General features: G+C 45.3%; 5 protein-coding genes across 5 annotated transcripts; 3 read left to right on the top strand and 2 right to left on the bottom strand.

Annotated features, from left to right (window-relative positions):
* Positions 1-3,909: 3,909 nt before the first annotated feature.
* On the bottom strand, positions 3,910-5,932 carry LOC133916133 (dormancy-associated protein homolog 3-like). Its single transcript, XM_062359658.1, has 3 exons — positions 5,719-5,932; positions 5,419-5,613; positions 3,910-4,201 (listed from the first exon to the last, which is right to left on the bottom strand). Exons 1-3 carry the CDS (start codon positions 5,828-5,830, stop codon positions 4,110-4,112), a joined length of 399 nt encoding a protein of 132 aa, XP_062215642.1. The 5' UTR covers positions 5,831-5,932; the 3' UTR covers positions 3,910-4,109.
* A 15,008-nt stretch (positions 5,933-20,940) lies between these two features.
* LOC133916131 (uncharacterized protein C57A7.06) lies at positions 20,941-26,094 on the top strand. Its single transcript, XM_062359655.1, has 11 exons — positions 20,941-21,343; positions 21,536-21,662; positions 21,970-22,418; positions 22,553-22,774; positions 22,870-23,178; positions 23,289-23,627; positions 23,715-23,795; positions 23,881-23,976; positions 24,064-24,438; positions 24,631-24,762; positions 25,448-26,094. The coding sequence occupies exons 1-11, from the start codon at positions 21,071-21,073 to the stop codon at positions 25,619-25,621; spliced, it is 2,577 nt and encodes an 858-aa protein (XP_062215639.1). The 5' UTR covers positions 20,941-21,070; the 3' UTR covers positions 25,622-26,094.
* Positions 26,095-26,380: 286 nt separating this feature from the next.
* LOC133916132 (blue-light photoreceptor PHR2-like) lies at positions 26,381-29,559 on the top strand. The gene is made up of 4 exons (XM_062359657.1): positions 26,381-27,434; positions 28,531-28,760; positions 28,841-28,939; positions 29,017-29,559. The coding sequence occupies exons 1-4, from the start codon at positions 26,502-26,504 to the stop codon at positions 29,096-29,098; spliced, it is 1,344 nt and encodes a 447-aa protein (XP_062215641.1). The 5' UTR covers positions 26,381-26,501; the 3' UTR covers positions 29,099-29,559.
* A 13,613-nt stretch (positions 29,560-43,172) lies between these two features.
* Positions 43,173-45,236, bottom strand: LOC133916130 (large ribosomal subunit protein eL22z-like). Its single transcript, XM_062359654.1, has 2 exons — positions 44,912-45,236; positions 43,173-43,479 (listed from the first exon to the last, which is right to left on the bottom strand). Exons 1-2 carry the CDS (start codon positions 45,151-45,153, stop codon positions 43,335-43,337), a joined length of 387 nt encoding a protein of 128 aa, XP_062215638.1. The 5' UTR covers positions 45,154-45,236; the 3' UTR covers positions 43,173-43,334.
* Positions 45,237-57,501: 12,265 nt separating this feature from the next.
* Positions 57,502-58,068, top strand: LOC133916129 (uncharacterized). The gene has a single exon (XM_062359653.1). It carries the CDS (start codon positions 57,583-57,585, stop codon positions 57,937-57,939), a length of 357 nt encoding a protein of 118 aa, XP_062215637.1. The 5' UTR covers positions 57,502-57,582; the 3' UTR covers positions 57,940-58,068.
* Positions 58,069-71,108: the final 13,040 nt, after the last annotated feature.

The following is a 71,108-nucleotide window of genomic DNA, read 5'->3' as shown; positions in this document are numbered from 1 at the left end:
TTGAAGACGATGGCAATCTCCCCGATTTCTGCGAGTGTTGCGCGGGTAGCATTAGACAGTCACCTGAGCAATAAGGCAAGAATCTAAGCATTTTCATCCCATTACTTTGGATCATCTATCATGTAAATTGATAAGTTATGCTTTATGTATGTTGCATGTAAATAAGTCAAGTGTCGGGTTGATATGGGTAGATCCTATTTGTTGCATTGCCCTTCCTTGACACTGTTTATCGCTTGATCCTTGGTAACCTAGGTGGTTCATGTCAGGTAATGATCTAACATAAATGAATGTGTTATGCTTAGGTCGGCGTAGGTCGTCGGTAGAAGTTGAGCGATGGCTCACTATATTTCAAAAAATAATAATGATGGAGGATGATGGGAAGTATGAGATCGTGAGGATGGTACGAGGTCCGGGCAAGCAATAGGGATAGCTCGAGAAGGGAGTCTCAGAAGCTATAGGCCCACTTGAATCGATTAAGCACCGTCTGTTATTGCAGTTGGCTCTAGCACTTATCCGTACTTACCACGTATCTGTATATGGGACGGATGAACCGAATACCTTATATAGCTATGATCTTTGGCGTGCTAGTCTCAAGTGTTGTCAGCATAATATACTTGGAAGGGGTATCTAGTTTGCTCAGGGAGTAGTTCTAGATGATCCTCGCATACCGAGGCACATGTCCAAACGGTTGGGCTTATTTGGGAAAGGTTGACATGAGTACCTTTTGTGTAGACTTGTGTGGTCACGCAAGCCAAATAATCTTCAAGTTGTGTGAGTAAATAGGTACTCCCCTGTATAAAACAATTCAAAATACCACACTCTCGGTCATGAGCATGCTTTTGTCCATTTGTAGTAGTCATAGAGTTACGAGTGTGGATTGATGTGGTTGATGGTTTGAGATGTGCTTTACAGATTTTAGTCATATGGTTCCTTTTACATTATGTTCTGTTGATGTTTACGGTCTAGTATGTTACTTTGGTCAGGTGTAGATGCTGACATATGTGTATGTTAAATTTGCTTTCGCATATGAAATTTACTTAATCATATGGCCACATCCTTATTAACATCCAAATACATAATCCTTAGAGTTGAGCTATTTATAAGTGTCTATTATGAATTAAGTCTTGCGAGTACGTTCATACTCATGCTGCTATTTCAGGTGCTACCGGCAAGGAGGAGTTGGTCTTTGGTTACTTCATGTCTGTCGAGGGTAGTGGCGGGCATGAGTAGATAGCTACTCGGAGGTCGTACTTTTGTGATGGAGTCTAAGGGCATATGACTCTATCCTTTTTTTATATAGTCTTTAGTCTTCTGCTGCGTAGTTTTTTTGTTGGTTAGGAGTTGAGTCGGTTTTTATCTCCTCTTAGCTCTCTTTTGCTGTAAATTATAATAACTTGGTAAATACTTAAGAACTTATAATCTAATGTTAATTACTCGCTCTTTATTAAGCTATGTTGTGACGTTAAACGTTGGAAATACATGTGTTCCGATCATGGGCATAAAACACGTGCTGGGACTATCGGGATGGTATTCCGATTAGTCATGAGAGTCATGATTAAGGAAATGATCGACTTAATGACTAATTGAAATACTGTTTAGACGGTTTCTCACATTCTTCATCCCTGCTACCACCGGTTTCATCATCCATGCATCATGCATCTACCTCAAAGGGTCCACTCTAGCTTCCTTCGTACCGAAACTGTCCTCCCCAACATTCCCTCACTCCTCTTCATGCATCACCTGCTAGCGTGATCCTTCCACACTGGTCACTATATCAGCTTGCACTAGTCGTGGCATTATATTTATCTACACCCCATTTCAAAGTTCTCCTCTAATGCCTTGTGTGAGTACAAAGCCCATCGTTGTCCATTCTCATCTCGAATAACATATGGATAACAATCAAGCTATTTGGAACAAGCGGTGGCCGCACACCCTCTACGACAACAGTACGGGACTGCTGATTCACACACAAAAGGCTCATAACATATTATTTCAGACCATATATGTCAATAGATAGCTCAACCGGACTCTCTATATGCTGGTAGTTATGAATTGTTACGAGTCTCCTGTATAAAACAGCTAGACATTCTCCATAATAAATATAGATAGTCATATTGTATCTGGTAAACGTATATGTAATAAAATAACTACTTAGATGTATGTGCGATATATAATTAATTACGCCTCACGATAAATAATAAGTAAATTAACAATGTAAATTAAATAGTACAACACTTAACAATGTTAAATATTTAAGAAATTAACAATACTAATTAAGTCATCAATATTGAATTCAAATGAAATAATTAATATTTAAAAATGAATTGAAATATTTAATAAGCATTAACTAAGTATTAATATACAACTATTGTGATTAAATATTTAATAAACATTAAAAGTAATAATAAATATTTATTGAATAACTATTACATAAATATTAAACAATAGGAATCCTAGAATAATTAATAAATAATAAATAGTTATTAAAAATCATAATTAATATTTAAAGTTACGTATCATAATTATTTACAACCATTAAATAAATTTGCAGTACCCTATTTAAATAATTCGATTAATCAATATTTAACCTAAGTGATTAAGCTAATTAATCAAATTAGTTGAATTAAACTAATTAATTTGATTGATCCTTAACTCTAATAACTCTGATTAAATTACATAAATGCTCTAATTATACTGATTAATGATATTCATACAATTATACACAGAAAATAATCTACTTATACTGATTAATAAAATTTATATTATTAAACTAAGTAAATAATCTAAATACATTGATTAATCAAATTCATATAATCAAACTAAACGAATAATCTAAATACTCTAATTTATTAACTTAATATGATTAAACAAATATAATTGAACAGATTAAACAATCTATTTACAATTACTACTACGAATCTAAGTATTAATTAAATATGTAATCTAAATACTTACTATAACTAAAGGGAGCGCTCTTGAAGTGTTCAACTCACGCTGCTGCTTCTCGTGTTGCTCCTCTCTTGTTGTTCCCCCTCTCCTCAGATGCTGCTCCACTTTTCCTTAGGCTGATACTCCTTAGCTCAAGATAACTCTTATTTTATAGCGGGAAAAGTAATATCACGTGACACATGATAACAAAAGCAGTCGGAGCACGCACCACCAAAAACTCCACGTGAACAATACACAAAGCAACACTCAGGCTACGATATTTTCAACACCTCATATATCGAATACTGCATTATACATCGTATTTGACATATGAGCAGCCAAAAACACTCGGATGCTTTTTTATGTACCGTGTACCCAAAACTTTCAATAAATAAAATATCAATACACATATTATATTTATAAATACAATAATATATTATCTATTTTTATAATATATGTTAGGTATGTTATCTATTTTATCAATCAATCCTGTCCTTTTTTTTAAAGAAGGCTGCTCCTTCAGCGGTCGCTGGAATCACAACCATCACATTCCAACCGGGGAAACCAGCAGACATTTGTCCATCACTCTGCTGTTAACCAAGCGTTTCCAGCCAATTATCAACGCATCCAGTGAGAGATGGTGGAAACTGCACAAACAAGACCAGTACACGGTAGGATTCGAGCATCCAACACAGCATTGCAGACAAGTTCAAGCAACACCATTCAGCTACTAGATACAATACATCAACCAAAAGTACATGTAGTCAAACCTTGCTAACATTACAAGCATAATCCCATCCTACATACACCATCCATTTGACACAGCAGCAGAGGTAAACGCAAACCCGACGCGACGAGCTGCGGGCTGCAGCAAAGCTCCAGCAGCCCGGAGCTGCCCTACGCACATAGGAGCCTACTGAGACAGCACAACACCAACAGATTCAACACCTTCTACAGAGACCATACATGCCTCCAGCCCTCCACATAGTAGATAGACTCCACATAGTAGATAGAAAACACTACAAATAGCGGCATCTACATTATATCACAGTAGAGGTACGGTAAGATATCCCTTGACTTTGTCCATTTCCCTCTTGATATGTCTTCTCTCCTCCATCTCAACCTTGTGAAGTAGATGCTGTTGGCCAAGGTGCAAAAAGGAGTGTGCGCATGTCGCGGGCTCACACTTCGAAGGGAGGAGGGTGGCTGGTTGTCCCCGGTGGTGTTGCCCTCTCGTATGCATCCGAAGATGATTTCCTTCTGAAGCGACCACCTGGTGAATTCAGTCCTCAAGGTTAGGGAAGATAATGAACAGAATGCAAAAGATGATACTGATAGCATTCCGAAATATTACAAATCTACCAATACAAACTGGACATACATGTCATTCGCGTTAATACATGTGATAAGGTCAGTGCTCGCTGTTCCAAAGAGTGGATAAAAATAGCAACATCAACAAGGGAAAATATAATATTACTGAAGGTCCATGTTACTCACATTAATAGATGTGATCTACTCACTGCTTGCTATTCCATAGTGTGGATAAAAATAGCAACATCAACAAAGGAAAATATAATTCCAAATAAGAATTTGCCAAACCAAAATGCGGTTGTGCATTTTAAAACTGGAATAAATACACTGAAACGATTACAAGCATCCTTCTTTGTGTGATGGATCTAGACACCCATCCACTGTTTAATTTATAGTACTAATTTACAGAAGAAGGCACCTCAATAAATTATTATGTTTAAGGTAGAATAACTGCAAAAGAAGACATAAATCCATATCAAAATATCAGCTTCAGTAGTCATTTGGATACCAGGGTTTGATGACAGGTTTGTGAAGAAAATGTTCTTTTGTGACTCGCTAACTAATTCGCGACCCCTTTTGAAATGGTGGCTACCTTCTAGACATGACATTAAGTCTTCAGCTCTAAAATCATTAACAAAACATCTACTGGCGGCTTAAATTATGCCAAGACCAGAAAGACAACTTCTCATGTATAGAATGAATTAATATCAATCCTGTATATACTAGATAAAGCAGGTCCATACGTAATAGTACAGACCAAACCTATCATTGGTTAAATAACAGAAGGAAACCCCGTATTCCCTTTGAAGTCTACCCCACGGCAACAGCTATGACAGTTGTTATGTTTACCCGAAAGTTGCTGCGTTTCAGGACACAAATGATAACTTATCAAATAATCAATACGATAATATCCAGCCACGAATCCAGGATAGCGACCCGAGAGATAAGAGCACCCACTGGGATGCAATGTCCAAAACGCCCCCGCCCAGTACGCCCCATCTAGACGCTTCCGAACTGGGCGACAAAACCACGCAAGCGAAAGCTGGTCACGACGTTTCCAATAAGTCACGGGTACGCGCCCTCAAAATGACCAAACTGCCCCTACCAGGAAAAAACCTGCTCCTACCGGGAAAAAACCTAGTTAATGCATAGGGGAGTGCGGACTCTCGGGGCACTCACCGGCGCCGGCGAACGGCGAGATGGGCGGCGTGGACCCTAACGGCGAGGCCGGCGGCGTGCTGGCCGCGCTCCTCGGCGACGCCGGGCACCCTGGGGGCCGCTTGATCATGATGCTGCGCGTCACCTTGACCGGCGTCTCCTCGCTGCCGGACGCCGGCAACGGTGGAACGAACGCCGCCCCGTCCCCGGCCGGATCTACACGATCAACGCAATCCAAAACCGAGTCAGATCGTAGGGAAACACGGTGAACTGCTGCGAGGGGTATAGGTGTAATTTTCCAGCGGCAATCATCCAACTCACCATTGATCTTGACGGCGGCGGGGCGCGCGGCCTGCTTGCGTAGGCGGCCGAGGCCGGTGTCCGGGCGGGGCCCCGCGACGGTGTCATCCCACAGCTTGTCGAGGAGGCCCATCGCTCTCCGCGCCGTAATCACCAAACTGCCACTGAGAGACCGATCTGATGAGCAACCTTCCCACTACCCAAGTCTTCCGGATCTGAGCGAGGAGGAGAGAATTGTAGCGGGCAGGGCTTATTTATAGAGCAGTGGGGTGTTGCGATGGTTATCACACATCCTAGACCTGGTCCATGGTCAATAGTACGGCTGTAGGTGGGCTCCACAGAGGTATTGCGGGGGTGCACGTCAGTCGTGCCGGGTTGCGGGGCGGAAGGGAGGACGTGGCGCGAGCGGCACGGGTGTGGATAAGATCGATGGGGGCGGGCACGTGGGGTGGCCCACTTGCCGGCCTGTGGAATGGAGGGGTATTTTCGGGGCGGGCACGCCGCCGGCCCATCCCCGGAAGAAGAGCGGTATTCTTCTGTTCTTTTCTCTTATCTTTAATAATTTATTTTAAAAAAAATAAAAACAAAAAAAGAATTTTATTATAGAGAGAATAACTTTAAAAATCTATTTATAACAGAAACAGTAAAAAAATATTAAAGTACAGAAGAGAACCAGAATCCCTCTCATCTACTAAGGAAACTCATCTACTAAGGAAATCTTGGATGATCGGACGCACAATAAACGCTTTGAGAGGGCTCGACGTAGCTTCTGCCATGTGGGCCGTGCCTGTGCATGCCTGCTCAACCACGGTTCAGTCAAAACCGTTCAAAGCACAGGTATACGGCGCGTGAATAGTGATGTTATTAGTGGCACGTAGTTATATTCTGCGTGAGCAGTAAAACGTACGAACGGTTTGGCTCAAAACAAAGCCCTAATGCACGGGACATATATTGCATGGTGCAACACCGATTAAAAAACGGCCATAATGCATGGGGCATAGGTTCGTGCGTTGGTGGCACTATGATCGGCAGACTTGCCGTGGAACCAACACGCGAGAACGCGAACGCGATACTAGTGCGATGGTGCTCGCTAGTGAGAAGCAACCGGTAGGAAGCACGGTTCACAAATACAACGGTGACCGTCTAAAAATCACGGTTACCGAACTTCTCGATCCGATCCGGTCCGGTTTTAAATGGTAACCGAATTTGAATTTAAAAAATTTGGAAAAAAAATTTAAAAAAAAATAGACACAATTCTAAGACCTTCTGTGAAATTTTATTTCAAAAATAATGTCGTTTGCATCATATTCTATAGGGAGGAAGTTTAAAAAAATAAAAAAATTTGAAGCGTGCGGCTCAGTTATTAACTCATGTTAAGGAAAAGTGTAACATGCAAACACATATTTTTCTTGTGTAAAACTTATTTTAAGATAATCTTTAAAATTGATTTGACTTTATTTAGAGTTTTATTAATTTCTCTATGATTTTTACAAAGTTCACAAGCATAAAGTGAATATGTTAAGAAACAACACTGTAATTAACTTTTTCATATCTACTATTATTTTTTCTACGTAAATCATAGTATAAATAAGCTAATAAAAGTGGTTTTACTAATTTTTAAGGTGTGATGGGTCAGTTATGAATTAATCTAGTCGTAACACATTTACACAATTATGCATGTTACAATAACTAATTCATGAGTTCATGTATTTTTAAAAGACATAGGATCATGTAAGAAGATTAAAAAAATTAGTTTCATGATTTTTGGATTAGCAAAGAGTAAACTATGCATTTAACTTGATTTAAAAAATACAATTTCTCACAGAAAATTTTGAACTTTTTTATGAGTATAAATACTTTTATCATGTAGATCATGTCACAAGGAAACCAACAAAATTTGTTTCACTTGATTTGAAGCTCAGATGAATTAGTTATTGATTTTAGAAGATTGAGATAATTTTTGGGTTTTTTTAACTTCACTGAAAATCGAGAAACCCTCTCGATAAATCGAGAAAACCGAGCGGTTACTGATAATGCGGAAAATTCGACGCTCGATAAATCGCAAAACCGCTCGGTAACCGGTCCAAACCAACGGGTTACCGAACGGCTAAAATCGCGATTTTTTTTCCAATTTTCAAATTTTGCCAAATAAATTTTCTCTGAATTTTTTTAAAATTTTGACCGGTAACCGCGGTTATCGCGAATTTTCGGTTACCGCCAGAGCTTGGTAACCGAGCTCTGGTCGGTAACTTTAATCCTAGTAGGAAGTTGGATTCTCGGTATAGTAACTTTTATTCCTCTAGATAGTCTCGTGTATTTATGAATTATAATAGAAGAATAATATGCTCGTTGTTTATAGGGTTTGAGGTTTCGTGAATTTCTTTACTACGTGTGTATATATCATAAGTCTAACGTGTGCTTTAGAATATGTGAGTATGTATATGTAAAATATGGTGTGTGTTTGAGCATGTATGCATTTAAATACTCCAACTTATACTTAGTGTTGAGGGTTTAAAAAAACTTTGACGCGAGAACGAGGGTTCACCTATTTTACTACCAGCACTTGTACTCCGCAGATGGTCATAACTGATGCTTAGAAATACGGACAATGTACCTGTAGTCTGTAGATGAGGTACGTACTACCAATGGCACTGGGTGACCGGCACCCCTACGGGGTGGATGGATGGAATCATGAACGACTTGCATACAGGACGCACGAGGCAGAGAGATCGGGGCTGTGAGGGAGTCGTGCTCAGGGGTATACCTTGAATCTGATGCGATCCGAGTGTTTGACGGTGGAATTTTTATATTTCGACTCTTTTTAAAAACATATTTTATAAATAGATTCTTATAAAAATTATTTTAGAAAGTAGATTCTTTTGCAGGACTCTATAATATTTAACTACAGTGCTATAACAATTAACGTCATGATCACTGTCACGTATAATCTTCTATGTTATGCTTACAAGATCATCGTGCTATTAAACAACAACGGTGCTAATAAGTATGATATTGTAAAAAAGTCTATTTTTAATATTGTTTCCCGTATATTCATGTGTAAAAAAGTTTTGAAAAGACCTAGAATCTAAAAATTCCATGACGGATCCTGCTCTCTATAACCACACCGCGCGCACGGCTCACAAGAAGCAGACTGTACAAAGAGCTTGGTTGGACGATTGAGGTGGGGATTGATGCCATCGGCCGAAGCGGTCAGCTCCACCGTTCCCAGTCCAGCTTGCTGGTTCGGTCGAGCGAGTCCGTTTGTCGTGCCACAGACGGAAGATATCGCGGCGATACACCCTTACGCCTGCGGTCGCTTCGTTGCAACTTGCAAACAAGGAAAGCGTTTGCTTCAAAAGAAAAAAACAAGGAAAAGCCTTTCCACCCACTTGCGGCAATGGGCAACACAAATGTACGCCCTTTTTCTTATTGCGCAATGGAGCAATAGAAAATCCACCACCATTTTTTTTTTTTTTTTTGTCGTTCCTCCATGGGCAGAAAATCCATCACCACTACTTTGGTGCCTAGCCTTATTTTACCGTACCAAATTATCAGTACTACCAACAAACATAGCAAACTTGATGCTTCTTTGTATTCTCTCTATGAAAATAGAGGCACAAAGCTTTTACATGTTCGTGAAAAAAAAAAATCAGACAAAAGGAGCTCGACCAATGTGGAAGTGATCTTCCAGCTGGACATTATTTTTGTACAGTTAAGTTATGTAGTTTCTTGTAAGTCGTGTTAGACCACATTTATTTTTTATTTTGATTATGAATTCTAGCTTAAAAGAAAAAGTAAAAATAAACGGTTACAATATAAAAGTTAATTATCATAATTCACGGATCAAATTGTACTATAAATATCACACCCGAGTTCTCTCATAAGGGTTAAAAAAATAAAATAATAATAATATCCCTCTCACTCTCCTTCTCTCTCCGCGTGACCCGGTGCCGCTCTTGCTTTGTGCTGCGCCGTCCTGTCGCCGTGCGTCGCAAGCAAACCTCGCGCCCCGTGTCGCCCCCTCGTGCCCTGTGCCTCGCCTCATCTCGCACCCCGTGCAGCCGCCGTCTCCCCTCCTATAAATATGAATAGTGCCACTTATTTTCCCCCTATCCACACAATACCACCTCTCTCCCTCACTGACAGGTGGGCCCAGTCAAGCCACTGAGCCGAGTCGACCCCGAGCCGAGCCGATTCCAAAACTGGAATATTCCAATAATATTATCTCATTTTCCTTTTTCCTGATTTTCTCTCCTAGTAAAACTTCCGAAACCCGTTTCTCCTCCGTCCTAACTCCGTTTTCGACGATTCTTCTACCGATATTCATCTAAATTCGAGATCTATCCAATCATGTCAATTCCATAATTTTTGTAATTTAATTGGTTTTTAATATAATCATTTGATTGATTGTTTATGTGTACACTTTTGTCGTATGTTGCGTTTGTTAGAGGAAGGCACGTTCGAGGAAGACCCAGAGGATCCGGAGTTTGAAGAAGGAGCGTACGAGGACTTCAACGAAGGCAAGTCTTACACCGTTGATCATGTTGATCCTATGTTTTCAAATACAACCCGTAGAGTCATTGTTCAAATTATAGGGATATGCACGCTTAGGTTAATGACTGTAATTTTAAAGAATATGCTAATATAGTTATGACCTAGCTTGTTTATGCTATGCCTTGATATTGTTATCTTTATTCTATTAAAACCCTAGAAGGTCCCCAACATCAACTATAATGATTATTTGGATGAATGCTTATTTACTAGCATGCTTAGGATTACTTTGCTCAAAAGAAAGAACCAGGATATGTACATAAGTTAATCATGCATTTTCAAAAATGTGAAGTGTTGTGTGCTTGGTGTGTGTGCATATGAGATTTGTGTTCCTGGAGAACTCTAATGTGTTGTTAGCGGGGGTGAGTAAGGTACCCTACAAAGGTGGGAACTACCTTGGAGCAAGGTTCGACTTTGTGGTGTTCTTACTGGGAGACACTTGCCTCGGTCGTATAAGGACCGGTTTGCTGTAACATCCTACCTAGCATTCAGTCGTACAACCACATGACCTAAATGGGCAGGACTTGACCCAACCCCTCTAACTTAGTTCGGTACCCACTCGGAGGCCGGTAGTGGCAATAGGAACCAGGAGAAGACTTGGGTAGTACGTAGCCCAAGGTCCGGTTGGTGATATTGTTAAGCTATGTCAGAGCCTTGGGATTGCTAAGTGGTCTTTCTCGTGGATCTTCTAAGGCCTCTGGTATCTTGGTGTCCCATGGGTGGATATTGTAACTACGTTGTGAGGTCGTTGCGTCTCGTTATGACAGTTTCACCAGTTGCTAAGGTTAGAATCTGTGCATATCTTGTGGGTAAAGTGTACAATCTCTGCAGAGTGTTAAACCTATTCGGATAGTCATGTCCTCGGTCAAGGACATGCTATGGTTCGGTCACAATGATTAGCTTTTCAGCGTAAGTACCTCCTTGGCGTGTGAGTGGGCAGTGTGCTCGTGTTTTCAAAAAGGGTTGGCTATGTGCCTTGAATATCCTAGATTGTGTGTCCACCGACAAAAGAAGTGTAGGAACTAGTAGGATGAAAGTATCTCCCTCAGGACCGACGACCCCCATAAGCTCGACTTATGTGTTATCCTCAAAATACTTTTAAGATAGTCGTTACAAATTGAACCTTACATCAAAATTTAGCTTTCTGCAAAACCTAAAGACTCTACAGCCTTATCATTGATCTACCTATATGCATTTAATGGCCCCTTAAGGTAAAACTTGCTGAGTACCTTATGTACTCACTCTTGCTATTTGTGGACTCAGATGATTCAGAGGCCGACTTCGTCGAAGGAGAAGATGAAGAATAGAAAAGTTGGTTTTGTCTGCACTCAAGTTGCCTAGAGGGTATGGGTCACGTTTGCGTTATTTCCGTTGTTCTGTGAGGTTTTAATTAATTACGCATATGGGCTTTTATTGTAATGAATTCTGTATTATCCCCTAATATCGTACTTAATCGTTGTATGCCTATGAGGTCTACTTATGTTAGAAATATGTGCGCACCAGCTACTGATTCAGGGACTGGTATAAATTGCACAAGGTGACCCGAAGGAGGGGTCCGACAGAGTGGTATTAGAGTCATGCTTGATTGTAGAGCAAAACCTTAGGATTGGCCGAGTAAAGGAGTGATAGTTTTATAACAAACTATTTGAATAAAATTTTCTATCATCCCTATTGCCTATTTACCTTGATGCTCCATTTTAATAAAAAGGTTTTTATTTTTTTGTTTCCACTCGATCCCGACTCACCTTTTTTTCAAAAAAATGGCAGATGGAAGGAAACGGATGGACCACCACCTACTGCTTGGACGTGCAAGGATTTTCCCTCATCCTTTGGGAGACACTGATGAGGTTTGGGTATACTCAGCGTCCGGAGTATCGTGGATGAGAGTACTGAGAAAATAGCACCAACAAATGTAAAGTCCACGTCCTTGTGTTCGAGACACCTGAGTATACAGACTGGCAGTCATGGAGTACTGTTGCCTACAGAGCTGAGTATAGTGATACCTATCAAGCAGCAGCCCGCAAGGCCCTCCTTTACTTCTGTCGAAGGCATGAGAAGGATACTGGACGTACCCTGGTGAAGTTCTTCCTAGTCAGTAACCGCACAAGCCCAGTGTGACGTAGTAGGATGAGAATGTTGGAAGGTCTAGGTCAAAGGGAGGATGACCCTACCTTGGTCACCACAGTGAAATACCTCCTTGCCCTGGACCAGCTATATGAGACTCATTGCTTTGAGTGGAATGCATGCGTCCAGAGGGCTGAAAATTCTAAGACTCGAGAGAGAGCTCTGAGGATGCAGCTGCAAGAGGTTTGAGAGTAGGCAACAACTACATAAAAGAGTGCTGAAGAGACTACCAAGGTATTGATAGAGACCTCTGAGTATTATGTCAAGGAGCTTAACGAAGCCTACTTGTCTTGCCGTAGGACTCATGGAGGACCCCACCGCAAACTCACTGCAAGAAAGAGAACCTTTCACCTACCCCTAATTGACAGCATGAGACGTTTTGGAGTTACCCAGAGTTACCCTCCTCCCTCCAGGAATAGCCAATGCGATTGCATCAGGCAGAGTTGTACCAGCACCAGTTGCAGTGCCACCTCCACCTCCACCAGTTCCCGGAGTAGGGCAGGATGACCAGATATATGAAGATAACTTCGGCGAAGAAGAAGACCCCATCGAGCGCGAGTTTGTGCACGATGATGATTCTGAAGGCAGTAAAGAGTCCGTTGAAGATAACATCATCGACCTGGATGGTGATGAGGAGAGCATGGCTAGATCTTTTGATCAGATACATAACCTGGAACTAGCCAACCATGATGACATTAACCTCACCACAGAATGGCATGCAAACCACCCCTGAGGGCAGTCTCGCCACCATCAGTAGTAACGGCATGACTCAGGAGCATCGTCAAGTCCAGTGCATCGTCAGTCTACCGTGTGCTAGTTATTCTAGTAGTATGTATGGTGTTGTAGTATTTTGTATCGTATCCTAGTAACGCAACCCTTGTCTGTAGCAGTTCAGTATCACTTGGAGTCATTAGCTCAAATGCCTGTGTGTGTATTGAACCTTGTGTGATGTAATATTATGTGCTTGATGTTCGTGCTGATGTTGTATGCCATAATCAACATAAGTGTTTTTAGAAGAAATCAAGTAATCCAATGCTTAGTTATCCCCTCTAAAGCCTTACCCTTCTCCTACCCTCGAAAGAAGATACCGCCCAAGAGGTCAACCAGGATCCAACCACGCTAGGGGCATCAATCTCAAGCAGGCCATGAAGCCGCCAATGAGACTCAAGTAGGACAAGAACCTAGAGAAAGGCCATGAACCAAAGGTGGACATCAGAACTGAGCTGGATGGATTGGGCAAGCCCCCTATTTCCCCGAGCCCAGAGAGCAGCTATGGAAGAGCAAGACCATGAGGATGAAGTAAATCAAAGATAAGAGGGTTATGGCTAGAATAACCAGCTGAGAGGACAGCTGCCACCTCCACCATCTGTTGAAGAACTTGTGGCATTAATGGCTAATCGTTTGACGAAAGCCGTATCACAAGGAATACAAGGTAACCGTGGACATGGACAAGGGCCACAGTCCAAGATGACCGAGTTCATTAGACTCAGACCAGCCACCTTAGATCATACGAAAGATGACCCACTAGCAGCAGATGATTGGCTAAGGGCCATCAACAGGAAGCTAGATGTCATAAATCCCAGTGACCGTGAAAAGGTTCTTTTGGCATCTCACCTGAAAGCAATGCTATCACCTGAAAGCAATTAAAGAGGAGTTTAGGAGGTATCACATCCTAGAAGGAATCATAGAGATGAAGGCAGCAGAGTTTCGTGACTTGAAGCAAGGGGCCATGACCGTAAATCATCACATTCGCAAATTCATTAAGCTCTCTCATTATGCCCCAAAAGATGTAAATACAGACAAGAAGAAGCATGACCATTTCAGAAGCGGACTGCATGGTATTCTGAAGACGCACTTGTCTACCAGCACTTACCCGGACTTCAACACGATGATGAATCGAACCATCATCGTAGAGGAAGCCAAAACTGAAGGAGAACAATAACCGAAAACGCAAGTTCATGGCACATATGCATAGGATGCAGGAAAGATTCACACGGCTCAGACCTAACAACTACCAAAAGCCAAAATACTAACTAATTATGCAGCATCGGTCTCAAGGATACAACCAACCAACAACTTCAGCTTACTGCAGCCAGAATTCAGCAAGTCAGCTGAACAGTAATGGCAGTGTTGCCTAGGTGACCAAAAGGAATAAAGATAGAGTCTGCCTACACAAGAACCACACTGTAGGGAAGCCAGACATATGATAGCTAACTGCCTACACAAGAACCACACTGCAGCACGAGCTCCAACAAACTCCGCAGCAAGTGCCAGGACAGCAGCATCAGGAGTTGGACGTGGTGGATCGCAAGCCTTGGGACAGCAGAAGAAGACCACACAATCCTTTTGGAGAGGCCACATCAACCACATTGATGCCCAGGAAGCACCAGGCGTCGTATTCAGTGAGTTCATTGTCAATTCAACTCAAACAACAGTACTATTTAATTCCGGAGCTTCACATTCATTCATATCATCAAAGTTTGTTGCTAAGCATAGAATTCCAGCTGTTTTTCTTAAAAACCTCCTTATGATACGCTCCCCCAGAGCAGAAATCAAGTGCCTATTAGGATGTTCCTAGGCTAAAATCATAATAAGTGGGGTAGAGTTCCTAGCGAACTTAGTAGTTCTCCAATCTGATGGAATAGATATTATCTTTGGAATGTATTGGTTAGCCAAGCGTTAAGGCAACATAGCTTGTGGCACCCGAAAGGTCAGCCTAGTTAACCGCAACGGCATTAAAGTGGAATGCCAGCCTAAAGGACCTAAACCCAGTCCTATGTTGTGTAACTTGGAAGCCACAACTCTGGATGAAATGCCCACAGTAAAGGAATATCCAGATGTGTTCCGAGAGAAACTACCAGGAATGCCACCTGACCGAGAAATAGAATTCATCATAGATCTTATCCCTGGAACATCCTCAATAGCCAAGAGACCCTATCGAATGGCAGCAAATGAACTAGTAGAGTTAAATAAGCAACTAGGAGAGTTACAAGAGAAAAGATATATCAGACCTAGTTCATCTCCATGGGGATCGCTGGTCTTGTTTGTAAAAAAGAAAGATAGTCTTAGAATGTGTGTAGACTATCGAGCCTTGAATGGAGTAACAATAAAAAAAAACCCACTGCCTAGGATCGATGACCTTTCCGATCAGTTACAAGGAGCCAAATTCTTCTCCAAGATTGACCTAAGATCATGGTATTACCAGCTGAAGGTTCGAGAAAGTGACATACCCAAAACAGCCTGTGTAACTCGGTATGGACAATACGAGTTCATAGTAATGTCCTTTGGATTAACCAATGCTCCCACTTACTTTATGAGTTTGATGAACAAGGTATTTATGAAAGAGTTAGATAAGTTTGTCGTAATCTTTATTGACGATATACTCATCTACTCTCAAAGTGCTAAAGAGCACGAACAACACCTAAGAATAGTCTTGGAAGTTAAGAGCCCATGAGCTTTATGCCAAATTTAACAAGTGTGAATTTTGGCTAAAAGGAGTTGCTTTCCTTGGACACGTCATAACAGAAGAAGGAGTGACAGTGGATCCTGCTAAAGTCAAAGCAGTCGTGGATTGGAAATCGCCAACTAACGTGACAAAAATCAGAAGTTTCCTTGGATTGGCGGGATACTACCGAAGATTCATAGAAGGGTTCTCAAAAATAGCAAAACCTATGACTGAACTGACCCAAAAGGAAAAACCCTTTCAATGGACAAGGGCTTGTGAGAAGAGCTTCCAAGAACTAAAAGATAGACTAATCACAGCCCTAGTGTTAACCTTGCTAGATATTCACAAGGATTTCATGATATTATGTGATGCCTCTAAGCAAGAATTAGGATGTGTCCTAATACAAGATGGTAAAGTAGTTGCCTACGTATCCAGACAGTTGAAAGAGCATGAGAAGAACTACCTAACCCATGATTTGGAACTAGCAGCCATGGTGCATGCCCTTAATCTTTGGAGACGCTATTTAATTGGAAATAAGTATGAGATATTCATGAATTATAAGAGTTTAAAGTATATCTTCACCCAATCAGACTTGAATCTGAGACAAAGAAGATAGTTGGAATTAATAAAGGACTATAACCTGGATATCCAGTATCATCCGAGCAAGGCCAATGTCATAGCAGATGCTCTTAGCAAGAAGGCTCATTTCTGCAACCTCAAAATTCAAAAACAAAGACCAGAGCTACTTGAGGAAATTCAACAACTAAACCTCCAAACAGTTAATGAAGGTTGTGTCAATACCTTGATTGTCCAACCCACCTTAGAGGACCAACTCCGAGAAGCTCAGGAAGAAGATGAAGAGCTACAGAAAATTAAGATCTAAACCAGAGAGAGTAAGGCACCTGGATTTCGAGTAGATGACTAAGGAACTTTATGGTACAAGGATAGGATCTGTGTTCCTAAGAAAGAAGAGTTTGGGAAACTCATTATGGACGAAGCCCATAATTCCGCCTATTCAATTCACTCTGGATCGACAAAGATGTTCCTAGACTTAAAAGAGAAAAACTAGTGGTCAGGAATGAAGAAGGACATTGCTAAATTTGTTGCATGTTGTGACATATGCCAGGGAGTTAAGGAAGAATATCAGAAGCCAGTAGGATTGCTGCAACCACTCTCTATCCTAGTTTGAAAGTGGGATGAAATCGGGATGGACTTTGTTGTTGGATTACCCCGTATTTAGAGAGAACATGATTCCATATGGGTCATAGTAGACCGTCTGACCAAGGTAGCTCATTTTATACCAGTAAGAATAACTTATGGAGGAGACAAGCTAGCACAGTTGTATGTTGACAATATCCTCAAACTTCATGGTATCCCAAGTAGAATTGTATCAGACCTTGGTCCTCAATTCATCGCAAGATTCTAAAAAAGCCTACATGCCACCCTAGGGACCAAGCTGGATTATAGCTCAGCCTATCACCCACAGACCGATTTTCAGACAGAAAGAGTGAACCAAATCCTAGAAGATATGCTAAGAGCTTGTGTGCTCACGTATGAGAAAGATTGGGATAAAAGTTTATCTTATGCGGAGTTCTCCCATAACAACAGCTATTAGACAAGTCTGAAGATGTCACCCTTCGAGGCATTATACGGGAGAAAAATGCAGAACCTCTCTTATGTGGTCTGAAGTCGAAGAACGCTGTCTCTACGGACCAGCTCTGATAAAGGAAGCTGAAGAGCATATAGCTAGAGTAAAGGAAAATCTAAAGGCAGCTCAAAGCAGACAAAAGAGCTATGCCAACACTAGGAGAAGGAATCTTGAGTTCGAGGTAGGAGATCATGTATATCTGAAGGTATCACCGATAAGAGGCATACGAAGATTTCAGATTCGAGGTAAACTAGCACCTCGGTACATTGGACCTTACAAGATACTAAACAGGATAGGTGCCGTGACATATCGTCTTGAACTCCCAGAAGAAATGATAGTCATGCACAATGTCTTCCATATATTGCAGTTGAAAAGTGCCTAAGGATTCCTGAAGAACAAGTACCGTTAGAAGTGATGGACCTTCAACCAGACCTACGGTACCAAGAGAGGCCAATAAAAATATTAGATACAACAGAATGATAAACCAGAAGGTCAGTGGTCAAATTCTGTCAGGTGCAGTGGAGCAACCACATTGAGGTTGAAGCTACCTAGAAGTGTGAAGATGATCTTAGAAAGGAGTTCCCCTATCTCTTCGAAGAAGAACCTTAAATCTCGAGGACGAGATTTTTCTCAATGGAGTATGTTTGTCACACCCGTGTTCTCTCAGAAGGATTCAAAATAAAATAAAATAATAATAATATCCCTCTCACTCTCCTTCTCTCTCTCTCCCCGTGACCCGGCACCGCTCTTGCTTTGCGCTGCGCCGCGCCATGCCATCCCATTGCCGTGCGTTGCAAGCAAACCTTTTACCCCACACCACTTCCTCGCGCCCTGCGCCGCCCCGTCGCGCCCCACGCCTCGTCTCATCTCGCGCCCTGCGCGGCCGCCGTCGCCCCTCCTATAAATATGAACAGTGCCACTTCTTTTTCCCCTATCCACACAGTACCACCTCTCTCCCTCATTGACAGGTGGGCCCAGTCGAGCCACTGAGCCGAGTCGACCCTGAGCCGAGCCGATTCCAAAACCGGAATATTCCAGTAATATTATCTCATTTTTCTTTTTCCTGATTTTCTCTCTCAGTAAAACTTCCGAAACCCGTTTCTCCTCCGTCCTAACTCCGTTTTCGACGATTCTTCCACCGATATTCATCTAAATTCGAGATCTATCCAACCATGTTAATTCCATAATTTTTGTAATTTAATTGGTTTTTAATATAATCATTTGATTGATTGTTTATGTGTGCACTTTTGTCGTATGTTGCGTTTGTTAGAGGAAGGCACGTTTGAGGAAGACCCAGAGGATCCGGAGTTTAAAGAAGGAGCGTACGAGGACTTCAACGAAGGCAAGTCTTACACCGTTGATCATGTTGATCCTATGTTTTCAAATACAACCCGTAGAGTCATTGTTCAAATTATAGGGATATGCACGCTTAGGTTAATGACTGTAATTTTAAAGAATATGCTAATATAGTTATGACCTAGCTTGTTTATGCTATGCCTTGATATTATTACCTTTATTCCATTGAAACCCTAGAAGGTCCCCAATATCAACTATAATGATTGTTTGGATGAATGCTTAGGATTGCTTTGCTGAAAAGAAAGAACCAGGATATGTACATATGTTAATCATGCCTTTTCAAAAATGTAAAGTGTTGTGTGCTTGGTTTGTGTGCGTGTGAGATTTATGTTCCTGGAGAACTCTAGTGTGTTGTTGGCGGGGGTGAGTAAGGTACCCCACAAAGGTAAGAAGTACCTTGGAGCAATGTTCGCCTTTATGGTGTTCTTGCTAGGAGACTTGTTCCGGTCGTATAAGGACCGGTTCGCTGTGACATCCTACCTAGCATCCAATCATACAACCACATGACCTGAATGGGTAGAATTTGACCTAACCCCTCCAACTTAGTTCGGTACCCACTTGGAGGCCGGTAGTGGCAATAGGGACCAGGATAAGACTTGGGTAATACGTAGCCAAGGTTCGGCTGGTGATATTGTTAAGGCTATGTCATAGCCTTGGGATTGCTAAGTGGTCTTTCCGTGGATCTTTTAAGGCCCCTGGTATCTTAGTGCCCTATGTGTGGATATTGTGACTACATTGTGAGATCGTTGCGTCTCGTTATAATAGTTTCACCAGTTGCTAAGGTTAGAGTCTGTGCATATCTTGTAGGTAAGGTGTACAATCTCTGCAGGGTGTTAAACCTATCCGGATAGTCGTGTCTTCGGTAAAGGACATGCTATGATTCTATCACAATGTTAGCTTTTCGGCATGAGTATCTCCTTGGCGTGTGAGTAGGCAGTGTGCTCTTGCTTTCAAAAAGGGTTGGCTATGTGCCTTGAATATCCTGAACTGTGTGTCCATCGACAAAAGAAATGTGGGAACTGATAGGATGGAAGTATCTCCCCCAGGGTCAACGACCCCCATAAGCTTTACTCATGTGTTATCCTAAAAGATGCTTGTAAGATGGTCGTTGCAAATTGAATATTGCATCAAAATTTAGCTTTCTGTAGACTTTAGAGCTTTATCCTTGATTTACCTAGATGCATGTTCCCTCTTGAGGCAGGACTTGCTGAGTATCTTATGTACTCACTCTTGCTATTTGTGGACTCCGATGATCCAGAGGCTGACTTCGTTGAAGGAGAAGGTGAAGAATAGAAAAGTTGGTTTCGTCTGCACTCAAGTTGCTTAGAGGGCATATGTCACTTTTGCGTTATTTCCGGTGTGCTGTGAGTCTTTATTTAATTACGCATACGAGCCTTTATTATAATGAACTCTGTATTATCACTTAATATCATACTTAATCGTTGTATGCAAGTGATGTCTATTTCTGTTGGAAATATATGCATATCAGCTACTGATTCAGACACTAGTATAAATTACACAAGTGATCCGAAGAAGGGGTCCAGCAATAAAATCCCATAATTTAAAATATATAGATTTTATAAACTAAATTAGTTACTCACACTTTAAAATTAAAACAAACATACCCTTAACATCTTTTTAACCGGGGTCAGCTCCCTCGGAACATCTTGCCAGCTTATTCTCTTCGTCCTCATCTTGGAAACATGTCAGACCCTCACGTGAATGACATGGAGCTTGGGAAGGTTGGGTTAGAACAGAGAGTGCAACTTAGACATTTTTTATTCTTATTATGGATTTTAATCTAAAAATAAAAGTAAAAGTAAAAATAAATAATCACAATATAAAAGTTAATTCTCACAATTACAATCTTAATTGTATTATAAAATATTATAATCCATAATTTAATAGAAAGTATTTTCTACATATTCTACCAACTAAACTGAATTCTCACCATTTAAAACTAAAACAAACATACTTCAAGCAGGATCAAAATGAACGGAATGGAGTTTTGCAGGGGTCTTGATAAGAAGTTCCCTTGGAATGAGCCGCCGCCTGCGTATTTGACCCTCGATGTCGTATCCGATGGCTGAGAAGCGGAGGAAGTAGGGAAGCACCTCGATGCTAAGCCGGTACAGGATACGTTCTCTCATAAACCCTAGACACCCCCTTCCCCCACAGCCCAAACACAGCGCCGCCGGTCCCTGCCTCTCTCCGCCGGACGCCTCCACCCGCCGCACCTCACTCCGCTGATGAGAAAGCCGCTCATGCCGCGCGGCAAGTCCGCTCCCGGGGAGAGGCAGCGCCACGGTCCGCGCCTGCCCACGGCGATGCGCCGCGAGATCGACTCTCTGGGGCCCCGCCCCGCCCGGGGCTCCGAGGACGACGAGGGGTCCGGCGACTCGGGGGCCGAGGATGTGTACGAGTACGAGGAAGGAGTGCCCGAGGAGGAGGCCGGCAAGAACGGCCGCTACGACGCCGTCGCCAGTTACGAGTACGAGTTCGACAGCGATGCCTCGGATGCGGTGCGTGACCCTCCTCTCTTGGACGTTTGTGGTTTGGTATGGAGTTGCTAACTTGCGGCTCTATTGCTGTAAAAAATATGCGCTTTTTTGTGCGCATTGGCGAAGAAATTGATGATATATTAGTAATATTTGAAGCTACCCTTTGCGTTGGTCTCGAGATGCCCTTGAGTTACGTTCGTATTTGCGTTTTAGGATGAGGATGTGCCATCAGATGAAGGCGATGATATGGAGGAAGATGACAATGAGGACGGCGATGATGAGGAGAAGCAGATAAGGATACTTCAGGAGACGACTGGAATGCCAAGAGAAGCTTTTGATGGTAAATTTTTTCTTTGGGCATTGGATATTAGATGTTCTTAGAGACATATTGCATACATAGTCCAATCTTTTGTTGAAGACTTGCTGAATTGCGTGAAAAGGTTGCTCCTTTTCTGTTAAGAGCTCTAGCCGCTTTACAATGTTGTAGCTCTCTTGAATAAGAAATGTTGACTGTAGCTAAATCTCTGAAGAAGTATCGCTCCAAAAGAAAATTACGATCCTTTTCGGGAAGCTCTCAAGCTCATGGTCAAAATTCATCTAGTTCATATCCTTCGTGGTTCTAAATCTGAGATATTTTGGTCAAATAGGAAATAAGAAGAAGAAACAGTCACTGGAGCTGCCTGTGCAGCCTGGATATGGAGATGGACCTGTCACAATTAATGACCTCTTGGATAATATCCAAGGTAAGTCTGGGTATAGCAAGATCCGTAAGAGGCTGCAGCAGCAAGAGAAAAAACAAATGGTCGTGCCGGCCCCACTTCCAAAAGTGGAGAGGGATAAGCTAGACCGTAAGGTGACATACAAGCTATCCAGTGCGGAGGTCACCAGGTGGGAGGGGTTAGTAACGAGGAACCGACAAGCTCCTACACTATACTTCGAAAATGATGTCAACTTGGGTGTGAACACTGTTGGGGCAATTGCTAGCGACTTTAAGCCAAGGACTAAGTTTGAAAAGGCGATGGCTGAGATTGTGTACAGCAGAGAAATGATGGAAGCACACAAGAACGATGGTGCCAAAATCCTGGAACTTAACAAGGTATATGATCTCATTGCACTTCATCAGTTCAATTGAACTTAACTAGGTGCTATAACAGTGTGGACTGCTAATTATTTTTGCTCACCGAACATTTTTACTGATTCTTTGATAAATAACTTAATGAACTTGCGTAGATTGATGTTGAAGATGTGAGAGAACGCCAAAATCGCCTTGCTAAAATGCGCAGCCTTCTATTTCGTCATGAGATGAAAGCAAAACGTGTGAAGAAGATCAAGTCCAGGACATATCACCGGATGTTGAAGAAGGACAAACTGAAGGCAGCATCAGCAGATTTGGATGCAGATCCTGAAGCTGTCAAAGATTATGCTAGGAAACAAGAATTTAAACGTGCAGAGGTAAATCTTTGTGCATTTCTTTTTCTCAATTTTATGATAATTCCCTCCAATGTCTCCCTAATAACATTGCTAATTTATCCCAAAACTATTCATAGGAAAGGATGACACTGAAGCACAAGAACACATCAAAGTGGGCAAAGCGAATCTTGAAGCGTGGATTGTCTGTTCAAGATGAAGGCACTCGAGCTGCTATTACAGCACAACTCCAACAAAATACTCTTCTGACTAGAAAAATGAATTCCATGAAAGATGATTCTAGTAGTAGCGAGGAAAGTTCAGATGACGATGAAGACGGGAACGAATCAGAAGCAAAGCTTTTAAACAAAGGGAAAGCAAAGATTCTTAAAGTTCTCGAAGAAGATGATGAGATACCGAAATCTGGAGTTTTTTCGTTGCCTTTCATGGTGCACTTTCATTACTCATACCTTTTATGCTTTTGTTTAGCAAAAGCATTTTTGCTAGTATTGCTGTGATTGTACCACCACCATCATCTCATTTCGCTGTTTATCGACAGGAGCGTGCTATGAAAAAGCATGAGGAAGCGACATATGAGGAAGCACGTCAAGCTCTTGAAGAATACGATGAATCCTTGAGGAAGTTGGAGGACGATAACACTGAACAGAATGAAGATTCAATAAAGGTGACAGGTAAAAGAACTTTTGGTCCTGTCAAAAATACACACGAAGAGGTTAATAAGAGGCCAAAATTAGAAGACACTGACAACCACAGTGATAGTGAGTATGATTCTGACTCTGCCCAACACTTGGGCAACAATGAAGTAATTAAGAAGCAAGATGACATCCAACTTGGAACTGCACTACTGGACGATGAACCACAGAATGATCTGTTTGTAGTAAGATGTTTGTACCTTTAAGTTATTATATCATGTGCTTTATATTACAAAAAGCTGATGTATAGTCATTGCATTATCATTATGTAGAGCTTCAATGATATTACCGAAAATCCAGGCCCTAAAACAACATTTGAAGTTGGAATGTTCGCTGACAATTCATGGAAGAAGGTACTAATGCTATTACCTTGTATTGGTAGCTGTTTGTTTCCTTGTCATACTTTGCTTTAAGCTCTTGGAATCTTGCTTTCACCAGGTCAAGAGTAGCAAAGGAAATGACAATAGCAATATCAACGGCATTACCAATAAATCCAAATCGCAGGTCCCTTCTATTGTAGATCGAAACCCTAAGGTTTGTTTTAACTATGGTCTGTGGTTCCTATTCGTAGATCCAGTTGATTACTTCATTTATTTTGTTTTGCACTTTGTTTTTGAGTAGCAACAGGATCACAATTCTGATTCAGAATTGGAGGAAGAGATGGTTGAGGGCTTCTTGACCATCTCTGATACAAAGGAAACTTATGAACTTCCACCGCAAGCTGATCTCATACGTCAGGCTTTTGCTGGCGATGATGTTGAAGCTGAGTTTGAGAAGGACAAAATGGAAGTTTTAAATGAAGAGAATCCTGAACCTGAAAAACCTGCTCTTGTTCCTGGTTGGGGCCAGTGGACAGACATCCAAAAGAAAAAAGGACTTCCTTCATGGATGGTGAAAGAACATGAGATTGCTAAAAGGAATAGAGAAGAAGCCTTGAAGAGGAGGAAGGACTCAAAGCTAAAGCACGTTATTATTTCTGAACATGTAGATAAGAAGGTAAAGATCTAATTGATTTGTTATGTACCACATATTTAGTGCAATTTTATTTCTGTTGTTTTGTACTGTGCATACCTTTGTCGTTTCATTATAATTCTGCTTGGATGCTTATAACCAAGATGTTTCTGTAATTTTGTAGAAATGTAAACATGCTTTAACAAGCAATGATTTTGACTACTTTGCCATTTGCAGGCTGAAAAGCTTTTAGTAAGGAATTTGCCTTTCCCTTACACTTCGAAGGATGTGTACGAGCAGAGCATCCGTATGCCTATTGGACCTGATTTTAACCCAGCGATATCTGTTTCCGCTCTCAATCGACCTGCGGTGAGTGCATCTAGCTGATTGCATGTAACTGCTAAAAAATATTAAACGAGTATATAGAATTGATGACATCTGAAATCAAATAAGTGATTCAATAATCCACTTTGAAAGCTCTACTGATCTCGCCTTGTCTGATTTGCATTATAATGCATGTACAGTGAAATCGCATCAGGTACACATGTGCAACCTGGATGTTTGTTTATGTCATCCATTATCCATTTACTTTTTTTTCTTGTATGGCAAACATCAAAATTGTTAACAGATAATGGTAAGTAGCAACATCTAATGATCAAGATTTTACCATGACAATAAATTCTTACTACCTCCAGTCACAGAAGAGTACCGTTTTGGACATCAACACGGTCAACAACACACTATTTTGACCACTAATTTCTAGCATAAACTATAATATAACGATTTTGTAATATTATGAAACTACTATTCAAGATAAATCTAGCTATACCTTTTTCAAAAGTTGAATGGAAATATCCAAAGAGATGTTGATGGTCAAATTTTGAACATGTTGACACGCAAACCAAACACAACAGTAAAACATTTAAACTTATAAAAGCTTGTACGATGCCTTCTGGCCTCAAGACCTAATTTTCTTGTTTCATTTTTATCAATACCCTGTCATTCATTTATAAAGTTGTTGCTTAAGATTTGCTTGTATTTACTGTTGTTTCAGATCGTTAAGAAGCCTGGTGTTATCATTAAGCCAATACAATATGAGGAGGTTGATCCCCATGAGAAGCCTGATGAACCGAAAAGGATCATTCAGAGATCAGCTCCGAATCCAAATGCAAAGAAAACCTCTGCAAGACAAGCAAAGGGGGCAAGGTCACACAAGATAAAGCGATAAGACCATTGCTTCAACAATATAATTGTTTCCGTTTCATGTGGTTGGAAGTGAGGACGTATCAAAGATAGCTCAGCTGAAATTTGTTGCCACATTGAGTTTCAAACAACAAACCGGGAAGTGTGTATAATGATTTTTCTCATAGTGAAATACTGAAAACGAGTTCCAGCTTCAGCTTGACCCAAGGCAAGGGAGGAATTTTGAGGTCCGTTTGTTGTCATGTCACCGGTTTATCAATGACGTGCACCAAGCAGTTCCTGCACCAAAACAGAGAAATTTTAGCAGAGAGTATTTGTATCTTAGTTTCCTATTGTTTTGCAACAGATCATTCTAATTTGTAGCCAGTGATGCTATTTTCCAGTTACTTATGGGTGTATTGGAAACTGGGGCGAATGACAATTGGTTGAGAAATGCCACTATTTTTAAATTAAGCCCCATTTTCGAGACGGCAGTAAAATTGGTTGATTTACGTGCAATCAAGCCATCTGGTTGGCCTTGGATTTGGAAAATGTACAAGCAGGCAAAAGGATCCCTTAACCAGCAATCCAACCAAACTTTGAACAAACAAGTTGGACTTGTTTAAGTATTACTAAAGAATTTTTTGGTTCTCTTTTCAGATAAAAATCTCTTAGGCTGATACAAAAATTGCAGGATTTACGTTATACTTCTACCCTTTTTTCAGGTATATATTTCTGCTCTTGAAAAAGCCAACGTCTGGGCTTTGGCAAGAAGGGGTTGGTGACCAAAAAAAGCTCCAATCTGGTTTCTGGTAAAACCCAAATGGTTAGTGGGGGTCCAAAATTCTCCAACACCTTTATTCTCACCTCTAATTCCTCATCCACACCAAATCTCCGCTTCCCCCGGCTCCCGCATCTCACCAACCATGGCTGCCGCCTCCGACTGCGACGCCGGCGCTGGCGCCCAGCAGCGCGACGATCCTAACCTCCTCCCCTTTGCTTCCTTCTCGCTCTCCCTCTCCGTCCGCGTCCCGGCCGTCCCCGCCGTCGCCTCCACCATCCACCTCCCCACCCAAATCTCTACGCTCGCCGTCTGCCTTCACCCCTCCTCCGCCGCGGCACCGTCCTCCTCCCGCCGCTCCACCCGCCTCAACTCGGCCGCCTCCTCGGTCCTCTCCCCGCTCCCGGCCTCTACTCCGGGCCTCTCCCACTCCTTCCCCTCCGGCGCGCCCGCTGCCGCCGGTCGCCGCCGCACGCTCGTCTGGTTCCGCGCCGACCTCCGCCTCCACGACCACGAGCCGCTCCACGCCGCCGCTGGGGCCTCCTCCTCCCTCCTCCCCGTCTTCGTCTTCGACCCGCGGGACTTCGGTAAGTCCCCCTCGGGGTTCGATCGCACCGGCCCGTACCGCGCCAACTTCCTACTGGACTCCGTCGCTGACCTGCGCCGGAGCCTCCGCGCGCGCGGCGGGGACCTGGTGATTCGGGTGGGGAGGCCCGAGGTGGTGATCCCCGAGCTCGCGCGGGCGGCGGGCGCGGAGGCCGTGTACGCGCACGGGGAGGTGTCGCGGGACGACTGCCGCGCCGAGGAGAGTGTGCGCAAGGCTGCGGAGAAGGAGGGCGTCGATGTCAAGTACTTCTGGGGCAGCACGCTGTACCACGTCGAAGACCTGCCCTTCCGGCTCGAGGACATGCCGTCCAACTATGGCGGGTTCAGGGAGGCCGTGAAGGGGTTGGAGGTCAGGAAGGTGCTCGAGGCGCCCGAGGAGATCAAGTGCGTGCCCATGAAGAATGTGCTTGACCCTGGCGACATCCCCACGCTCTCGGAGCTTGGGCTCACTGCGCCACCGGCCATGGCACAAGTGAGTCGCTTACAGAGATAGATAGATTCTTTGTACTAGTGGTGCGCAGTTAGATCTTTGGCTAGGTTTAGCATCTTAACATTTAAGTCCAAGCTCACTCTTTTTATGAGGGAAAAGTTTGTGGAATTCGGTAATTTTTGGTAAATTGTACACTGGAAGGGGACGGGAGTTGCTAATGATAGTATGTTTTGGTGCCATCGACTGTTTAGCTACTTAATTGTTATAAAGGATAGGCATTTCCATTGGTATGTTTTGATGTTAGATGGTCACGAGAGAAACTGGGTACAAAGGCTGGTCCTTGCGTTCGTTTAGGTTGGTATGGCCATGTTATGAAGGTGGTCTTAGAATTTGCTGTCTCACTCCTTGTTTGCTCTGGCACAGGGTAATATTATGTGACTAGTATGGGATAGAAATAGCAATGCAAAGCTTTCTTTGTGTGTGTATGTAGTAGAATGACAGAAGAAGTAACCATATCCATGTCAACAAAATTTGCATCATTCCACTTGTTCTGTAATGAACTTTTTTATCATCGTTTCGCCTTCATGTGCATTAGCTTATTGTTTTTCACGATCATGACATTTCAGAATGACTTTCCATTTTGAGCATTTGAAATAAGTCACATTGGCTACTTATGCATTTGGTCTCTTGCGTCTGGTTCTAGCTTGTCAGCAGTCCAATTGATTCAAGGACACGTTAAACCTGTAGTTTATGGCCTCTTAGGAGATGTATGTGTAGAATGAGGACAACGACTTCTTATAGGGACAGTGATGTCAATGGTGGAGTGAAACACTGAGCTGTGTTGCTTCCAAAAAAATGCTGAGATGTGGTTTTTGCATCTATAAACTCTAGAATGTCACAGTGAAACTGATGATAAGATCATCCCAGTTGAGATATTAAGTTGAATTGTTACAATACACCTCATATTTTCGTCTAATGTTTGGTTAATTACATGTGAAACACTTTTTTAAAAGAAAAATCTGTTAATGCCATAGGCATATTCTTCTGTAGCTCATAACGGAGACCCTTTCACTTCAGCATTCTTGCCCTCCTGTGTGCAGTGCTTCATGATCTTCAAAATTCATGTTTGTTCATTTAGGACTCAAAACCTGCTGTTGGTTCTACCCTCATTGGTGGTGAGGCAGAAGCTCTGGAGAGATTGAAGAAGTTTGCTGCAGAATGCTGTATGCAGTCAAACAAAGCAGACAAAGACAGTACTCGAGATAGCATATATGGTGCTAATTTCTCCTGCAAAATTTCACCGTGGCTTGCTACGGGGTGCCTCTCTCCACGGTTCATGTACGAGGAGTTGAAGAAGCATGCTACAAGGTATGTGAGGTTACTGAACAGAAGTTCATGTTATGTTACAGTTTCATTTGCTTTTGTATAATTAGCAATTTTCTCCACAGAGCAATTCCATCTGGGGCAGCACCCAAGAACGGTGATGGCACATCTGATGCTGGAACAAATTGGTTAATGTTTGAACTGCTATGGAGAGATTTCTTCAGGTATCTAATGACTGCAACATGAGCAATTTAGTTAATGATCTAATTGATGAACTGTACTGACCAATGAGATGTGCCAGGTTTGTAACAAAGAAGTACAGTTCTGCACAGAAGACCTCTGAAGTTGCCACCGGTTGCACCCCTGCCCCTGCTCTTGCATGAACATAGTTAGACAAAGCTGATGACCAGCTGTTTTTTTTGAACTTATGCAAACTTTGAATGGAGTTTGATCCCCACCCCCCCCCCCCCCAAAAAAAATGTTGCTAGTGAAAGTGATGCCCTGAGTGAGCTATTCTTGCATTTTGGACTAAATTTGATCTCAGAAGAGACCTGTATCTGTCGGCATTCCTCCATAGACAGTTCGATGTTACTACCTCGAATGCTTGCTTTGGTTTCTTTCTTGACAAGAGCAGTGCTCACGCTGCCTTCACTTCGATAGTAATTGTTATTAGTGTTTAGCCAGTTTGATCTCATAGTTGTTACGGTTGATAATCAATTTAGCAACTGCAACAGCGGTTATTGTTATCCGTTGGGGAGAGATGTCTTCCCAACAGCAACTCATCCATTCAATCTGTAAAAATGTACAACAACATTGCAATGGAAAATATTCAATTTATTCTTTATTCGACTTCATACTGTACAATTACATTTCTCATTCCAACACGTCATCAACACATTCACACAACAATAAGCATTTCAATGGTCTCATCCATATTCGACAATCAATGCAATGCAACACCATGCAATCGGAGTACTTACCAGGATGACGGGCGTCATCCTCCAACTGCTTCCACTTATGCCTTGCATCGGCCGGTGACGTCATTGTCAGTCATGTCATCCTGGATGTTGTCACCGTGCACCCTCTGGTACCCCTGGAGAAGAGGCTAGCCTGTCCCGCGGTGGCTCGGCCGCTGCCTCACCCTTACAGTGGCGGTGGTTGCCGGCCCTCATCCCGTTGTCACCCATGGGGCAACCTTATCGACGTTCTTCTCCACAACGACGACGGCTGGCCCAATTTGGCGCGGGCACCCCTTCTCCAAGGCGGCTGTCCTAACTGCACCCTCAACTGTGGAGGTGGATACACTTCTTGCCGCATCGCACCGAGCGACGAAGTCGTGCTGTGGTGGCCAACAAGATTTGGTGCGGGCACCACCTCATCAAGGCGACGCCGACGGTGGTCGGCCAAATCCGGTGGTGGCCGGTCGCACAGCGCACATGACGGCGACACCCTGTCGTCAAGGCGGAGGCCCACTGTAGCGCACTTGAAGGCACCCAATGGCGGCGACGCCCCTTGGAGGCGCACAACGCCGATGGTAGCACCCACCTGTCAGAATCGCCATATTTAGTTTTGTCAGAAAACTTCTGGCTCAGCTGGCTTCAGGCGCGAAAGGAAAGGTCTGAAGTGGTATCATGTGACCTACAACGTCCATTTTAAATCTAACAGCTACGAGAAGGTGCAAGAACATCAAAAAGGTGCAAGAACATCAAAAGGGACACAACAACCAACAAGATTCATCATTTTCAGATTTATCTGTTGCTTTTACTTCTACTTCAAAGACTGCTGTAAATTCAGCATTGTTATGAGAATCTTGTAAACTTTTAAAACGGAGTGGTTGGAGGAGGAGAGGCAGACGCTAACTAATTCTTCATAAGCTTCTAGGGTTAGTTGTAGAGCATCTCATCGCCGCCATGGCGATTTCGTTCTGTTGGTTGTTCTTCGGAGTTTCGTTCTTGCAATTTTCTTGCATTTGTCGAGATCCTGCATACTGGGGTCCTGACAAGGGTATCAGAGCTTGTTTATCCTTGGAAGTGGATCTAGATCGCATTGCTATCGCAGGTTAAAGTGATCACTTGCGATTCGCTTTGTGGAATCCCGACGACAGTGACCGACTTCAGACCAGGAGGCAACGAGGGAGGATCGGATTCAGACTTGAGTTGCGCAACAAGTTTGCGTGTAAAATGTCACATCCTAAAATTCTGATTTTGGGTTGTGAGCATTTTAAAATAATAAAATAACATTTTTCCTAAAATTTGAAAACTTTTCCAAAAAATAGAGTATAAAAAGAATTTGTTTTGTGTGATGAAAAATGTATTTATAAAATATTAGAATAAGTTTAGGAATTTCAATGTTGGATAAATCCTTGTTCTATTTTTCTCATATCATCAAAAAAAATCCTCTGTAGACAATCTCATCTCACGTTCTTTTGATCTAACCCAATGTGCACTGTCTTTCCTTAATGTTTTTCTCTATAGTTCGTGACTCCAAACCAGCAGCATGCTATCAACCTTGTATCACGTTGGATTGCTAGCAGGATGGCTCACATGTGTGCTAAAGACGGCAAAACCAGCTTGCTTGCTTGCATGTGCATGTACCTGATCATTTTCATCCACCTCCAAATGACGTCATCCCTTCGCATGACAGCCATGACCGGTCAACTAAGCTCGAGTAAGTGCTCAATCAAAACACATTGATATCCATCAAGTAAGCAAAACCAGTGGCCACTCTATCCTCTTTCAATTTCCAACAATTCAGAGTGGAAACCGCCACTTTAATGGCAATAATGGCAATTGAAGCCGGCCACTGCTACTCCTTGTCGCCAGCCTTGTTTTCTCACGTAGTTTCGTAGTTCAATACAGTCTCAAATGAAAATCTTGAAAATACCAAAGTGGTAGGTCTCGTCGAGATCTTCGATTTGCACCTATGGAAGTCCCCATTTGTATAATGGATCTAGGAGTTATTGCCCCCGAGATCAGTGCTACGTAGATAAGACTGAATTCAAATAGTTTATATTGTGACGTGTTTTTGGAAACCAAGATGGTGTTTTCAAAAGTTCCAATGAATATAAAGTTGTAGATCTTTTCAAGTACTACAGGATAGAGTCTAAAAACGTCCAATTTGGTGTTCGGACGGTGGAGATATCATCCTCAAACTTGACCCATCTCTTTCATCTTCCACCCAGTCTGTTTCGTCTTCCACCTTCGGCTATTTCCCCTTCCCGTTTCGTGGCCACCCACACCCAAGCTATAAATAGGAGCTCCACACCCTCCCTTGACCCTTCTCATTCCTCCCAAATCATAGACACAGTTGCTGCCCTGCCCGTGCGCCGTTGCCGCAGCCGCCGCCGTTCGCCATCATGCCAACAAGTCGTCACCCATAGAGGAGCTACCCCGTCGCCCCGCCATCGTCGATGATGTCTCTGCACTACAGCATGTCGTCAACACCGCCAAGGATCCTCTTTGTACCCCTGCTCGCTGGACTGCGCTCCACGAATTCTTCGTCACCGATCATCGCAGCAAGGTGAGGACCCAGACCAGCCCCTTTCTCACCTCTTTTACCCTATACGTATGCCATTTGTGAGCCCTAATCGAACCCCCAGCCCAGCCAAAGCCCTCGCTGCGCCGCCACGGCCGTCGCTGTCGCGACAGCCGTGCGGCTGCTGATTGGCATTGGCATTCGCCGGCCTATCAAAGGTTGGATCGCCATGCCCTTTGACCAGCACGTGCCCCTGGATATACCACATGCCCTCACCAAACTGATTGGCCATAAGAGCCCTGAAGCCATCGAGATCACGATTGCCGTGCCACTACCCTAGTATACAATTCTACGCGTGCAATGCAGGTTCATATCGTGTTACTCGGCGAAGTAGCACTCCAATCCATGAGTCCTTTAGTCGAGACATGCCTCTGCTAGTCATGTACATCCTGCCAAATTGGTTTGTCCATATCTATAATAGAGCCCCCGTTCTCGACTTTGCAATCCTTACTGCCAAGTGCCTGCACACGTCATGCGCACCTAGAACGTCAGCCGCGTTCCCCGACGGACCGGAGCTCAAATCATCGATCCCTTTCACTGAGATGTGCCCCTGATCATCCTCAACAACCCCTAGAATCAGTTAGGATAGAAGAGCATTGACGCCGATGATGTTGTGGTCGCTGCCCCGCTGCCCCCACATATAGGTGTGTTCGGTGGTTTTGATGCACCGACCATGTCATGGTGTGTTATATCATATCTTCTATGTGGACTCATGAGGGTTCCCTCGGATCTGCAGCGATGCCACCAGGAACGCAATCCCTACTTCCAATGTCGTTGCACAATCTTACCAAAAGTTGCAACCAATCGATCTCCTTTTTTGGTGAATTTCTATCCAAACATCCACCCTAGCATTGTGTTCCTTATATATATGAAGCTCTGTGTTCAAGTACTTTCATTGAATTCATAATCTATCTCTGGAAACACGAGCGTCTTCTTTGCTATATCTGTGCACGGCCACCACCGAACCTGGGAGCATTCGTCGCTATTTTGCCGCTACCTCGGAATTCCTCTGCCAAGACCAACCATAAAACCAAGCTTTCCTTCTCGCGTTCTACACCATGCTCTTCTCAATTTGTTGTAACTCACTGCTGCCTGACGTCGACGCCAATGACCACCACCGCCGTCACCCGTGTCCTCCATTACCGACGATGTCGAGAACCCACCACTAGCCATCGCCTTGTTCCACTCTGTTCCAATTGTCAATTAGGGATTAATAAGATCTCACATACCATCTTGATCAGACATCCTTTTTGTGTCCTATCTGGCAAGACCCTAAAATTCTGACACACAATTACCATATCATCATCGCATGCACCGAGCCCTTCATTCTTTTCCCTGCCAATATCATGTCATTGCTATAGTTAGGGTTTTTCTTCGATAAATAATTGGTCAAGAATATTTTCGGGGAATATTTTGGCTCCTTTTTCTTTAACCCTAATTTAATCTTCCGAGAACATATTCTCCTCCGTTAGAACTCTTATTTGAGCGGTCCTTGAGCCCAAATTCTCTAAAATCATATCATTTCCAACCATAGTGTTTTTATGATGTGTTGACTCTGTTTGGTGTATTATTTCTTTGTTATTTTGTGTTTTCTCTTTTGTCGGTAGATCTTGTGAGAAGAATATGGCATTTCTAGAGATTCGATGAGCTACAAGGTCGAGACTTCAAGATATGCCGGAATCGAGTTTAGAAAGATAACTGAGCAACAGCCAGACAAGTATCCTTAAACATCTTACACCTATTTTAGGATTTATATGCTAGTTGTTTATCCTTCATGCATGCTTGTCCAAATTTGAATCCCATGAATAGGGTTTACTAGCAATTGTCTGAATATCCTTGTCGTTGTTGATTGAGTCATGGGAAATAAAGGGTAGATATTCTAGTCGCTGTCTTGGTTGGGGTAAATGTTAAACTTAAACATATAATATTTATGTAACATGAATCAGGTATGATAATCTTTCGTAGCAACATGGAATAGGGATCCTAACATGATGGTTGGTATGTGGATAGTGCATGAAGGGGCATGTGCTGTGCCGTATGATTGGAATGTGTTTGTTCCTATGTGGAGTCCTAAGGACCGGTTCTTAAAGCATGTAACCTGGCTAAACAGCGCAACCAAGAGGCCTATATGGGTATGGTCTAGCCAATTAATTAGCCACCCCTCCGGTTCTGTGAGCACTATTGGACGGTTGAGTGGCAGAAGAGGGGGCTTCTGCAATGATGGGATCACTGCTAGTGGTGAACCTCAGTGGGTGCTTTCATGTCAGTGAGAGCTTTATAAAGGTATTGTAGTGATCTCCTGACTCACACCTCGGAAGTGTGTACGTGCTTGGCCAGCACGGCAACATGGAGCTGTCACTTGGTAATACGGGTGATGAAATCATGACTCGTGGGTAAAGTGTTCAAACTCTGCAGAGTATAAAACTGATCGATCAGCCATGCTCACGTTCAAGTGTGGCTTAGACTTCTTCTTGATTAGTTGGGATCAGGGTTCTGGTATGGATGGTCGGGTAGCCAGGTAATGGGATTACCTGGTGAGTTATGGTAGCTGGATATGGAATATATGGTGAGTTTGGTAGTCGGATGAAATCCGATGAGTTGTTCCTCTTATTTAAGTTGTCTTCACATTTAGTAAATAGGATGTCTGATTCTTGGAGTTATAGGTTAAGGTTGCTTAGTGCAATAAAATAGTGTCTAACATTTTCTTGATTTAAGCCCCATGTCATGCTTTCCCACACTTACGGAGTACATTATGTACTCACACTTGCTATTTCTAATAATAAATGCTGCTCAGCTGGAGAAGACTACAAAGAGATCAAAGAAGCTGAAGGCTAAAAAGAAGACGAAGCTTCATAGGTCGTGTTTCCCCCAGTCGATTGCATGTGGTGTGCCCTGAAGCTTTTGTTGGAGTTCCCTCTTGTTCTTCCGCTGCTATTTAAAAACTCTGGTATCTATTTCAATAAAGTTATTTTGTTCGATATTGAACTGTATATCACATATTATGTCACTGCATGCATGATGAAACTGATCCTGGCATACTTGTGGAATGCACCTGGTTATTCTTTTGAAACCGGGCGTGCCATAAAATCCCTTGGTCGTTCTCCAGTTCTAGGCAGAAGAAGGGTTGATCGAGGCATAAGGTGAAGGTTAGAAATGGTCAAGACTCGCGCTTAGAAATTGCAACTCCAGATGAGTTCGGGTGAAGAAGCAGCTATGATTCATGATATCTGGCAGATCAAAGGAGATATTATGGATCTCAAGTCCATGAAGGGAGAGATGCTAATGTTCAAAGGGGAGCTGACTGAGATCAAGCAAATTTTGCTGTCCTTGGGAACAAATTCTGTAGTTCAGGCAAATATGTGCCAATCAGGTGTAAGTCTGAATCCCACTTCGTCAATTCCGACAGGTTTTCCAACTACCATAATGCTCAGGTGACTTCTGATACTGCTCCAGTTTACCCTACAACCTTTAATCCAACTTGCAATAGTGCACCTATTGGTAGTGTGGGCATGAGAGATAGACTGGTGAACTTGGCTAATAGACATGAACCGATTTACACATTTGTCAGTGAACCCACTGTGCCAATTTTACCTGAACATGTAGCTAGATCTAGAGGTCTGAATAGGAGTGGTCAGGAATAGTTATTCAATCCATATGGAATTGATCCCAATGCCATGATAGGAGGTGGGGTTCTAGCCACGAGTATTGATTGGGGACCTAGTAACAATGTTGCAAACCAGATCCTTCCACAAGCAGTAGATAGAAGTTTACATTTATATGCAAAAAAGGGAGTTCAACCTTATGCAGAAGCCATTATAAGAGGTCCAAAGATAGAATTGCAACTATTTGGTGGAGAGCAACCATTGAGCTGGCTGAGGCATTGTGAGAAGTTTTTTGAAATCACTTGTACACCATATATGCAATGGATAAATCTAGCTACAACACATTTTGTTGGAAAGGCAGAGTTGTGGTTTGGGAGTTTAGGAATACATGGCATTGTATTAACTCGACACAACTGTGTAGGATAGTATTGGATAAATTTCTGAGCTGGGTACCCATGAGGCTGTTTCTAAGTTCCAAAATCTTCAGGAACTAGGATCTATGAATCAATACATTGATAAATTTGAATAGTGCATGACATATCTTAAAAGAGATCACCCAAATCTTCAAGAATCCTTTTTCCTCAGCTATTTTATTGGAGGGCTGAAACCACCAATCAAATATCAAGTTACATGCGATCAGCCTAGAAGTTTGTTGGATGCCTTTTGGTACTCAAAGCACCTTGAATAGTCAATGATTGCTAGAAGATTTGTTCCTGCTAGCCAACAAAATCCTTGATGGAACGCTTTTCTGACCAGAGTATGGTACAAAGTGTGGCTACCACATATGCCTCCATGGATATAAAAGTGCACTGTGCTCCCCTCTTTCTGAGTAATGCATTTCAGTAAAAGGTCATTGCTCCCCTATCAGAAAAGGCGTCCATCTACCAAGGAGCATCTACGGGCTTGCTTCGAGACCTTTTCTGCTGACGCATCATCGTTAGGGATTGCTCGATTCTGAAGGTAATCTGAGATCTGATCTATCTAGGTCATACCCGAATCAAGCAAGGCGACCACATGATGGCCACCTGAGGTCGATGGCAATGAAGGAGGCGTTGCCACCAAAGGTGTTACCTCTGGTGCTCTATTTCCAAGCGGAGCATCCCCTTCACCTTCGCCCAACCGCGGTGGATGGTCGTGTGAGTCTTTCTTCCAAGATTTCGACCAGGACAGGTTCACGAGAAGAAGCTAGATGGGCCAACTCTTCAACTAGGAAGTTGTCATTGCGAGGGATGTGCTTGACTTCGAAACCGAAAAAGTATCGCTCCAGTCTTCTCACTTCGGCGAGGTATGATGCCATTGTTGGATAAAAGTACTGAAACTCCTTACGCACTTGGTTAACAATCAATAGCGAGTCCCCTATCGCTAATAGGCGTTTAATCCCAGGTGCAGATGCTACTCGCATTTCAAAGAAGAGGCCCTCGTATACCGCAATATTGTTAGTCATTGAAAAATATAATTGAACTACGTACCTAAGGATGTTGCCGGTTGGTGAGGTCAGGACCACTATAGCCTCGCTCCCTCCAGCGTGAACGATCCGTCAAAGTGCATGGTCTAGTGCTCGTCTACCTCTGGTCGTTGTACCTACTTAGGCTCAAAGGACGACCACTTGGCCACAAAAATCGACCAGCGCCTAGGACTTGATAGCCGTTCTAGGGGACGAACTGGAGATTGAACTTCTCGAGCTCTACTGCCCATTTTGCTATTCTTCCTGCTGCATTCCTATTGTGCAGAAGTTATCTAATCAGGAGCGAGGAGATTACCTTGATTTTGTGGGCCTAAAAGTAGTGTATGAGCTTACGAGAAGCCATCAGAATGGAGTATAGCAACTTCTGAGCCTGTGAGTACCGAGCCTTCGTGTTGTATAGGACCTCACTGATGTAGTACACTGGTCGTTGAAGACCTTCTTGCTCGACAACCAATACCGCGCTCGTGACCTGTGGGGTAGCTACAACATAGAGCAAGAGCTCCTCGTTCGGTCAAGGTGCGGTCAGTACAGGAGGGGAGGAGAGGTACCTTTTTAGATCTTGGAGGATCATTTCCGCTTCTGGGATCCATTGAAAGCGATCACTCTTGTTCAGGAGCTTGAAGAGCAGCAGCCTCTTCTCTCCTAGCCTTGAGATGAACTTGCTCAAAGCTGCAACACATCCTGTTAGTTTCTAGACCACTTTTAGCCTGGTTAGGGATTTCATTTGGTCGATAGCTCTGATCTTGTCAGGATTTGCCTCTATTCCTCGACTGGAAACGAGGAACCCGAGCAACTTCCCTGATGGGACTCTAAATGTGCACTTTTTAGGGTTCAGCTTCATGCAGTACTTCTGAAGGTTGTCGAACATTTGCTAGAGGTCCAAGACAAGGTTGTCTTTAGTTCTACTCTTTATGACCACATCATCAACATACGCCTCGATGTTTCTACCGAGCTATAGTCGAAGAATGAGCTAAATTCAACACGGGTAAGTAGCATCGATGCCTTTAAAACGAAAAGACATTTTTACATAGCAAAAGACCCTGAAGGGTGTTAAAAAATAGTCTTCTCCACGTCTTCCCTATACATGCTATTCTGGTGGTACCCCCAATGGGCATCTAAGAAGCTTAGAAGATTGCTACTAGCGGTTGAGTCAACAAGCTGGTCGATCCAGGGTAGAGGAAAGAGATCTTTGAAGCACTCCTTGTTGAGGCTGATGAAGTCGACACATATCTTCCACTTACCATTGTGTTTTTAGACCATGACTAGGTTAGCCAGCCACTCTGGGTACTGTATTTCTCATATGAAACCTGCTTCTAGGAGCTTTTCAATATCCACACGAAGTGCTTCCTTTCGGTCGGCTGTGAACCAACACCCTTTTTGTTTGACTAGTCACACGTCAGGTCACATTGACAACTTATGCTCGATCACGTCCCTGGAGACTCCGGGCATATCAGGCGGACTCTGTGAAAAGGCGTATGCATTCTCCCGGAGGAAAGTGATGAGTATGACTCCCTATTTGGGGTCCAAGTCGGCCACTTATTTGGACTGTCCTGGTCGGGTCGGAGTCGTCGAGGCATACTATCTTGAGCCGCTCGTCCTGGTTGGTGGCGACGTGAACCTTCACCGGGCGACCACTAGGCGTAGCATTCTCCGGCTACGACCAGGGAGTTAGCTCGATCATGTCGAGGCTCCTCTTGTCGCAGTGTAGGGTCATCTTTGCGTTGCCAAAGATGGTGATGGCCCCGGTCGGACCAGGGATCTTGATCGTCTGATACACATAGTGGGTGATGACCATGAATTGGGCCATCACTGGTCGTCCCAGGATCATGTTATAAGCGGTCCCAAAGTCCGCCACATCAAACAGGACATTTTCGATCCTGAAGTTACTTGGCGAGCCAGAAGTGATAGGTAGCTCAACCTGCCCTAAGGGCCTAGCTGAGGAGCCCGTGGTAATTCCAAACAAGGGGGAAACCATTTCAACATGCTCCTTGGGATTTGTAGGGTGTCCAACACATCAACGAAGAGGAGGTTGATGGAGCTCCCTCCATTGACCAGTACACGATCCAATCGGATGTTCTGAACGGTGGGTTCGAACGCAATAGGGTAGCGACTAGGTCGCTTGACACTCGTGAGGTGGTCGGCCTAACGGAAGGTAAGGGGCACCTCCGACCACTTCAGATGCGGGCTTGGGCCCGGTGTGGTCGTCCACACCTCTCGGACTATCGACTTGTATTTCCTGTTTGAGGAATATGTTACGGCGTCCCCGAAGATGTGGTGGACCATGTGATCAGCCAGCTAGTACCCCAGTGCCGACTGGTCAGGGTCACCCCCATCCTCACCATCCTCGTCGTGCCTGCATTTACACTCTTCAAGCTCCTTATCGATGATGCCTCACACGACCTTACACTTGGCCTGGTCGTGAGCATCTATGCAGTGGATCGGTCAGTAGTCATGGCCTTTCTTCCCATCCTTTTCTCAAAGTGCCGCTGCGATTGGTCGGTCTGCTCAACTACCATGATGTTGGATGGTCCTTCTTTGCATTTGTTCTTCTTTTTCTCCTTTCGGCTGACCCCTTTGGAGGAGACGGGCTGGTCAGAGGTCAACCATGACCTAACATCAATCTAACGCTCTCAGGTCTTGGTGGCCTGCGCGCACTTGTCTGCGAGCTTGAAGAGCTCGGTAGTGCTTCGGATTTGCTTGGTGGTCAGCTTCTCGACCATCTTTTGGTCTCTAACCACTCTCTTGAATGCTATGACCACGGATTCACATGTGATCTTTGGAATGGTATTTCGGCGCTCGGTCAAGCGCCAGATGAAGTCTTGTAATGACTCACCTTATCGCTACCTGACTGGTACAGGCCATCCTCGACCTCGGGCTGGCCATAGGTCCCCTGGAAATTGGTGATAAACTGGTCGCACAGACCCTCACAGGAGTGAAATAACTCGCTAGGGAGGTTCATAAGCCAGGATCGGGCTGAACCGGTCAAGGCGTTCAGGAAGTAGTTGGCCATGACTTTCTCGTAACCTCTTGTGACCTGCACCATGGTGGTGTAGATCTGCAGGAACTTCTCGGGGTTGGTCGAGCCATCATACTTTTCGGCTAGGACCGGTCGAAACTTGTCCAGCTAGCGCATCTCTCGTAGCCGAGCTGATAGAGTGTTACACCCTGTTCCATAACCGGGAGTCACCTGCTAACGGGAGATGGCGCATGCTCAGGGAGAGAGACGACGGTCACACGGTCCTAGGGATGGGATAGAGGAATCTAAGGCCTCCCTGGATGGGGGAGGCGAGTGGTAGCGTTGCTTTCCCTTTTCATGCTCTCGCCAGACGCGGTCCTCCTACTCTCAGGTGGCCATCTTGCTCTGAATCATGCCGCGGAGGTCACGTTGGCATAGAGAGTCACGCAGGTCAGAGGGTTGGTTGTCCCAATGCGGTGGGGATCTCTGAGCTCTCCCTGTTACCGAGGGAGGACGAGATATTTCCTGCTGCGGGGCATGCTGGGATTCTTGGCGATTGCAACCTTCAATAGTCCTAGCGATGAACGTGGTGTTTGCATCGCAGTTTGGCATCGAGCGGTCTCAACCAGGAGGGTGAGGTCACGTAACCATGGCGCTACTGGCGAACCCTCCGGTATTGCTACCGGTGGGTGGCTAAGAAGGGTTCGCACGGTCTGCAGATTTTGCGCAGGCGTCATGGCCCCATAGTCGAGCTACCGAGCGTGGAGTGGTGACATATCACGAGGGGGGGAGCCCCGACATTTGTGCGACATGACGGACTTGGTGACGATGTTGCCGAAGACCGTGTCCTCTGTAGTAGGTCCTCCAGATGATGTTGTGATGGTTGGGGCTTTGTCAGAGCATTCCCATGTCTAGCGCCGGTCTGCTTCCCCTTTGGACGTGTGGCCTGGGGATCATCGCTGGCACCCGAAACACGGGAGCCTCCGCTAGCCCCCCTCGTTGCATGAACATCATGCAAACTTGCCATTGAGCCTCGGAGCCTTTGGACTCCAATTCGGTCTCCCGTACCTAGAGCACATCGGGCTCATCTGGGTCGTATCCCATGACAAATACCTCACGGTGACCAGGGTCCTCGGAACGGGACTCAGTGGCTGCCATGGATCCGACCATGGGTAGCCCAATCTAATCTCCAACACTTATCGAAACACAGAAATGTGCTTCCTACCTGGCCCACCAACTGTCAAGGGTTAGTCCTTGACAATGATTCCAAGGTGTACCGTTCGATAGGCGCGTGAATGACACTTACCTGCGACAAGCAAGGGATGGTCACGGGATCACAATATTGCAAGCAGGCTAGTCGCGCAAGCCTCGCGCTGGTCGAGCGAACCTTGACCTGGTCGCATGATGGACCAGGGTTCAGGAAATGGGGGCTGTTAGCCAGGACACCCCTTACTCGATACTCGAACACTAATCATTCTGAAATAATTACTTTATACAAAGCATCACATAAATGTGTATGGTTTCATAGTATGATTGATCATATTCAAGGATCATGCGGTATAGTTTCATCATAATCTCCAACAATTATTTATGAAGATAATGCTGCTCGTATTGCTCAAATGCAAAAATATTATATAAAGAGCAATATCACAAAACACATTGCTCTAAAATTATTTTATTCCCATGAATTACAGAAAATTGAGAAATTGATATTTTGCAAACAAAGTCTAGTGAAAATCTAGTGGATTTAAGTTTTTACCAGCATCTATATTCAAGAAATAAGTTCATGTAATTGGTATGCGATGACTTCGCGATTTGCAAGATTTAGTGGAAGTAACTCCTAAAACTATAACATGTTAATAATCATCAGATCATGAATATTGCACTCTTTTCCGTTATGAGTTTTTTTATCATGGTTTCTCATATAAGTTTTTAATGAGGCAATATTGAAACATGCACTCATATATGCTATATCATTTTATATTAAAAAAAATTACTAGATTTTTAAGGAGTTTTTGATAGTATATTACAATTATATTTATCCTCATATTTTTTCCACAATGTTTATGAATGAGTTTTCATTGTGCTATATATAAATGACGAAATTGATCAAGGTGAGTGATAATCAATTAGCAACTGCAACACGGTTATTGTTGTCGGCTGATGAGGGGTGTTTTCCCAATGGCAACTCCCATCCATTCAATCTGTATAAGTGTACAACAACATTGCAATGGAAAATATTCGATCCATTCTCTGTTAGACTCCATACTGTCCAATTACATTTCTCATTCCAACAGTAGTCACCATTGTGTTTCATGGATAATTTTGTGCTATCGCTCGATAGAAGAGTGGGAGGCAGCAATGAGCTGATACTACCAATCAGCAATAAGGTCATTTGGGCATTGTCACTTGTGCGGATTGCAGAAGTGTAAACAGCTATAGGTTGGAACGTCAAGGCAGTAACTCATAGCCTAGTCTTAGGAACAAAAAGAGCTACCGTCTCTTAAGTTCCAAAGATACACCGTCATCTCTTTAGGCCTCATTTGGAAATTGGAATGCAGGAATTTCTCAGATTCTGCATGAGTAAATTGATTTCTGTACAATTCATGGGCCCGTAGTTCCCCCAAGATGACAAGTCCTGCTATTCATGGGAGGAAACGAACGTGCCTACCACCCCAACAACGATTGCCCAAAGTGTTTAGGAAAAATTTGTATAAACCTATACTAGCCATCTAACATATACTTAAAGATTTATCCTCTATAATACTATTACCTTATTTTTTTATCTTCAACCGCTACCATATTTCCTATTTTTTACCTTCTATTACTTTCCTCGTCTTTTCAGACCTACAATCATACTCTATAAACAGTGTTAAAAGATAGCTACAATAGTCTGCAAATTTGGAGCACAATTTTTCGACTTTATCATCTAAGCATCACATCGAAGTTCACAACGCTTTAAAAACATCAGTACAAACATCAAAACTTATCTCTTCAAAAGACTACTGCATAACTTCTATAAGTCGTTCAAAAGTTCACAAGACAAATAAGGCAGTGCGCATCTAATCCTCCTCCTCGCCCTCGTTCTCAGCAATGTTGAAGTACCGGAGCTCATACACACTGCGATCCTTGTTGGCTGCGATAACCCGAAGCCAGTCACGTACGTTGTGCTTCTTCAGGTACTTCTTGGTCAAGTACTTCAAGTACCTGAGAATGTAGCAACAATGTTCCGAAAGTAAACAAGGAACCCATTATTTGCAATGCAAGCATAAGGGGCATTTAATAGGAGTAGAGAACAATTGAGTTGCCCAAATTAGCACACACAAACAACCTATGCAGCAACCGTAGTTGTCATGGGTCACCTAGGCGTTGACTAGCCATCCAGTCAGCTGGAAGTGGACGCCAGGGGCCATCAACTAACTCAGGAAGCTTAGGCAGTGACACGGCAGCTTAAGCTCACTGTTGCTGCCAGCCCCTGCTCCACTTTGAACATCTGCAGGCACCAAAACTATGTTCGCAAGCTCCGCCCCTCTATTTCGTCTCCTGTCACTTGATTTCCCCCGCTGTTGCTCAATTTTGCGGGCACTATTGCTTGGTTTCGACTGCTGCCCACAATTTGGCCGTTGGCCTTCACTACTGGGGCATGGATAATGACGTTGGCCAGGAACCTGAGAGACTGAGGGAGAGGAAGGGTGAGAAGGAACAGCAGCTGAAGGGAGGCATGAGAAGGGGCAGATCAATGGAGGGAGATGGCAGCGACGCAGCAGATTGACGAGCGGTATGACAAGGGAGCAGATGGATGGAGGCACAGGAGGGGTAAGGCTGGTGCATATGGGCTATTGGGATTCTGTAGGATGGTGGGCTGAGTGGAACATCGACCCATTACTCTTACTTTTCTTTTTTCTTTGATATTTGTGTTATATTTACTGATTTGCGTTAATAAAAGGCATGTCTACACATCACCTAGGCGCCTAGGCCTCCTGGCTCCCTGAGGTCACTGTGACTCACCGCAGTGCCATGACAACTATGGCAGCAACACAATTCAATATATGGAGCCACAAAAACATATAGTTCAACTGATGCAGTGCAAAACAACCTATCTAACAATGAAGTGGATTAAATTCAAGACTCAAACACTACACCATGGGGACGGCCCAAACGAGAAACTTGTAAATTAATCCTATGCTAATCGAGCATCCTACTTGCAGTTATGATAACATTTACCAAAGTGTATAGCTCTGCAACAGCATGGATACAATCCGATGAAATGACAGTGTGCACATATGCTAGAGCACTCCTACAACGGTCATAACAATGAGTTTTCCTCGCAGTACAAAACAAGTTTTCCACAATGCAACAAAGACGAGAACACTACTGGCAGTACAAACTAAGTTTTCCTCACTACGCAAACTAAGTTTTCCTTGCTGCATATTCACAAATTGAGTCACTAGCTGCAAAAGCACAGACGAAACAGCAGTAGCTAATTGTGCAGCCAATCATGATCAGTTCACCCCATATCACACAGATAACAGCAGATACAAACCGACATGTTCAAGAAACGCTACCCAGAGCTAAAACTGGAAGCACGAAATGCGCGGATCTGGTGGGAGAGCAAGCAAGCGCCTGCCTGTAGCTATACCTCTTGGAGAAGGGCCCGTCGGAGGTGACGGTGACCTTGCTCTTGTCGCGGGAGACGGTGACTCCCTCGCCGAGGTTGCCGGCCTTGCCGCCCGCGACCTTGATGCGCTCCTGCAGGAACTTCTCGAGCGACGCGATCTCCATGATCTTGTCCTCCACGGGCTTGGCGCAGTCGATCACGAACGCGACCGAGCCCTTCTTCTTGCCGCCCTTCGCCGCCGCCGCCGCCACGCCGCGCGCCATCTCCCCGCCTCGATTGACTCCTCCCGTGTGCTGCTGCTTCGGTGGTGGTGGCTGCGCCCGGACGATAGGATTTCGATGAGGACGCCGAAGTGGATGTATATAAATATGGAGAAATCATTAGGGCTGGGTGGATCGGACGGTCAGGGGCGCTTGATGGGATAGTTCATGCAGCTTGGTCGATTTGGGCCAAATATTTGGGCTTCTATGGGGCCCGTTCGGAGATGGGGGTAATCTTGAGAGTTTTTTATTTTTATATTTTTTATAACTAATATTTAAATAAATAGACTAATGATGGTAAGATTTGTACAAATAGATGTCTACTAAAAGGCTCTTTTAAGAGGGCGGTAAGGATGCTACGGTGGTGCTGCCACCCCTTACCACCCTCTCAGAGGGTGGGTAGGGCCCACCTCCGAGCCCACGGTCGTTCCGCCCTCTGAAAGTGTGGTTAGCCTCCTTGCCACCCTTTCGAGAGGCCGTTAGCCCCATCATTTGGAAATTTATTTTTTTAATTTAACTTTTGTATATATCAATTTGAAAAATAGTATATTCGTTCGGTTAAAAATATTAGTTGTGCAAAAAGTGGTTAAAATGGTATCACGGAGTAGTAACTTTTTAGAAATTTTGGATCGATGTAAATTTATTGATATTTATTTATTATTTGATGTAAAATTATATGAGTAATTTTTTAGTGACATAATGTTGGGAGGATACAAAATCTAATTTTTTGAACAATTGTAGTTGTGAAGCACTATTAGCATAATACTCGGCACGGAGGTTACATACGCTGATAAATATTACATAGGACATGGGGTTTGACATTGCTGCGCAAATGGACGTTAACCATAAAGACACGACGACAATAAACATTGGTCTTTAGGCGTACCGTATATGCCAGTATTCATAATTGGATAAGTGCATTTGAGTGCCCTCAATTTATGAGAAATGCACGTATCATAAGAAGTTTACACTATACAAGACCATGCACTAGCTTTCGATAATTCCTTTTATCGGATAGAGCTAATGTGCTTTGGAGGAAAATTTCTCTTTTTATCGAAGTACTCCAAATTTCTTACCGAATTGACGTTAATTGGAGAAGAATTCATTTCGATGATTCTATTTTGGCATTAATGTCAATTGGAGAAGAATTTAGAATAGATGTTATAATTTATTGGAGGGCTTTACTTATGGGGGAGAATAGATGTTTTGTTTGTAAAGAGGATGTCAATTGTGGGATTTTTAAAAGGGAGTTTTGCTTTGCATAAGCATATTTATTTTGATATATACTTTGTCATACTTGTTTCGTATGTATAAGGGAAACTCCTTCCAAAATTTGAGATAGACAATATATGCAATGATATTCAATATTCATTCACATATGCATAGATTGTGAGGAAATTTGCTATATACATATGTTTAGTTCTACTAATATCAAAATCTTAGTGGTGTTTGATACTAGTAAAACTAGTTTTGGTGACCTCAAATATCTTTTTGATGTTTGATGTTTTCAAAACTTGTTCTTTGTATATATTCATCTTCGGATTAAATATATACTTATAACTTTATATTTTTCAAATATAACCAGCTAGTGAGATTGTCATCAATTACCAAAATAGGAAAGATTGAAAGTGCATCTAGCCCCTAAGTATGGTTTTGATAATTAATGACAATACCTATAGACTAACAAGTGTGTTGAGAATTATTAGTATGGTGTTACATAGGTGATATATGGAGGAGAAATATGCATCAAGATGAATGAGCTCTAGGTGATACTCAGGTAAGTTAATGATAATACCTATATACTAAAAATTATGCTGAGAATTGTTATTAGGGTATTCTATAGGAGATGTATAGGAAATGAAGCATGTATTCACATGCTTCATTGAGGCCATAGTTATGCTCATAAGAATAAGAATAAGCTTAAGAATGAAGGCTAAGTTATCTATGGAAATCAAGAACTAAAGGTATGTCATTGTCAATAGAGTTTTTTTGACTAACTCATGTGCTATGTGCTTGAAAATGAGTGGAGTTAGGTTCCATATGAAGAATAACAATAAATATGAAGGCTAAATTACTTGTGGAGATCATATAACTTGAGGTATAAAGTTATCAATTACGTTTTATGTACAAACCCATTTGCTTTGTGCTTGAGAGTGAGTTGGGGATTATGATTTATAAGAAAGCATAAGATGAATTAAAATCCAATATGCCAAGAGTAAAGAACAAAGATTGGACTGCATATTTGATAAAGTAAATTTATTAAAGATATTGGATACAGAGTTGTTTTCTATGGCAAGATGGATTAATTCTTGTGTGGCCCTTTGAACAAAGTTGTTTTCTATGGCAATATGCCAAGTTGTTTTCTATGGCAAGAGTGGACTCCATATTTGATAAAGTAAATTCATTGAAGAGAGTGTGGGAGTGAGGGAGAGTTAGGGGAGCTGCCAATTAAGGAGAGGGGGTGGTTGGCTAACTCATGTGGGTCCCATTTGCTAGAGAAACAAGCTCGTTTCAACTGCAAAAACATTTCCTTCTCTCCTGATTTTATTTCCCTCTACCTATTGACTCAAAACGAGGTGCTTTAGTACTAAAAAATAAACATGATGCTTATGATATATGGTTATGCTTAAGACATAATTACATGTTCAAGACGTGTTAGTTGCCCCCTCCGCCACATTCCAATGGCACCACGCACGGGCTAGCCTTTCCTAAGTCCAAGTGTAACGAGGCGAGGATGAAGCAGATGAGTGACAACCATTAGCTCCATTATCGCCTATCTTCGGGGTACCGCCCTGGGGAGGACGTCCCTGCTCCCTGTGAGGGGGAAATCATAATGTTTGCCTCCTTCTTCTTGGTCGGCCACATTCCTTCTTTTTTCAAGTTCTTCACCACCGTTATTTCCTTTATGATATCTGCCACCTCCATCTCAACCCCAATTCCATCATCATGCTGAGCGTCATTGCTCATACGTCGAAGAATTTTATCAGGGTTGAGCCATTCCTTGACCTCTTCAGGTTCTTCTAAACAATTAGGTTACAGACCGAGCTGGCCACACGACGAGTAGATTAACTTGATTTTGTGGGCCTGGAAGTAGTGTTTGAGCTTGCGAGAGGCTATCAGTATGGTGTATAGTAGCTTATGAGCCTGTGGGTATCAAGCTTTCATGTCTTGTAGGACCTCACTGACGTAGTATACTGGTCGCTGAAATATTTCTCGTTCGATGACTAGGACCACGCTCGCGACCTATGGGGACCTCACTGACGTAGTATACCGTTCGTACAGACAACATGTGCTCGATCACGTCCCTAGGTACTCCAGGCATATCAGTTTGACACTATGAAAAGACCTATGCATTCGCTTGAAGGAAAATGATGAGCGTGAGTTCCTATTTGGGGTACAGATTGGCACCTATCTAGATCGTACCGGATAGATCGATGTCATTTAGGCAAATTGACTTGAGTCAATCGTCTTGGTTGGCGACAATGTGGACTTTCATCGAGCAACCACTGGGCCTAGCATCCTCGAGTTGTGACCCGGGAGTCAGCTCGATCATGTCGAGGCTCTTCTAGTCGTAGTGCAGGGTCGTCTTTGCATGGTATACGTAGTGGGCAACAACCATGAACTGGACCATCGCGGGTAGCCCCAGGATCATATTATAAGCAGTCTCGAAGTCCACCACATCGAACAGTACCCTTTCGATCCTGAAGTTATTCGGAGAGCCAAAGGTGACGGGCAGCTCGATTTGCCCCAACGGTTTCACCGAGGAGCCAAGGGTAATTCTGAAGAAGGGAGGAGACAGCCTCAATGTACAACTCGGAATCTACAGGGCATCCAACGTGTCGGTGAAGAGGAGGTTGATGGAGCTCCCTCCATCAACCAGTACGCGACCTAGTCGGGTGTTCTATACCGTGGGTTTGACCACAATGGGGTAGCGACCAAGGTGCTTGATGTACGCAGGATAGTCCGTCTGGTTGAATGTGAGGGGTATCTTCGACCACTTCAGATGAGGGCTTGGGCCCGACGCGGTCGCCCACACCTCACGGACCACTGACTTGTACTCTCTATTCAAGGAATGCATTGCGCCACCTCCGAAGAAGTGGTGGACCATGTGGTCGTTCTACTGGAATCCTAGCACCGACTGGTCGGGGTCGGCCCCGTCCTTTCAATCATTGTCGTGCCTGGGTTTACGCTCCCTAAGCTCCTTGTCGAGAATGCCCCACAAGACCTTGCACTCAGATCGTGGGCGTCTGTTTGATGGATTAGGCAGTAGCATGTGCCCTTCTTTCCATCCTTTTTCTCTAAGCGCCGGTGTGGTTGGCCGGACTGCTCGACCGCCATGATCATGGGTGGTCCTGCCTTACGCTTGTTCTTCTTTTTCTCCTTTCGGCTAACCCCTTTGGAAGAGGTCGGTTGGTCAGAGGTCGGCTGCGGCTTCGTGTTGCTCTAGCGCTCTTGGGCCTCAACGGCCAACACACCCTTAATTGCAATCTCGAAGAGCTAGGTGGTGCTCTGGACTTTCTTGGTGGCCAGCTTTTTGACCATCTTTTGGTCTCTGACCCCCTCCGGAAGGCGATGACCACAGATTCACCCGTGATATTTGGAATAGTATTCTGGAATTTGGTGAAACATTGAATGAAGTCTCGTAGTGACTTGTCATGTCACTGCTTGATTTGGTACAGGTCATGTTTGACCCCTGGTCAAACATATGTCCCTTGAAAGTTAGCGACAAACTGATCGTACAAGTCCTCCTATGAGTGAACTGACCCACAGGGGAGGTTCATAAGTTAGGACCGGGCTGAGCTAGTCGATGTAGTTGGGAATTAGTTTGCCATGACCTTCCCATTGCCACCCGCGACCTGCACTATGGTGGTGTAGATCTGTAGGAATTCCTCCGGGTTAGAAGAGTCATCATATTTTTTGGCTAGGACCGGCGGAACTTGTCCAGCTAGCGCACCTCTCACAACCAGGTCGATGTGACGTTGCATTCTGTCTCGTAACGGGGAGTCGTTGGCTGATGGGCGGGCGCACATGCTCGGGGCGAGAGACAACGGTCACGAGGTCTTGACAACGGGATGGAGGAATCCGACGCCTCCCTACGAGGGGGAGACGAGCGGTAAGGTCGCTTGTCCTTGTCCTGCCCACACCGAGCACGGTCCTCCTGCTCTTGGTTGGCCCTCTATCTCTGGATCACGATGCAAAGGTCACGTTGGCGAAGAGAGTCATGCAAGTCTGGCATTTGGCTATCCTAACGCGATGAGGTTCTCCTCGTACCTCACGTTACAGTGGGGGCACAAGATTTGTCCTATCGCGGGGATTTCTGCGATTCTTGGTGACCAGGACCGTCATCAGTCCTGGAAATGGGCGTGGTCTTTGCCACCGTGACTTGGTGTCGTGCGGTTTCTGCCAAGAGAGTGAGGTCACGTAGCTATGGCATCACCGTGAACCATTTGGTATTGCCACAGACAGGTGACTAAGAAGCATCTGTACAGTCTGCAGGTTTTGTGTGGACGTCATGCCCTCGAATTCCAGCTGTTGATCGCAAAGCGGTAAAATATCGTGAGGGAGTGAGCCCTCCACATTCGTGTGACGCGAAGGCCTAGGTGATGATGTCTCCAAGTACTGCTCCCTCGTTAGGTACTCCTTTGGACGGTGCTGTAGTTGCTATGGCTGTATCAGAGCGCCTCCTTGTCCTACACTGGATGGGATTATGGCCTGGGGGTTACCATCAGCACTTGGAGGACGAGAACCTCCGCTGTTCCCCACTGCATGGGCTGTCATGCAGACTTCTCGTTGGGTTTTGGAGTCCTTGGGCTGTTTTGATATCCCAAGCTTAGAGCACACCGGGCTCATCTAGGCCATATCCCATGACGAACACCTCGCGGCGTCCGGGATCCTCAAAACTGGACTCAGCGGTCCTTGTGGATCTGACCATGGATAGCCCAATCAGGTTATCGACACTTACTGAAACGCGAAAACGCACCGCCTACATTGCACGCCAACTGTCGAGAGTTAATCCGGCAGTGATAATTTGAACATCACTGCCGGTTCTTATTGGCATGTTTTTTTTTTGCGCGTCTGCAGCTTAAGAATTGACAGTGATTTATTATCACTGCCAGTTATTTTTGAACAACAGTGAAGAGGAGACGTGAATAACACTTTCTGTAGTAGTGTTGAATTCTTAGACTTTCCAAATAGTAGCTTGTAACCTTGGTGCGTCTGGCCTAGCCTATGATCTAGCACCAAAGCATTGATCCGTTTGAACACAGGTAATACTTTGCGCGAAATCACACTTTCTTTAGGATCACGTGAATGTGAAATTAGAACCAACATTTATCTTGCTTGCAAAACCAATTTCTCCCTTACGTGACCTATCAATCCATATCTAATGCTTAGTCCAATGCTATGATGCCATATTTGTCTGCAGTTGAGGATATGACCTGCATAATTTGGAGTCCTCGAGGCGTGAAAGAAGTGGAGAGATACGTGACAAAATGGCTTTGGGTGGGGGCATATGGCCCTATATCAGGTTTAGGCCTGTGGTTTTTGGGGTGGTTGCCACTATTGCATATGCCCAAGAATGGTCCTGCTGAAAAGTGAGGTTGGACATTAATCAGAATCTCAATGCCAATGTCTTCAACTGATATTATCAAAATTTTCAAATAATGTCTTTGCACGGTGTCTTATGAACAATAATCACTGAATACGCCTTGTGACTCTCAATGAATTCTTCCCCCGGCTATTAGGTTTCCTTGGCTCTATGTTGTGTTTGCCTTTATCAGCAAGTGCAGAAGGAATGATATACAGTTGTAATTAGATAACATTTTAAATAATACCAAATACAATAAAATAGATCAATCACTTCCATTTTATTCATCAAAATCCTTCTATTAGTGCTCACGGAGGTAGACAAAGAAGCGCCATGTTTTTCAGATGAACAACTATTATACCTTGTTTGGTATTGTGCAGCAGCTTCACAATCTTGCTTTTGGCCACCGTGCGGCGAAGCCATCTTATACATGTTCTAAATTAAATGCAATTATTTCTACACATATATTGATTTCTTTTGCAATACAACTTTTTATAAATCATAAATTAGTTGCCAACTGGTGGTACCAATTTGACGGGGTAGGACAGTATTGTAGAGGGCACCGGCTCTTCTAAGAGGAGACAAACTCGACGTGCGTATGAACGTGGCATGACTGGTCACGTCGAGGGCGCCGGAGAAGCTTCCTCGGTACACACAACACACGTATGACATGGGATGCCACAACGGCATGCTCACTGGAGTACCGTCACCTCATCGTCCTCGGCATGAAGTCGTCGCCACCCACGTTAGTGTCGTGCACAGTGTTGGCCTGCTTGGTTGCACCTTGCATGTCTCGCTTGGGTCGCCGCCATATTACCTTGCTTCGTGCAGCTCTCGTTCACTTCTGCTCGCCCTCTCGCCTCCATATTCCTTCTTATTCGGAACTTTTCTTCTCACCATCTGGAGCTTTCGATTCACTTAGTGGAACTTTTTGGTTTCACCATGCTAAGGACGTGCGGGATGGCTGGAGATGCTCGCCGGCGTCGGAGGCGACACCAGCTAGCGATGGGGAGGCGCGCTCCGATGCGGCAAGCTACGATGTGGCAACGCGACGAGTGCAGGGAAGGCCGTATGAGGTGGGGCGACAAGATATTAAAGGATACTCCGTATTACGGTTCGTTGTTTGAATAGACCGCACAGCAAGATGGGTTACCGCGCGAGGGGTACAGAGCTGCAAAAGGATTAAAAAGATTCCTACGAAATCATGGTTCTATATTGTCTTTCTCTGATTTAATAAGATAGTATTTGATTTGTGGGACGGAGCAGATCTATTCTGTTTTTGAGTTGTTTGGTTAAAATTTAGTGAGATGAGATGGTTCTGAATTAGATAATATTCTTCAAAGATTTGGAACGGAGTCGTTAAAAAAACCCGAACGCAGCCATCCCATTTCGATTGTAACGCTGACGGTAGACCCGAATACTAAAATGGACTCGTTCCATCCTACTTACCAAACAAGCATTTTATTCCGGACCATTCCATCCCATCTCTAAATACATAAATAGAATCATTTCATCCCTCTCTGCTCTCTAACTAAAATTAATAAGAGGAATATATGATATATAGAAGTCTTTCAGTAAATATGTCCAAATGAGTCGTGCTTACTGGGCCGGCCCGAGACACGAAACTGTAGGCACGGCCCAGGCACGGCCCGGCCCGAGCCGAGATGGGCCGGGCCGGCACGGCACGAGGCCACGGGCCGTGCCTGGGCCGAGCGCGCGGCACGGCGGGCCGGCACGGCACGGCCCGGGAACGCGGCGGCCCATCACGGCATGGCCGGTCCATCACGGCACGGCCCACCGCGGGGGGCACGGTCCGGCCGGCACGTGGGGGCACGATGGGCTGGCGGGGGCACACGGAGGCACGCGGGTTAACGGGTTAAACGGGCCGGGAACGGCCCGTTTAACCCGTTAACCCGATATTTTTGAATTTTATAGCCGTTTTGTGACCGTTTGAGCTCCAAAAAATTTGAAAAAAATTGCAAAAATCACCATTTTTCACCTATAAATAGAGGAGCACCTTGCCCTTCCATTCCACACCAGCAACACCATTTTCTCTCTTGTTTCCTCCTCTCATTCTTGTCTCAAAGTTGTGAGAATTAGCGATAATTTGGCAAAATTAGTTTGAATTGTTGCAAAAAAATCCGAGCAATTCCAAAATCGTCATCCTGCTGACTTGCTATCTTGAAGTTGAAGAAATCTTGGTGATTTTTTTGCATTGTTGTTGAGTCTTATTTTATTATTAGTTTTATTACTTGATTATTTCTAACTCTGAATATTTGCAATTTTTGTAGTGTCATTCGACATTGATCATGGATGCCGGTGATCATGATACATCCATAGATCATGATTTTTTTCTCCAAGGACTCACAGGGGAGTACGGCCCCTTTGATACCAGTGCTGCAGGTGATGATGGACCCGACGGTGAACCTTCGGTTGGTTCACATCCAGATCCAGGTGATGCAGCAGCAGTTCCATCGTCAAGCTCTACAAGTGCGCACACATTAGCAAGCAGCGGGTCTAAAAGATCAAGAGCCGGTACTTCCGAAGTTTGGCAAGACTTTGAAAAGATCTACAAAGAGGAAGATGGGGTAAGTGTCAGGTATGCTAGGTGTTATATTTGTAAAAATGAATTATCTGCAAAGCCCTCGGGTGGAACGGGGCACTTGAAGACGCACGCCATAAGTTGCAAGCGAAAGAGTGGAGCAACCATGAAACAGACGGTGTTGCAGTACAACCCCGACGACTCTGTTCATCACTGGGAGTACGACTCTGCCAATGCTCGAAAAGAGCTATGTCGCTTCATTGCAAGAGCGGATCTACCACTCAATATCGGTGAGTCTGCTGCATTTGAAGATTACATTAAGCAAGCTCATAATTCTAGGTTCACGCATGTTTCTAGACAGACAACTAGTAGGGATATGGTAAAATACTACAATACGTGTCGTAGCAAACTTAAAGAAATGTTGCAAACATGTACATTTCCAGTTGCTTTGACCTCGGACATATGGGCAGGTAGGGCTAGAGAGGATTATCTTAGTGTGGTTGCTCATTTTGTTAATAATGATTGGGAATTAGAAAAGAGAATAATAGGTTTTCGTTTGATTGACAACGCGCATACCGGTGAAAATATTGCTGAAAAAATATCTCAAGTAGTTGCAGACTTTGGCCTCACGAATAAAATATTTTCTATCACTTTAGATAATGCCGGTGCAAATTCTAGAGCAATGGATATTCTTACTCCGTTGTTTAGTACTTATGCTGAATCTTTCTTGTTACATCAACGTTGTGCTTGTCATATTATCAATCTTATAGTAAAATCCGGTTTGAAGAGGTTATCGCGATACTTAGAAGATTTTCGTACTGCAATATCTTTTGTGAACTCCTCTAACCAACGAATTGCAGCATATAAACAGTATTGTGTTGCAATGGGTGTACGTCCACGTAAGTTTGCTCTGGATATGCCGGTGAGATGGAACTCTACTTTCTTGATGCTTAAAAATATTATACCATATAAGAGCATATTTGGTGTGTTTATTCATACACATTATCATCAGCATGGGGGTCAAACTTTACTCACGGAAGCACATTGGTATGTTGCTGAAAGGATACTGGAGTTTCTTGAATTTTTTTATGATTCAACTGTGAGTTTATCAGGAGTTTATTATCCAACATCTTGTTTAGTAGTGCATAATATTGTTGAAATTGCTACTCATTTAAACAACTATGAAAATGACAATCTTCTAAGAGATTGTGTAGTTCCTATGAAATCTAAATTCTTAAAGTATTGGAAAGAAATTCCTTTGTTATACGTCTTTGCCTTTATTTTAGATCCTAGAGCTAAAATTGCAGCTTTCTGTAGAGTTCTCGCAATTCTAGGTGATGCTCTTGGCCATGATTATTCTAATTATTATACTAATGTTCGTTCTAAGTTATTCGAAGTTTATAGTAAATATGAAACAAAGTATGGCGGAGTTCGCCTGCAACGACATCCACTAGCACCTACAACAAGTAAGAAGACGACAACGTGGGGGAAAATATTTGGTGCAGATTCTTCATCAAGAAGTTCAGACTCTTCGTCACGATCATCTACGGGCACCGGAATTCCAACATCCGGAGGGGAGCTAACTACCTTCATCGACAGTGACGTTATCAGCCACGAATAAGAAAACTTCAACATACTGCAATGGTGGCATGAGCACAAGACGAATTATCCAGTGCTTTCACTGTTAGCGCGAGATTTGTTAACGGTTCCTGTATCTACAGTTTCTTCTGAGGCTGCCTTCAGTCTTACAGGAAGGATAATCGAAGAGAGAAGAACAAATCTGTCAAGTGAGATGGTTGAAATACTCACCATAGTAAAGGATTGGGAACAAGCTGAAGCACGAATGCAACACACTGTAAAAAATACTGAGCTTGAAGAATCATTCCAAAATTTGTATCTAGATGCTGATGAGAACGTGTAATTTTAAATTTTCTGAGCTAGGTTGTACTCTTTTTTCCTTTGTTAGAAAGGTTTTTAATGAGGCAACCTATCAATAAAGCTCATTTTTAGAATTAATCATGTGCCCCTATTATTTCTAAGTTTTTTTATTCATGTTTTTTGTTTATTTTTTTAAAATACCCCCCGCGGCCCCACCCCCACCTACCTCTCCTCTCATCGTGGCCTATAAATACCATCTACTCCATCTCAAACTCCATGTATTCTCATTGCCCACCCTGCCCACCCATCTCTCTTTTCCTATTTGCTAGCCAAGTAGCCAGTAGTCACTTCACATCAAGAAACCAATTCCATATTTCAATTCATAGATCAAGACGCCGAGAACTCACGTGCATGGTCATGGGTGTGGCAACATTTTGAAAAGGTCTTCAAAGAAATTAACGGGGAACAGGTAAGATTTGCTAAGTGTAATATATACAGCATAGAAATAGGTGCCAGATCTTCATATGGAACGGGACACTTGAGGAAGCATATTAAAAATTGCAAGCAAAATTCTGGGGTTTCTAATGAAATCATGTAATTTTCGGAGCATAATCATTGGTTGTACTCTTTTTTTCTTCTAGTAGAAAGGTTTTTAACGAGGCAACCAATCAATAAAGATGTTATGTATTTATTTTTTATATTTTTTTAATTGTTTTTTGGATTTTTATAGCTATTATTTTTGATTTTTTCCTATTTTTTTAGTGCTGACGGGCCCAACGTGCCTCCACCGTGCCGACCGGGACCGTCGTGCCTTCCTGTGCCGACCTGGCCCGTCGTGCCTCCACCGTGCCGATCGGACCCGTCGTGCCAAACGGGCCTATCGTGCCTCCACCGTGCCGAACGGGCCCATCGTGCCGACCGTGCCGTGGGCCTGCCCGGCACGGCACGATGACAATTAGACCGTGCCGTGGGCCGACGGTTCGGCACGCGGACCGGCACGGCACGGCCCGTAACAGTAAATGGGCCAATCGAGCCATGCCGATTTCGGGCTGTACCGAGATGGACCCGTACCGGACCGACCCGATTAGTCCATTTGACCATCTTTATCTTTCAGTCACACCTGCTTACAAAATTTTATTCCCATAGCTCTCCCAATGCACCCTCCAACGATAGTGCCACACGCCCACACCACAGCCAGTGAGAGCCACCAGCTGGCTGTCAAAGATAAGGCCTTATCCTGCTCGGCCACTTGGCGTGACCATGGCCCTCCACGTCAAGCGAGCGCGCTGACCTGGCACCCCGAGCTCTTCCTCCCCTGTCCTATCTACATATCCTTCTCCCAAAGCCCCAACCAGCCGCTCTTGCCATCACACGTACACACACCCATCGAAGTACCACACGAGAGCAAGCGCTGAGCTAAACATCCATGGCCGCCACCGCCGTCGCGGCGTCTCTATCCGTGGCCCGGGGGCTCGGGAAGCCCCTTTGCGTCGGCAACGCGTCGTCGCTGCGCGCCTGCGCCTCGCCGGGGGAGGCGATGAGGCCGGCCAGGATGACCGTCGTGCGGGCTTCGGCGCACAAGCAGCATCCCGCGAAGGAGTGGGCGGCCGCGGCAGCCGTTGCAGCGGCGCTGGTGCTGCCGGAGGTCGCGGAGGCCGCGCCGGGGCTGTCGCCGTCGCTCAAGAACTTCCTCCTCAGCATCGTCTCCGGCGGGGTCGTGCTCATCGCCATCGTCGGCGCCGTCGTCGCCGTCTCCAACTTCGACCCCGTCAAGCGGGGCTGAATTCCTACGCGTCGCGCGCCAGCTGCTCCATGACCGTGATCGGCTTGTGCTGTGTGTAGCTATGCACTGAGAGCGGTCGATATCCTATCTCCTTATGCTTCCGAATGAACAGTTCTTTTAATGCGTGGATCTTTTGCCGTGCAAATTTAATTTGATGCATGCATAATCGATCGTATGAGCTGACAAGTTCAACACATAACTGAGGTGATGTATATGTGGCATGCATTTTGTTGAACTGGTATCGAGTATCCACTATCCAGAGTTCCAATTCCCAGATGCAAGGGCAGTTGACTAAGACGAAGAAGCACATGCATGCGTTGTTCGTCACTGATGAGTCGTTCAGAATTCAGAACGTCAAATGATGAGGACACTAATTGGCATCAGGTTTATTTAATTAGGATCGGTCTCTGGCTGTTGTTTCCGGTTTAGATGCGTATCAGAGGTTATGTGACCATCTCAGATCTCGGCAGGGCTTTAGAACGAACAAGCGTTACTGCGTTAGGCGTTTCGTAAAGATTGCTGGAATTGGTCTCGGCTAACGTATCCTAACTAACGAGACCGAAATGTTAGGGTTCTCGTACGTGCCACGATCGGAGGTGCAACCAACTCATGATTGCGATCCCGAGTCGAGCAGCGCCATATAAATAAAGGGTCCTGGCACCTCCCGGTGTGTAAGCAAATCCCGTGAGGTCCCAAACGCCCTAACAAACTCTTTCCGATCCTAAAGAGGCGCTGAATCGACTCGAAGACCGTCGCCACTGCAGCAACTAACCAAGAACCGAATGGGTTCTCCAAGCTCCGGTACATGTTCACGCTTTCGCTATTTGGGTGTTTGATCTCAGGGCTAGCTCTAGTAATGATTAAGTGAAGTTTTACTGATACCATTTGGTACCAGAGTAAGCGTTAGCCCTAATCAGACCCTATTAGACTTAACTATGTTTATTGATGATCAATTAGTCTTGAATGATCATGTCTAAGTATAATTGATGTCAATTAGGTTCGGCTAATGTTAATTAGGCCCAATTTTGATCAAGTTTTAGTATTGTTATTGTCAATTAAGCAAGTTTAGGCAATGATTGCTTCCGTTTAAAGCTTAATTGATATGGATTAGCCCTAATTAGTCTTGGTTTATACACTCATTCATGTTTTAAAGTTAAATTCTTTCGGTTTGATCATGTTTATGTGCATGTATGAGTATGCTTGTGTGATTTGGGGCCTGTATGGGGGCAAATAGATAGGTTTTGAGTTCGGGTAGCATTAAGAAGGAGGGGATTGGGGAAACTCTAATGCAAATCGTAATGATCATCCCAATCCCCATTCTCCCCCCAAATTCGAACCCTAAATCCCAAATCCGAACTCAAAATCCCAAAATCCGAACCCTAAATCCCCTAATCCGACCCCCATTCTCAGGACAATTCCTAATTTAGAGGGGATTAGGTTGAGACTTACGCATTTTTGGTTGCCGTTTGCCCGTTGGCTCTTTCTTCTCCGGCGGGATCCCCTCCTTTTTCCTTTCGGTTGCGCGTGGATCTTCCGGTTGGCGACGTCTTCTCATCTCCACCGCTCGTGCTTGCGCGTCATCTCTCCGGCGTGCTCCTCTTAGGTCGCTGCGCGCACGACCTCATGGTCTGCACCACCGAAGTTTTAACCGACGGAGGCATGCGCTTCTTCCTCACGCGTGCGCTCCGGCGGGTAGACCCACGGTGGCGCTCTCTCTCTCTCTCTCTCTCTCTCTCTCTCTCTCTCTCTCTCTCTCTCTTTCTCTCTCTCTCTCTCTCTCACCGGCAGTTTTTCCGGCGTCAGCACCCTCGGGCGCCCACCTCTCTCTCTCTCGTGCTGCAGCCACGTTTTTCGGAGGGGAAGAGGAGAAATGTTTTTAGGGTTAGGGTTTTTTTCGACCGGCGGCGTTGGCCAGCCGTCGGATCGCGATGCACGGCTATGCTGCTCCGGGCCGCTTGCGATGATGGGCCACTCGCGCTGCTGGGCTGCGCTCTCGGCCGAGCCGGCGCGTGATGAAAGAGGGCCGAGCGCGACGGCTGGGCTGCGCTCTCAGCTGGGCCAACACGCGTGCGCATTTTTATCTTGGGTCGGGGCCGTGCTGATGGGCCAGATGCACGGCCACGTCTGGGCCGAGCCAGGCCGAAAGGCCGTTTTGGGCTGTTTTCTCTAAAGCTTTGGGCTTTTCCATTTATTTGGAATTTTCAGTGATTTCTAACGCTTTTTCCTTTTATGCACTGGAATATCTAATGCAAATAGCCCAAAGTTAATGATGATTAATGCATAAAATATTATTATTAATTCTCTGGTTGAATTGGATCCAACGGGAAGATTTTTTTGGAGAATTTTACGATCATTTTATGTAGGTTCATAATTATTTTATGACCAAAGTTGATTGTGATTATGCGCCATCTTATGTAATAGTTTAAATTCTTTTCCGTTTTCTGCCCAACAGTGATGCGGATTAAAGTTTTATTTTTTGCATGATTTTAATCAGACCAACGTATGGTTATTTTCGTGCAAATTTTATTTCCTTATGATAAATTTACTAATCTGGCCCAATTCTTCTCTCCAGCTCTTAACACTTCCTCTATTGTCGCCACTATTGACAGCATAGAGCAACTTACAGGCAATAATTTTCCCGTTTGGAAAGCTAAGGTGACTGTTGTCCTTGGTGTTTTGGACCTAGACTATGCACTCAGGGTTGACGCTCCCACTGCTCCCGCCATTGGCGTAAAAAATTATGATAAATTAAAGAAAACTTATGATGCACTTTCTGAGAAGTGGGAGCGGACCAACCGCATGTCTCTTATGATAATGAGGAACTCAATATCATATGCTATAAGGGGAGCGATCCCAAACTCAGAAAAAGCTAAGGCGTACTTGGCATCTGTGGAGGAGCAATTTAAAGGCACCTTCAAGGTTTATGCCAGTACACTAATTCAGAAGCTCCTCAACACTAAGTATAACTATGACTCCGGTGGCATAAGAGAACACATCATGATGATGACAGACATGGCTGCCAAACTCAAGGGCATGGATATGGAAATCTCTGAGGGTTTCCTTGTCCACTTCATTATGACCTCTCTCCCTCCTGAGTTTACTCCTTTTAAGATAAATTATAACACTCAGAAAGAGAAGTGGAGCATGAGTGACTTAATCGCAATGTGCGTCCAAGAGGAAGAGAGGGTGAGGGCTGAAAATAAAGATTTTGTGAATCAAGTAAGCAGCCCCAAGAATAAAAAAAAAATTCCAAGGGGATTTCAAGTCTAAGAAAAAGTTGCATTTCGTCGCTAAACACGACAAGGCAGCACAGAGGGCGCCCAAGGCACCTGCTCCTTCTGCTTCTGCCTCTCAAGAATCTAAGGATGACGGATGCCACTTATGCCACAAGAAGGACCATTACCAAAAGGACTGTGTTAGTTTCTTGAAGTGGCTCGCAAAGAAGGATAATAATTTCATAACATTCATTGATGAGTCTCTTTATGCTGATTTTTTCCTTAATTCATGGTGGATTGACTCAGGTGCCACTGTGCACGTTACCAACTCCTTACAGGGATTCCTTACCGCGAATACATTAAGAAAGGGGGAGCGAAGTCTTAGAGTGGCCAATGGGAAGGAAGCTGAAGTTCAAGCTGTTGGATCCCTTCCATTAGTTCTTGATAGCGGCTTCACTCTTAAACTGAATAATGTAGTTTATGTTCCTTCTATGAGGAGGAATCTCATTTCAGTTTCGATGTTAGATGATGATGGTTTTCATTGTAATTTCGGAGATAATAAATGCATTCTTAAATTTAATTCAAATGTTATTGGTCTTGCCATCCAACAAGACAAACTTTGATGCTTCCTCTTAATGAATCCTCTGTGACGATGAATGTCTATGATGTAAGCCATAAGAGAAAGAGAAGTACATTTAATGAGACTTCTTCGAAACTGTGGTATTGTCATCTAGGCCACATTTCGAGGGGGAGAATGGAGCGTCTCATTAAGGAAGAGATTCTTCAACCCTTAGACTTCTCCGACTCTGACCACTGCATAGATTGCATTAAAGGAAATACGTTAAGTAAATAAAGAAAGGGGCCACTCGGAGCACAGGATTATTAGAATTAATTCACACGGACATATGTGGTCCTTTTCCTGTGACATTAGTTGACAGTTTTGATTCTTTCATTATCTTCACTGATGATTTCTCGCGTTATGGCTATATCTACCCCATTAAAGATCGATCTAAATCTCTTGACAAATTTAAGATATTTAAGGCTGAAGTAGAAAATCAGAACAACCTGAAGATTAAAGTAGTGAGATCGGATCGTGGGGGAGAATATTATGGGAGGCATGCCCCATATGGGCAAATCCCTGATCCTTTTGCCAGATTCCTTCAGGAAAATAGCATAGTAGCCTAATATTCTACACCTGGTGAAACCTCAGTAAAACGGGATAGCTGAGCGACGCAATTGCACACTTATGGACATGGTGCAAAGTATGCTCAGCTATTCTAGTTTACCAGTTGGACTATGGATGGAGGAACTTAAGACAGCCACACACATTCTTAATCGGGTTCCCAGTAAATCAGTTCCAAAAACACCTTATGAATTATGGATCGGAAGAAAACCCTCTTTAAAGTATTTACGTGTGTGGGGCTGTGCAGCTGAAGCTAAAGTCTTTAATCCACATATTGGGAAATTAGATCCTAAGACAGTTAGTTGTCACTTTATCGGGTATCACGAAAGATCAAAGGGGTATCGCTTTTACTGTCTAGATAGGATCACTAAGTTCGTAGAAACAAGACACGCTGTGTTTCTTGAGAACGGGGATATGGAGCCGAGGGAAGTTAATCTTGAAGAAAAACGGGTTTATGTTCCTACTCCGCTGATCCAAGAGTCATACATCCCTGTGCCTCAGGTGGTTGCACCTTCAGTAAAAACTAACGTCAGGGCACCCCCTGTTGAGGTCTCTGAAATTCCTAACAATATACCTAACGATGAGTCTCAGCAGTCCCCTGCAGTACCCAGTCCTTGTCCTGCAGTGCATAATGAACCGATTAGGAGATCACAGCGTGACAGGAGACCTGCTATCTCGAACGATTATGTTGTTTATATGAATGAGGATGTTAATGATATAGGGAAGACAGAAGATCCCAACTCATATAAAGAGGCCATGATGAGTGGGCATTCGTCTGAGTGGCTTAATGCCATGAATGATGAATTAAAGTCTATGAGAGATAATGATGTGTGGGACCTAGTAGAAATCCCGAACAGAGCCAAAACAGTAGGTTGTAAATGGGTCTACAAAACTAAACATGACTCTAATGGGAACATCAAAAGGTTCAAAGCAAGGCTCGTAGCTAAAGGCTTCTCGAAAAGAGAAGGAATCGATTATAATGAAACTTTCTCTCCTGTATCAAGTAAAGATTCTTTCATAATAATTATGGCGCTCACAGCGCATTATGATTTAGAACTGCATCAGATGGATGTAAAAACGACATTCCTTAATGGTGACTTGGAAGAAAATGTTTACATGACTCAGCCGAAAGGTTTTGTCATGAAAGGCAAGGAACATTTGGGATGTCATCTTAAGAAATCAATTTATGGTCTAAAACAAGTGTCTAGAAAGTGGTATCTCAAGTTTGACAAAGTCATTAGAAATTTTGGCTTTAAAGAAAATGAAGTTGATAACTGCATTTATATAAAATTTAAAGGGGGAAAATTCACCATCTTAGTTCTTTATGTGGATGATATCTTATTGGCCAACGGTGATAAGGATATGCTGTTTGAGACCAAGAGATTTCTTTCCTCTAATTTCGACATGAAGGATCTCGGTGAAGCCTCTTATGTTCTTGGCATTGAAATTCACCGAGATCGGTCCAAAGGAGTATTAGGTTTGTCTCAAAAGGCATACATTGATAGAGTACTAAAGAAAAACAATATGCAAAAGTGCTCTGCCACGCCTGCTCCTATTGTTAAGGGCGATAAGTTTGGGACATATCAATGTCCAAGGAACCAATATGAAATTGATCAAATGAAGACGATTCCTTATGCTTCAGCTGTCGGAAGTATCATGTATGCTCAAGTATGTACACATCCTAATTTAGCTTCCGTGACCGGGATGCTTGGCAGATATCAGTCAAATCCAAGATCGGACCACTGGAAAGCCGTTAAGAAAGTCCTTCACTATTTGCAAGGCACTAAAAACTACATGCTCATATTTAGAGAATCCGACAACCTTGAAGTCATTGGTTATTCGGATGCAAACTTTGCGGAGTGTGTAGACACTAAGAAATCCACGTCAGGTTATATCTTCACCCTCGCTGGAGAAGCTATCTCGTAGAAAAGCTCCAAACAGACACTTACAACATCTCCAACGATGCAAGCTGAGTTTGTGGCATGTTATGAGGCTACCGGGCAGGCTGTATGGCTAAAGAACTTTATCCCGGGATTAAGAGTGGTCGACAGCATTGCAAAACCACTTACATTATACTGCGATAATCAACCCGTAGTTTTCTATGCAAGTAACAACAAGTCGAGTGGTGCTGCTGTCGGTGACATGGAACTGGGGGTTCCCGAGTCCCGAGGCCAGGACAACAGAGTGCCACGTGGCACCCTCCCTTGGGGATTATCTCCCCGAGGTCCGAGAAGACAAAGTTTCGGGAGAGCGTGCTCGGGGCCATGAATAGTAGTCCACGAGTACCCGAGTTCCCTGAGGACCCGAGCAGTCAAGTTCCAGGAGAAGGCGCTCGGGACCATTAACAGTGGTCCCCGAGCACCCGAGTTCCCCAATAACCCGAGCAGACACAGTTCCGGAAGAGGGCGCTTGGGGCCATGAATAGTGGTCCCCGAGTTCCCCGAGGACCAAGAAAGGGCATATCCGGGAGAGAGTGCTCGGGGCTATGAACAGTAGTCCCCGAGCACTCACAGTTCCCCGAGGACCTGAGAAGTCCTTCGCCGGTGGTCCCCGCAACGGCTCAGGGGTGAGGTGTTAATTGGTGAGAGGCCCGATGCTGCATTTAAGAGGGTGTGTGGCCTGTCACTTCCAACTACTCCCCCCACGCCTGCTGTCAGTCCCTGCCACTACCTGGTAGGCAGGCGTGGGGACATTTAATACAACGGGTCCCATCGCGCATCATCCGCGCGCCTCGGGATAACGTCGCAGGGCACGCGGGGTTGCTCGGTGGCTGCCTGGTGGGCCCTCCCCGCTGCACCGACTGAAAAGCGGAATGATGACGACAGGACTGGACGGGGGCGCATTTTCACCCCCCATCACATCAAACTACAGTCCATGATGGTTGCTTTCTATTTATGGCACCTTGGAACTCGCGCCATCCTTTCTGGGCACGCTAACCGCCCCGACGGTATAAAATGAGGGTGGGCTCCTCGGAGAAAATCGATCGATCAAGTCCATCGAACCATCGAGCTCACTGCAGACCACACAGAAGACAACGACTCCTTCAGGACCGAGGCAGGCTGACGAAGAACAAGAAGCCCGAAGTTCTAGACTTAGACAAAAACCCTTGTAACACGAGAGATCCTCAGAGAGGCATTTCCAGAGCATTTATAGCATACACACAGGAGTAGCGTATTATGCTTCGTGCGGTCCGAACCTGTCTAAAAACCTCAGAGCATTTATTTCCTCTAGCATCAGATCATCCGTCCCACCTGCATCTCATTTACTCCCATTTATTTCACGAACGAGGTAGATTCAGAATCATCCCCCCGGCCAAATCTCAAAGGGGGTCCCTCCGGATACCTGCTTGTGGAGTTCATCCTCCGACAGCTGGTGCGCCAGTTAGGGGGGTTGCATCCCTGAATCCGCTTTGTTTTCTGCAGAAAAGATGGCAGGTGGACATCGCCTCCAACGCATCGGCTCTAACTCCAGTGAAGAAGTGGAGCCCATCGCTCAAGAGGCCCCAGTTTCTGCTGCTCCTCAGCAGCAACAGCGGTCTGCCCGTACGGCGCTCCCCTCCCATGGGGACAATGGCGCTGGGCCCAGCAGTGCCGCCGTCGCAGGCGGGCCGCCTAACCCTCACCAAGCGGCAGACACTCCTGCCGCGAGATCTACGTCCGGACAGCACCGGGCACCATTACGGTGCAGGCTCACCTTCGGTGACGCCAGCCCTGGGTGTGCGTTGCTTGCGGTGCAAGCACTCCTCAGGCACCCACCTATCCAGGCAGCGGGGGAAACCCTAAAAGACCGTTGGCTTCAGGAGGTGGCCTCCCTGGTGGCACAGCTCACCGGCAGGTGCTGGCCGAAAGCTCCCGTACCACCTCCCGCCGCGGCGCAACCAAGGCCGGTCCATCCTCAAGTGGCGGCTGAACCAGCTTTGGGGCCTCCAGGCAGAGTGCTGCCCCCCTGGCCACAGCCGGAGCTCAGGACCTCTGCTTACACCTAAATGAGCGGAGGGCCATCGAAGATGCGAGCGTCACCCTCGAGCACCATCGGGAGTCCCAGCACGAGACCGAGGCAGAGGACTTGGCTTCCTCTATGCCAGACCGTGACCGACGGGGTTACCCGGCGCGCTAGTGTTGGGCCCCCAAGGGCGCTGCTCGTGCCGCGGGATACGGCACTGGTTGCTGCGCGTTCACCAATGAGCTCCGTCGGGTCAACTGGCCCACGAAGTTTAGGCCAGAACTACCGGAGAAGTACAATAGGTCCATCGACCCCGTCGAGTTCCTCCAGATCTACACCACCGCCGTCCAAGCGGCGGGCGGCAGTGAAAGGTTATGGCCAATTACTTCCATGTAGCCTTGAGGGGTTCTGCCCACTCCTGGCTTATGAACTTACCCCCAAGATCTATTAGTTCCTCAGATGATCTCTGCCACCAGTTTGTGGCCAACTTTCAGGGCACCTTCACGCGCCCCGGCTTGGAGTGCGACCTCCATGCAATGAAGCAACAGGAGGGGGAGACGCTGAGGCACTTCATACAGTGCTTTAGCCAGGTCCGCAACACCATCCCGCGGATAACCCCCCATGCCATCATCGTCGCATTCCGGCAGGGCGTCCGCTACGAGCTCAAAACCACCGCGGAGCTCTTCGCGTTGGCCGACAAATGCGCAAAGAAGGCGGAGGCTCGGCATGTCCCGCGCCCTGAGCAACCCCCTGTGACCAACCAGGTTCTTCCTGCTTCAACAGGCGGGAAAAGAAAAAAAGAAGAAGGCGTGATGCTGCCCCTGTCGTACCGGCAGAGGGCCCTTCCCCTAGTCCGGTAGAGGGCCTTCACCGCAGGCCGGCATGCCGGGCGGCTGCCGTCAGAGGGCCCGCTCCCGCGAGCGCTCCCGCTCCCCCAAGGACTCCCGCTCCCGCGAAGCCAGAGCCAGGAAAGTGGTGCGAGATCCACCAGACTGATTGGCACGACCTCACAGAGTGCCGATCGTTCAAAGGCCTCATCGAGCGGCGCTAGAAGGAGCGCGAGGAGCGCCGCAGGGGCGGCGATGACAGAGCTGCCCCTGAAAACCAAGAACTCGGGTTCCAAGAGCCCGAGCACACCGTCGCCTTTATCGACGGGGGCGCGTACACACCCTCCTCTCGTCGTTGCATCAAGACCATACGGCGCGAGGTGTGCTCGGCCACCCCAAGCACAGCGGCCGAAAGGCCCTTGAAGTGGTCGGACACCCCGATCACCTTCAGTCTGGAGGACCACCTTTCGAGTACTGCAAGTGTGGGGTGACTACCTTTGGTAGTGTCCCCCACCATCTACAATGTAAAGGTCAGCAGAGTGCTGATCGATGGGGGTGCAGGTCTAAACCTCCTGTCCCAGGAGGCCTTCAAGAAGCTGCAGGTGCCTTCCCGGCGCCTAAAGCCGTTGCTCCCTTTCTACGGGGTGACACCGGGGCACACCCTGCCCCTCAGGCAGGTCGAGCTGCCCGTCACATTCGGGAGCCGGGACAACTTCCGGACGAAGAACGTCATCTTCGATGTCGCGGAAGTCCCTCTCTCCTACAACGCCATACTCGGGCGCCCGGAGCTCGCCCTGTTCATGGTGGTCACGCACAATGCCTACCTCACGGTTAAGATGCCGGGCCCTGCTGGCCCCATCTCTGTACCCACCGAGACTAGCAGCGCCGCCTCCTGCGCCGAGCAGCTCTACTCGGCCTTGGTCGCTGCTCGGGCCAAGGTCAAAGGTCACCTAGAGGGCCCGGGACCCTCTTCATCCAAACCCCGACTCGCCGCCGACGCCTCCATCCCTACGAAGGAGGTCGTGGTGGGCGAAGACACCTCCCAGGTCGTCTGGATCGGCGGTGACCTGGGCAGCAAATAGCAAAGCGCGCTCGTCGCCTTTCTCTGGGCTAACGTCGACGTGTTTGCTTGGCAGCCGTCTGATATGCCCGGGATCCTTAGGGAGGTGATCGAGCACCACCTCGCTGTGCGCCCCGACGCACGGCCAGTGAGGCAGAAGGTCCGGCGGTAGGCGCCCGAACGCCAGGAGTTCATCTGGGAGCAAGTCAGCAAGCTCCTTGACGCTGGCTTCATCCGAGAGGTCCTCCACCCAGAGTGGCTGGCAAACCCAGTCATCGTCCTGAAGGCCAACGGCAAGCTTCGCATATGTGTCGACTACACCGACTTAAACAAGTCTTGTCCGAAAGATCCTTTTCCTTTACCCCGTATAGATCAAATTGTAGATGTCATTGCGGGATGTGATCTTTTGTGTTTTTTAGATGCAAATTCGGGTTATCACCAAATCCTCATGGCCAAACAGGATGAGGAAAAAACTTCTTTTACTACCCCGGTGGGGACCTATTGTTATGTCTCAATGCCTTTTGGTTTGCGCAACGCTGGGTCATCATTCCAGTGGGCCGTGCGCATTACCCTTTATTCATAGGTTGGCTGCAACGTTGAGGCTTACATCGACGATCTCGTGGTCAAGTCCCGAGATCGCGCAACCCTGCTGGAGGACTTAGCCGAGACTTTCAATAGTCTCCGCACTACCCGCCTGAAGCTCAACCCCGAGAAGTGCGTCTTTGGGGTACCCGCGGGCAAGCTCCTCAGTTTCTTGGTTTCCAGCCGAGGAATCGAGGCCAATCCGGAGAAGATTTGGGCCATCGAACAGATGCGTCCCCCGGCTCGACTCAAGGAAGTCCAGCGTCTCGCTAGCTGCATGGCGGCCCTGGGGTGCTTTATCTCCAAACTCGGGGAGCGAGGGCTCCCTCTCTTCAAACTACTGAAGAAGACCGGTCACTTTGACTGGACGCCGGAGGCCGAGCAGGCCTTCCAAGACATGAAGAAGTATCTCACCTCACCACCTATACAGGAGGCCCCCTCCGAGGGCGAGCCTTTATTGCTCTACGTCTCGGCCACTCCTCAAGTCATGAGCATGGTACTGGTGGTGGAGCGTGATGAGTGCTCAGGGCAAGGTGCTGGGTCTCGGGGCTCCTCCCGAGTAGGGAGTCGAGCCCGAGAGCCCGGCCAGCCTCGACCACTGTGCCGAGCTCGGGGGCTGTGACAAGCCCTCGGGCGAGGCCTCAGTCTGGGCCCACCGCGTACAGCGATCGGTGTACTTCGTCAGTGAAGTCCTCCGAGATGCCAAGATAAGGTATCCGCAAGCCCAGAAGATGCTCTATGCCGTACTCGTCGCTTCCAGGAAGCTGCACCACTACTTTCAGGCGTACAAGGTCTCGGTGGTAACTACATATCCACTGGGGCCGATCCTCCGGAACCGAGAAGGCACCGGGCGTATCGTCAAATGGGCAGTGGAGCTGGCGGAGTTCGATCTGCACTTCGTCAGTCGCCAGGCAATTAAGAGCCAGGCTCTGTCTGACTTCGTGGCGGAGTGGACGCCGATCCCCGAGATCGACCATGAAGAGATTTCCATGTACCCTGGGCAAGACAGGCCCAGGTACTGGGTCATGCACTTCGACGGCTCCCTCACGCTGAAAGGCGCGGAGGCTGGAGTGGTTCTCACCTCCCCAACAGATGAAGTACTCTAGTATGTCGTGCAGCTGCATTTTCGAGCAACCAACAACATGGCAGAATATGAGGGCTTCATCGCAGGCCTCCGAGCAGCAGTGGGCCTCGGGATTCATCGCCTGCTTGTCAAGGGAGACTCCCAACTGGTGGTCAACCAAGTGTCCAAGGAATACCAGTGCGCGGATCCTCAGATGGCGGTGTACGTGGCGGAAGTCAGGAGGCTGGAGAGGCACTTCGACGGCCTGGAGCTGCGGTACATACCTCACCGTGACAACGCTCTTGCCAATGACCTCTCTCTCCTGGCCTCTGCCCGGGCGCTCATCCCAGCCGGAGCCTTAGAAGAAAAGGCTCACATGGCCATCCGTCCTGCCTGCCGACCAGGACGAAGGGGAACCCTCGAGCCTAGTTGAGGGAACCCAGCCAGCACCCTCAGTGGGAGGTCCCGTCAGGGTGCCGCCATCCGGTGAGTGCGCTGCGCTTGCCGGTGGTTCTCAAGATGCCTCGTGGATCGACAAGATCCGAGGGTACTTGAAAGAAAACATCCTTCCCGGAGATGATGCCTCTGCGGAGAGGATTGCACGGCAGTCCAAACGCTATGCCATAGTAGATGGGGATCTCTATCAGCGCGGCACGGACGGTGTCCTCCTGAAATGCATCACCCGGGCAGAAGGCAGTGAGCTCCTTACTGAGATCCACGAGGGTGAGTGCGGTGGCCATGCATCATTCCACACGCTGGTCTGGAAGGCCTTTTGGCAAGGCTTTTACTGGCCTACAGCTCTCCAGGGACGCTTCCGAGTTGGTTCGACGCTGCAGGGAGTGCTAGTTCCACGCAAAGCAGATTCACCGGTCAGCTCAGGCTCTTCATACCATCCCCCTGTCATGGCCCTTCACAGTCTGGGGGCTGGACAAGGCTCAAGAAAGGGCATATCCCGGAGAGAGTGCTCAGGGCTATGAACAGTAGTCCCCGAGCACTCACAGTTCCCTAAGGACCTGAGAAGTTCTTCGCCGGTGGTCCCCGCAAGGGCTCAGCGGTGGGGTGTCAATTTGTGAGAGGCTCGATGCTGCATTTAAGAGGGTGCATGGCCTATCACTTCCAACCACTTCCCCCACGCCTGCTGTCAGTCCCTTCTACTGCCTGGCAGGGAGGCGTGGGGACATTTAATGCGGCGGGCCCCATCGCGGGTCATCCGGCGCACCTCGGGATAACGTCACAGGTTTCAAGGCATATCGCCTACCGCTCTGCTGTGTCAGGCTTGCTCTGACCGGGCGGGCAC

The sequence above is a fragment of the Phragmites australis genome, chromosome 4 (assembly GCF_958298935.1).
Source record: "Phragmites australis chromosome 4, lpPhrAust1.1, whole genome shotgun sequence".
Taxonomy (NCBI): domain Eukaryota; kingdom Viridiplantae; phylum Streptophyta; class Magnoliopsida; order Poales; family Poaceae; genus Phragmites; species Phragmites australis.
Note: the sequence above shows the minus strand (reverse complement) of the source record. Positions and strands in the feature narration are given on the sequence as shown.

Coding starts and splice junctions, on each gene's coding strand:
- LOC133916133 (XM_062359658.1), bottom strand. CDS start 5,830: ATGGGCCTCCTCGACAAGCTGTGGGATGACACCGTCGCGGGGCCCCGC. Junction 5,614..5,718: donor CGCCGCCGTCAAGATCAATG/GTGAGTTGGATG, acceptor TTGATCGTGTAG/ATCCGGCCGGGGACGGGGCG. Junction 4,202..5,418: donor CTCGCCGTTCGCCGGCGCCG/GTGAGTGCCCCG, acceptor TGAATTCACCAG/GTGGTCGCTTCAGAAGGAAA.
- LOC133916131 (XM_062359655.1), top strand. CDS start 21,071: ATGAGAAAGCCGCTCATGCCGCGCGGCAAGTCCGCTCCCGGGGAGAGG. Junction 21,663..21,969: donor GCCAAGAGAAGCTTTTGATG/GTAAATTTTTTC, acceptor TTGGTCAAATAG/GAAATAAGAAGAAGAAACAG. Junction 23,628..23,714: donor CACAGAATGATCTGTTTGTA/GTAAGATGTTTG, acceptor ATCATTATGTAG/AGCTTCAATGATATTACCGA.
- LOC133916132 (XM_062359657.1), top strand. CDS start 26,502: ATGGCTGCCGCCTCCGACTGCGACGCCGGCGCTGGCGCCCAGCAGCGC. Junction 27,435..28,530: donor CGCCACCGGCCATGGCACAA/GTGAGTCGCTTA, acceptor TTGTTCATTTAG/GACTCAAAACCTGCTGTTGG. Junction 28,761..28,840: donor TTGAAGAAGCATGCTACAAG/GTATGTGAGGTT, acceptor TTTTCTCCACAG/AGCAATTCCATCTGGGGCAG.
- LOC133916130 (XM_062359654.1), bottom strand. CDS start 45,153: ATGGCGCGCGGCGTGGCGGCGGCGGCGGCGAAGGGCGGCAAGAAGAAG. Junction 43,480..44,911: donor GACGGGCCCTTCTCCAAGAG/GTATAGCTACAG, acceptor CTACATTCTCAG/GTACTTGAAGTACTTGACCA.
- LOC133916129 (XM_062359653.1), top strand. CDS start 57,583: ATGGCCGCCACCGCCGTCGCGGCGTCTCTATCCGTGGCCCGGGGGCTC.